The sequence below is a fragment of the Bidens hawaiensis genome, unplaced genomic scaffold, assembly GCF_021521415.1.
Source record: "Bidens hawaiensis isolate Kalapana, Puna unplaced genomic scaffold, B.hawaiensis_p1.1 tig00026014_1, whole genome shotgun sequence".
Taxonomy (NCBI): domain Eukaryota; kingdom Viridiplantae; phylum Streptophyta; class Magnoliopsida; order Asterales; family Asteraceae; genus Bidens; species Bidens hawaiensis.
The window spans coordinates 171,770-243,858 of NW_027494190.1; the positions used below are offsets into that span (position 1 = coordinate 171,770).

Sequence of the window (72,089 nt, forward strand, 5' to 3'; positions counted from 1 at the left end):
CAACAAAAGGATCTGAAAAGATAGTTTAATAAGTCCCAGTTTGTTGCTTCTAGCCGCTTAAGATCAAGGACTGATCAAACTGTAAGTGAATCCAGTGAAATGGACGTGATATCCAAAACTGACTAAATCAAGAAAACCAGAAAGCCTTTTTGGATAACCAAAAAGGAAAGAGCCAGAATGGATTCAAAGACTGAGAAATCTAAGAATCCACAAAAAACAGTTCCCAAAAGAAAGCAAAAAGATCCAAAATCGAAAAATCTGAGGATTTTGTTTTAAAAACAAAGAAGACTAGGTCCCGAAGATCAAAAAATAAGGAACATGTTTCTGCATGGGTTCCTAAGAACTACTCGTCATATGATAATTCACAAAAATGTTTCATGTTTTCTTCAAATAAAATAAAATTTGGTGATTTTATTGTTAACCTTCTCGAGACATCTTCATCTCGGGAACCAATGTCTAATTAGTTGCTGATGCATGTATGCCGGTCAAAAAAGGCTTGTCAATAGTATTTGGTACTTAGATAGTGGTTATACACGACATATGACAGGAGACGAATCCTTACTGTTTGACGTTTATCAGTTTGATGGTGGATCCGTATCCTTTGCTGGTGACATGGGTGGCAAAAATAGCAAAAAGAAGAAAGGTCTCAAATGGTGTTTTCAATTTAGAAGATGTCATCCTTATGGAACAACGCAACCATAATTTGCTTAGTGTGTCTCAAATATGTGACAAGCAATAATCTACTCTGTATACTGAACAAGAGTGTTTCATGTTAAAACATTTTTTATTTAATTGAGTTGTGTATATATCGATACATATAAAAGATACCCCAAAGAGTTTTTTTTATACTTGTTCCATATAGTCTGCTTTAACTCGAATGAATGTTATGAAGAAACATCAATTAAGTTATGTTCTAGAAAAAGAGGATTCTTGCATTTTTGCCCTCCTGCTGAGAAAGCATTCATTTCTCGGTAAAATAACTTCAAATTAAAATACTTCAATTGGTACACGCAAGAAATAGGCCAATTCCACAGCTTTTTGTTCCATTTCCCGTGGAGTAAAATTCTCATCAGTACGAGTCAATGGAATGGCTCCCTGGCCTCTTATATCCATATAAAGGAAACGCCGAGCATAAATACCCTCTTTAACTTCTATTCTGACGGATTGAATATCTTTTATAAGAAATCGGAGGAAGACCCGACGATTTTTTCCAGGAAATCCCCAACGAAAGATACACACTATTCCGTCTTTTATATCAAATCGATCATAACCACTACCTACATTCCACGAAATTGTGCACCACAAATAGGAGCTAATAAAAAGACCCGCGATCCCATAGAAAGACATCACAATTCCTTGTGGAAAAAAAACGATTTGCTGAGACGGAAAGAAAGATATCAAATTTCTACCAAGATAACTCGAGGTTGTTTCATGTTAAAACCAGATTTTAAAGTCCTTGAGGAATGGATTCTGATGAGTACCTCAAGGCATGATGATGCATATGTTTTAGACATGAGAAGCTCATATTCATGACAAGCTGCTTCATTTTTACTATCTAAAGCCTTGGAGGACAATTTATCACTTTGGCATCGACGTCTTTGTAATGCTCGGTCGTTAAATTTTTCTCTAAAAATGTTGTTGCAGTTTATGTGTTGATTTTGAAATTTATCTTCACCATCATAACAAGTTGTATTTTTCTAATTAATTTATTACCGGCCATCTATTTTTTATGTGTAATTTTACACTTAATTACTTATTTTGATTGCACGAAAATGAAAGTAGTAGATGAGAATATTATGTTGTAATAATATGAAATAAATATATTATTTTTAATAGGTTAATAATGGTAAAAAGTTAAAACTAACAAACAAAAAACTAATACAAAAGATTTATTGATGTATAATGATGAAAATTCCAAATAATAAACCAACTTTGAATAATTCTAATTCAAACGGTTACAACTAATTACAAGTTATTTATTTTCTCATCTTCCTCTACAATCTACATGTTGTAATAAGGATTTTCCACTTATCGTTTTTCAAATTTCAACTATTTTTAGATTACTAATGGGATTGGTGGCCCTTTGACAAAGTTAAAGCTTTTAAAACACCTAGGTTATTAGGTCTTTAGTTTAAATCACAGAGACAACATTGATTAAAAGAAATTTGTCATTTAAAAAACAATTTCCAATTTTCATTTGCTGATTACTGTGTTGAAAGCGGCATTTGCCAGTAATTATAAAATGTTGATCATCTTACAGACACCGTCACATTAACAAACTACCATCTATTACAAACAAGCTTAAATACTAATAAGTATTAAACAACTGATAAGTCATTGTTGTTCTTCTTTTGTTCCTGATCTTCATCTGTAGTTCTTCATCTTCAGTAGTTCAGTGTTTTGCACCCATCTTTTGGAAAAGTATTTTACTATTTATTGCTTTAAGTGAAGAATAACATATCTTTGATAATCACTTTTATGATTTTTGGTATGCTAATTATTTTCAAGTATCCAACAATCTCCTCTTGAAGTGACTTTTTCTTGCAAATTCATACACTAGCAATATCGTTTATTTTTTCTAGTAACTTATACAATTACTCCGTAGTGATTGAACATAAGGAAGGAAAGAGATGAAGGAGATTAAAACAAGGGCTAAGTTTAAACAATTTACAAAAAGCATATACGAACATATAAACCTTTATTATCTATGCATATTTCACTCTACTGTATCCAATGGAGCTCAACATGATGCCGTTGGCAACCCTATTTCGAGTTTTGGTTTTATTCTTTTGATTTTCTTATCGTAGTAGCATGCTTGCTTATAATCAGCAACATCATGCGTAACACAAGAACCAGTGTAGATCGTTTGTACCATGTTGAATGTTCCTAGAATAAATTGCTTGCAATTCAACTTCACATGGTAATATTAAGAGTTTACTATTATGAAGTTTAATTTTTCGTTCTATTAGATATGTTGCAGATGTCCGTGTTACTTTATGTTTATTGCGAACAATCATAGAGCTATCAAGTTAAAGATTGCGATCATGTGTTTCAATTCCATTTATACTCTAAATAAAATATTTCGCTAGAACATTTATCGTCTTAAGTTTATGATTAATAGTTTTTAGTCCCATTGATTCTGCCAACAAAAATTATGACAACTGTCATCTAATAACTTTATTTTCTTAAGTGCTAATATTAAGTTCATCTTGTTTTGATCATATTAAGTTTACGATTAAGAGTTTTCAAACCCGCCGATTCTCTTCCTACTTATTTTGTTGTTCTTAAAATAGTAGGCGTGTATATTCTTGAACCTACATTGCATCAACACATCATATTTTACCTTATAAATTAAAATTTAGTTTAAAAAAATGAAAATATTAACAAGTAAAAGAAATACATCTACTTAAAACTTTACCTAGACAAGCTCCAATGTGTTTTCTGCACGTGGAACCTTGTGCAATGAACTATGGACAAATGGTGCATAACTTAGTGGTGTTATCGTAACATTCGTCAATTTTTGAACCTGAAAACCTGATTTGTTTAAAATTCAAAGTTAAATTTATACTATTTTCAACTAAAATATTTTGCTATATTATATAGTTTTTTAAAGATCAATTTATTTCATTATTATAACTATAGGGAGTTTTCTGTAATTTACAAAAGTTAAACTCTATTTACATAAATATATTATTATTATAAAAATAAAAAAATAAAAAACAATGAAAGTGGATGGCTATATTGCCTCCCTTTCAATTTGTTTTTTTTAATAATTTACTAGGTTATTTACCCGTGTAGCACGCGGGTTGAATAAATAAATTTATTTAAATAATAACATAATGTCAAATACAAATGTTCAACGGAAATAAAAAGATATTATACGGTAAAGTAAGTTACACATTACACAATATGAAAATAAAATGTTTGAAATTTTAATAATCTTTAAATATTTCTTTGTACACAATATTTATAGTATTGTTTGTAACTTTACTTCATATATCAAAACTTAATAGTTTCACATTGTTTGTGCTTTTTACTCTTGATAATGCAACGCATAACTGACCACGAGTTAAATAATTTGTTTAAAAAACAAACCAACCATCTAGAGTGACTGACCTTAACTTTTATTAATCTTAAATGCAAAACAAAAAATTATTGAAAATTTCATTCTTTGAAATTAATCATTTTATCTAAAGGTGTAGAAAATTTCTTTTTAAGAATAAAAGTGTTAGTTCCAGTACTAATTCCGGATATGATTTTCGCTTCTATAACACAGTTATCATATTGTGTTTTATTTTCACATGTATTTTCGCCTCAACATCGTCTTTTAGGACTATCATATGACTTGACAATATTAGAGTTTGAGACCATTTAAAACATTAAGAAACTAATAATTTATTGTAATGTATCATTTAATGCATGAGAGATACCATATGAATAATGGTAATATTTTTCATCTCCCGAAAACATGGATAACAAACATTTGCTAATTTCTTGAACGACCTCATTTTTTATGCAAGTATATCTCGTTCACTAAAGAAATCTATATATTTGAAATCTTTAATAATAGAAGGATATACAAAGGCAATTTATCATCTGATTAACAGTATGTTAATGTTTAACATTTGCATTACTAAGGTAAGAAGTTGATTTATCCTTCTCAAAAACCAAAACATGTAGTCTAGTGTTTATATATTTATGTGGAATTTTAAGATGATATACTTAACATAAATGATGGGTTGATTCAATAGTCAATTAAAAAAATAAGTTGTAAATGTCTCATTTCTTTAAACCCACCCGTGGACCGAAACTCATTTTAATAATAAAATGTTTTAACCCGAACCATGCTTGATACTTTAACCAGTTATAAATTAACATAAACATATATATCAATAGTGAATTTATTTTTTAAGGGTTTGAAAGAAAAAAAAAACATGTAATTTAGTAAATATTATATATATATATTTAATAAGTTAAAGTTATTGAAATTTAAATTTTAAATTAATTTTTTCTCTGCATCCAATAATATATTTTTTTATAAAACCTCAATATTAATTAACTAATATAATATATTAAAAACCTTCATTTTTGGAATCATTATTCAAAATCAATGATAAAATTAGTTAGTTATAAAACCTAATATTAATAACTAATACAATATATTTATATAAAACAAAATAATATATTTATGTTGGTATTAAATTTTCAAATTAGGAAACAATTATTAAAAAGAGAAAATAAAAGATTAAAAAGAAAAAAATGAAATAAAAATTATTAATAAGAAAAAGAAATGTATTTAATATGAGAGAGAAGAGGGAACATTTTGTAAGGATCACTATGATGATGACATGTGCCATTTAGAAAACTTTGTTTATTATATAGTATAGATTACTATTATTTTTCTTTTGTTCAAATTTTTCTTTGACATAACCTTTAAACTTTCTTATCAAGTTAGGTTTTTAATCCTAACTTAATTATAAATAGACATTCCCCTTGTTCATTAATTTCTATCTCTCTACTTAAAATATTTTTCAAGTAAGTTTTAATTTTTGTTCTCTCAATTTTTTTTTTGTTTTATTGGGAACACCTTAACAAGTTCTTAAATTCTTGAAGTTTTTGTTGTGTTTAATTTATTTTGACTCAAGAACCATAAGAATTTTGATGATACATGATCAAACATGTTGTACTCATTATATCACAAGTCCTTCATAATTTTCTTATCAAAACCATTCGAAAACATCAACAACATTTTTATTTTCAATGTTTCAAATTTGAGAGCAAGAATGATTTTAAAAGATACAGTCATATCTCGATCATAACAAACTGTAATGATGCAAAGTCAAAGCCTATCATTAACTTTATTGAGTTATGGTTCTAATGACTATTTATTTGCATTTTTATTAATTCTTATGAATTCACAATCGTTATTTCAAAATTAGTACGTAGATCTGTACCCTCTGTGAAGATCGGCTATTTTCCTTACATGCTAATTTAGTTGACTGGAGATTTTTATAATTTTTGAGAATTTATTGATATTTTAAAACATTTATGCAATCGGTGAAATAAATCTGTCCAAAACTGATTTCGTTTTCCTTATTTCTTTTTCAAATTCTACTTTTCTTATTTTTATACATGTCTTTTTCTATGATCTTTATTTATCAAATAAATGCTAAAGAAACTCTGTTTACTTGTATTTAGAGATTTCTCATTAGGTGAGTATGCATACCTTAATCAAGATCTTAATCCTTCACCTCACCAATTTCAAGGTGAGTAATTTACACCCCTCTTTTTCATCTTTTATTTTTGGGGGTAATATGCGTATCATATACATCAAAATTTATTTATTTACATCTATACCTCATCAACCACAATTCGATAATATGTGTATATGAATTTATTGCTTATCGATGACATGCTATATCATTATGTGTTTATTTTTATTGTTTGGTGGTTGGGCCACCTCATCCTCATCGAGTATGCATACCTTACCCCCGTAAGCTGGCGTTGTGCTAAACCGAAAGGGTCCACATCTATTTTATTTGGTAATTATATATTATCAATGTTGTAATTGTTTATATTCACATACGGATTGTTTATTTACAATATAATAATACATTAAAACTTGTATATTGCTCACTCAACTTTATGTTGATTAAACGCTATTTTTACGCGTGTTACAGGTTCGCTAGTTGAAGAGTTGGATGGTTTAGAAGGCATTTATTTATACTCTAGGTTGTTGAAAAAATAAACAATTTCTTTGGATAATCTTTATTATTGATTTTGTGATGTATTTTGATTATATGAAATTAAATAATTAGTTATTTTCATTATTATTAATAGTGTTTTGTGAGCTATTATGCAATCAGTTACGTCCCGGCATATTCCGTCGTAGATTGGGGTGTGACAGTTAATAGGGTTCGGTATTCGGGTTTAGAATTAATTAATATATGTTATTTAGGATTTAGATGTATGAATATCTTACAAACAAAAATTGATTTTAATAAAAACTGGTTTATTTAGTTTCAATGAATACCTTACTTAATACGTTGAATGTTTACCTTTGTTTAGAATCGTGATTTGCAATAACATAGATTTTACTTAAATACGCGTATTTGTTTTATAAACATAAACACATACTTTACTAGATTTTTCAATACTTTAGCATATTAAACGTTAAGCAGCTAAAAATTTTAATTACTTCAAAGTTAAATCAGTTATCTTTAGTCAGACGCTCATGTTATACTATAGTTTCTATGTTGACTTGGTATGTAATATTTTGTCTTGTTTTTGTTATTCAAACATATAAAAATTAAAATGCCAACATATGCCAACATATATCTATTATCTAATAACAATAGCTGAGTTCTATTTGAACAGACATACAATTTCAGGGTTTAAATTGAAAAGTTCGGATCAGGTTTAACCTAGGTTCTGTAGTATATATATGGGACGCATACCATGTTTACTTTCATCGATCTCTAAAATATTTTAACGCCGCCGTCCAATAAGCGCCGATCGATGAGATATCTATTTCATGTAAGCAATTTTCATTTCCAATTCGTTTTATAATTATTTATCATGTAACTGATGCTTAATTTGATGGTTCTTTATTCTGATCATCTTGTTTGTGTTTTGAACCTTGTTGACAGTCTTTGACGATCGCATCGGATCATAAATATAGCATGTTGATTGTTCATAGCACAGGCTGCAAATCGACGTGCGTTTGTTGTTTCTGTCCTTGTTAAATGTGTTTAATTTTAAGTTTTAGTGATGGAAGATTTAATGTGTTTAAAATGTTTTTGATTACACTGACAAATTTCAAAGATTTAACGTGCTTTTAATTACATTGATCATTGTCTATCAAAAGTTCCGATTCTCATTTTTTCTCAACCATCACTGATCTTAAAAAGTCAATATTTTGGAAGATTTAACCTGACCATTGTGTATAAAGTTTCCAATTCTCACTTTTCTCGACTTGTTCAGCCATGGGGAAATTGAATTTCTTTATGTTAAAAAGTGAATTTATAGAAGGTTTATCATGTTTTTGATTTGTTTATGCGTGCAGTCAGCGATTGCATGCCATTAATTAAGGGAAGGGGTACTTTTATCTAATCATATTGATTACTACTTCTGGCGATTTGAATATGATTTCGTCAATGTTTCATCGAGTTTTCAGTCTCTGTGTGAGTATCTTGATTCTGTCAACTAGATATTATAATCTTATTCACTAGTGTTTGATGAGATTTACTTCAATAAAACTTACTGGTTATATATGATATGAAGGTATTGCGAGTGCGATATGCCCCACAACCCGGACGACTTCATGGTACAATGTGATGGATGCAAGTTATGATGGTATGCCTTCCTTCTAATATTATCATCATGAATAATAATCGTTTGTGTTTTATTAGAGTTTGCCGGAATCGACCTTTTAGTTGTTAGTATGTGGGGCATTGCAAATTAGAATAGGTGTTGGAAATTAAAATAAAGGGTAAATGAGTAATTTGATATAAGGGGAAATATGTGATTATACTTTTAACATTGGGGATATATATAATTCAATAACTTAATGAGGGGAAATATGTAATTCTCCCATCTTTCTATGTGTCTATACGAGAACTATATTTTACTTTGCATAATATTTTCATGTCTTATATCATGTTGTTTGTCTTCTCCGTTAGCCTAAAATCTTCTCTATTATCCTAAAATCCTCTCTGTAACACAAAATGAATGCAAACTTCTATTAGCCTAAAATCTTCTCTGTTATGTCATAATTAATAGATATAAGGTGTCTACACTAGCTAAACCAAGGTAACACCATGGTTGACCTTTCTATTGAAATAATCATGTTCGAGATATTAACAAGGGTGCCAGCTAAGGTTGTCGGCCATGCGCAATGTGTTTGTAAGGAATGGTATGCCCTACTGTCAACACAGGACTTTGTAAGGATACATAGTTCCGTTCCCGCTCGTTAGTTTCATCTAATCAGAGAATTCTCTTAATTGGTGACCTATCATGCTCTGTTCTACCAGTCACCTTTCAGTCTGGTATTAATGAGCCAAGCACCATCATTTCTTTTCCATTCAATGCCCAATTTAATGACGTCTCCATTCAATGCCAGCTAAGGTTGTCGGCCATGTGAAATGTGCTTGTAAGGAATGGTATGCCCTACTGTCAACACAGGACTTTGTAAGGATACATAGTTCCCGCTCGTTAGTTTCATCTAATCAGAGAATTCTCTTAATTGGTGACCTATCATGCTCTGTCCTACCAGTCAACTTTCAGTCTGGTGTTAATGAGCCAAGCACCATCATTTCTTTTCCATTCAATGCCCAATTTAATGACGTCTCTATTCTTTCAAATTTGGATGGATCGTTGTGTGTTTGGTTGAATCATACAACTGAGCTGCTTCTCTGGAATCCAATCACAAATGCATACAAGAATTTATCAACAGCTGATGGCCATGGCTTCTTTGAAGATATTGCTGATGCTATTGGTTTGTTCATTGACGCTTACGATGATTACAAGGTCTTGCATATGAAGCGTGCAGGTGGTGTACTTAGTGTATATGTCTATTCCAGAAGAGAAGACTCTTGGAGAAACATACCTTTCATAACAAGACCAGAGTACATAAGTCGAAATTTCTATTGGTCGCCTGGTACTTCATGTGGTAATACTCTATATTTCACTGTTTGTGATTGCTGGGTTGGAGGTAAAAATGTGGTAATTTGTTTTGATGTTAAGTCAGGGCAGTTTAAGGAGATAAGCTTTCCAAGAGGTCCTTCAAAAGGTATTTTTCGGGGAACTTTAGTGAGTGTAAAAAACCATCTTCACATGTTTCTTACCACTGGCCTAGCTGAGATGTCAACTGACTTGTGGATGCTACAAGGGGAGCATTGGATTAAAGTCTTCTCATGTCCTCCAATCCCCCCATATCACTGTCATTATGGTGCTCTATAACACATTATATGACAAATGGGTTAAGTTGGTTTGTGATGACTAATCGAGAGAAGCTTTTTGAAATCGTAATGAACATAAAGCCCTTCGAATGTTTTTATCCGGTTACTTGGTTCCATGGTTATAAGGGTGTAGTGTTTTTCGAGACCGTTGTTTCACCAAGTCTTTAGTTTGAGTTTCCCTTGATATTTAAATTTTATATTTTAATGCTTTAAGAAGTTTGTTTTTTTTTTCTTTTTCATTACTATTAGACTATAAATTGTCTATAACAATTATTATTTTTATTTAATTTACAAGGCGTTTATCAATTTACAATGACTAATGGACAACCAAAAAAGTCAGCTGAAAAACGTAAAGAGTATAATAGACAATATTATTCTTCTCGCAAAGAAAATAACAAAATATCGAAAGTTGGTATTGGCGATGTCTCCCAATGTGATTCATCAATACATTCAACACAAAGGACACCGTTAAGAATTTTACAACCCAGTGGTAGTCGAATGACACAATTGCCAAAAGAGAATGTGTCATGCAGTTTGACTGAAACACGAAAGGAATACCATGTACGATATTATGTTGCACGCAAAGAGAATCACATTCCATTTACACAAACTCTAACCAATGATAGTACGCCGTCAACCACACTCTCCTCTGTAATTGACGAAGTCATGCCTGAAATATCACGAGGTTTCTATTTATTTAGCAAAGCTTTATTTATTACGCTTGACATCTTATAAGTTACTTAATCCAACAAATTTATTAGGTATTCGAATTCAACCAAGCAAGATGAAATTGGAAACGTGTTTAGGCAAAACATATGTGCTTATAACACCAATTTTTCTTTCGCCTCAATGGGTGTGACACTGGATGATTCATTGAACAATATGAGAGATGGTGTATACACGTTCCGTGCACATAAAGGAATTTATCACAATATCAACCAATTAGTTTCACGGGATGTAACACCTAGGTACCTTCAATTGTATTTTTATGGTCCTGATACTGATTTAATCATAGACTCCAATGGCCAAACCTTGATAAAAGTATCACTACAATGTTGACACGTGTTCTTTCTGCAAACCTATATGTTAAAACATTTCGAAGTCTTTCAGAACTAGAACCTCTGGACAACTATAGAGTCAGTTTAAATGCTTCAGTTGAGCTTGACCAAAGGGTGTACAACCGACCAACCACATCGAAGGTTGCTGGTATTTGGGTTGAAGGTAATGACAATATCACTTCGTACAAAAGAAGTATTGTTGTGTACAGTAGGTCTGAGCATACCTAGACTATTCAGCCGTACTTTGGTTGTTACGATCCATTGTCATATCCCCCTTTTTTCCCTAATGGTGAGTTGGTTTGGCATCCTAACATACCACGTCAAGGAGTATCAATAAATGAAGTTCATAACAATCACAACAACATCGATGAAGAAACTGAAGGTGCAAACAATTTAAATATCTTTTTTTAAGTGAAGATTATAAATAATACCCCAACATGTATTATTTTAATTGATCATTTTTTTATCGTAATCATTGTTCAGCAGCTAACACACGAAGTGGTAGAACAACTGTGGCTATGCGAGAGTACTAGTGTTACAAACTTCAAATTCGTTCTATGGAGAACGTGCTTTTGTTTGGTGGTAGATTGTTACAACAATTTGTTGTCGATGTTTATATAAAGCTTGAGACGTCACGTTTACAATTTTGTGAACGAAACCAGACTAAGATAAGAGCAGATTTGTACCAAGGAATTGTGGATTGAGTCAATGCTGGCGAGGCTCGTCCAAGCAGAGTCGGAAAACGGATTGTGTTGCCTGCATCTTTCATTGGAGGGCCTCGCGACATGCGGTGCCGGTTTATAGATGCGATGACCATAGTTCAAGATGACGGAAGCCTGATTTATTCCTAACAATGACGTGTAACCCTCAGTGGCCTGAGATATGCGATCATTTAAAAGTTGGTCAAACTGCACAAGATCGTCCAGACCTTGTTTCAAGAGTTTTTCGTTCCAAATTAGAAGATCTTAAGGAAGAACTATTTAAGAAACATCTCCTTGGAAAGGTGAAGGCGTATGTTTATGTCATCAAGTTTCAAAAGTGTGGTTTGCCGCATGCACATTTTCTTATTATCATGAACTCGCAACACAAAATCAATAATCCAGACCATTATGATAAGGTCGTGTGTGCGGAAATTTCTGACAAACAAAGGCTTCCCAAATTGCACGAGCTTGTTGTCAAGCACATGATTCATGGTCCTTGTGGGCATTTACGAACAAACAACCCTTGTATGCAGAGTGATCCTCAAATATGCCGCTTTCGTTATCCTAGGCAATTTAATGAAAAGACAGCCCAAGGAAACGATGCGTATCCATTATATCGAAAGAGAAATAATGGAGTAAATGTGAATGTACGAGGAAAAATGCTTGATAATAGATGGGTTGTCCCGTATAACCCAAGGCTTTTGATGATGTTCAATTGCCACATGAATGTCGAGGTTTGCTCAAGTATAAAATCAGTGAAATATTTGTTTAAGTATGTTTACAAAGGACATGACAAACAGGTTATTCAAATTGATCCGGATGACCAAGAGGTTGTTATTAATGAGATAAAGAGATTTCAAGATGCACGTTATGTATCGCCCCCAGAGGCTATGTGGCGTATATTTTCTTTCACTCTTTCACAAATCTATCCTGCTGTTTTGGCCTTACAACTTCATCTCCCTAATAATCAGATGGTTAGATTTAGAGATGACGATGTAATGTGTGAAATTGTTGATAGGGAGAGAGATAAGAGAACCATGTTGACTACATATTTTGAGACAAATAGATTGGATGAAAAAGCAAGGCAATATTTGTATAAAGATTTTCCGAAACACTTCACATGGAATGGTAGCACACGTCGTTGGAATCGCCGTTTACATAAAGCACAAAGAGGTCGCATTGTATCCGCTAATCCAGCTGAAGGAGAAAGGTACTATTTACGCCTACTATTGTCAAATGTTAAAGGGCCTACTTCTTTTGATGATCTTTGCACAGTTAATGGTGTAAGGTACACGACATTTCGAAAAACAGCACTTGAGATAGGCTTAACAGAGAATGATGAAAGTTTATCGCAATGCCTCGCAGAAGCCTCTGTATATCAGTTTCCCAAGGCTCTTAGAAGGTTATTTGCGACTATAATGATTTTTTGCGCGCCTGGAGATGTTTGAAAGTTATGGAATGACCACTTTGATTCACTATCTGAAGATTATCGGTTACATTGTCAAAGTGTCGAACGGGTTCAAAATATGGTTCTTATTGAAATTAGGACCTTTCTACAATCTATGGGTAAAGATATTAATGAGCTCAATTTTCCAAACATAACAGAAGATGTTAACTCAGAACATGTAGGTTATCGCGAGCTACAAGAGGAGTACGGGATAGTTGTGGAAGCTGACCACTTACGTGCCAAAAATGATCTTAATCATGACCAAAAAGTTGTGTTTGATGAGATCATGAGGCACGTGGATAATGATTTACCAGGTGTGTTCTTTATATAGATGGTCCAGGTGGAACGAGAAAGACATTTGTGTACAAAGCTTTGCTTGCTGAGGTTCGTTCTCGTGGTCTTATCGCTCTCGCAACAGCTGGTTAGATTTAGAGATGACGATGTAATGTGTGAAATTGTTGATAGGGAGAGAGATAAGAGAACCATGTTGACTACATATTTTGAGACAAATAGATTGGATGAAAAAGCAAGGCAATATTTGTATAAAGATTTTCCGAAACACTTCACATGGAATGGTAGCACACGTCGTTGGAATCGCCGTTTACATAAAGCACAAAGAGGTCGCATTGTATCCGCTAATCCAGCTGAAGGAGAAAGGTACTATTTACGCCTACTATTGTCAAATGTTAAAGGGCCTACTTCTTTTGATGATCTTTGCACAGTTAATGGTGTAAGGTACACGACATTTCGAAAAACAGCACTTGAGATAGGCTTAACAGAGAATGATGAAAGTTTATCGCAATGCCTCGCAGAAGCCTCTGTATATCAGTTTCCCAAGGCTCTTAGAAGGTTATTTGCGACTATAATGATTTTTTGCGCGCCTGGAGATGTTTGAAAGTTATGGAATGACCACTTTGATTCACTATCTGAAGATTATCGGTTACATTGTCAAAGTGTCGAACGGGTTCAAAATATGGTTCTTATTGAAATTAGGACCTTTCTACAATCTATGGGTAAAGATATTAATGAGCTCAATTTTCCAAACATAACAGAAGATGTTAACTCAGAACATGTAGGTTATCGCGAGCTACAAGAGGAGTACGGGATAGTTGTGGAAGCTGACCACTTACGTGCCAAAAATGATCTTAATCATGACCAAAAAGTTGTGTTTGATGAGATCATGAGGCACGTGGATAATGATTTACCAGGTGTGTTCTTTATATAGATGGTCCAGGTGGAACGAGAAAGACATTTGTGTACAAAGCTTTGCTTGCTGAGGTTCGTTCTCGTGGTCTTATCGCTCTCGCAACAGCTTCATCAGGTGCTGCAGCTAATAATATGCCAGGAGGGAGAACGGCTCACTCTAGAATCAAGATTCCTATTAATCTTGATAACAATTCAATGTGCAACATCACACAACAAAGTGGGGCTGCTGAACTAATTAAGTTATCAAAAATAATCATTTGGGATGAAGCATCGATGGCAAAACGCCAAGCAATTGAGGCGGTCGATCGAACATTGCAAGAGATTATAGGCGTTAGACTCCCATTTGGTGGAAAGATAATGATTATGGGAGGTGATTTCAGACAGGTGTTGCCGGTTATTAAACGTGGCACTCGAGCACAAATTGTAGACTCCAGCCTACGAATGTCGCCTCTTTTGTATGTGACTAAAAAGATGCGGTTGACCGTAAATATGAGAGCACTAATGATCCGTGGTTTTCTAATTTTCTTTTAAGAGTTGGAGATGGAACCGAAGAATCGATCGAAGAAAGCTTTATTCGCATACCTGATGACATGACTATTCCATGCACCATCCGAGAAAACTCTATAAAAGAACTAATCAATGCCATCTTCCCTTTAATACAGAGTAATGTCTATTCTCCGGATTATATAATCTCAAGAGCAATATTATCAACAAGAAATGAGAGTGTTGACGAGATTAATGATCAAATGATTGACATTTTTCAAGTTGAAGAAAAAGTTTACTACAGCTTTGATGAAGTAGAAGACGATCACCACAACTTGTATCCGATCGAGTTCTTAAACTCACTAACTGTGAGTGGTTTACCGCCTCATAAACTTCGACTAAAAATTGGATGTCCCATAATATTGTTGCGGAATATCGACCCATCAGATGGTCTATGTAATGGCACAAGATTGATATGCAATGGTTTCCAGCACAATGTTATTGATGCAAAAATAGCCGTTGGTCAACACATAGGAAAAAGAGTGTTTTTGCCAAGAATCCCTCTTTGTCTTTCTGAAGACGACATGTTCCCATTCAAGCTAAAAAGAAAACAATTTCCCATTCGACTTAGTTTTTCCATGACCATCAACAAAGCTCAAGGTCAAACCATTCCGCAAGTCGGTGTTTATCTTCCGGATTCTATATTTTCACATGGCCAACTTTACGTGGCATTGTCAAGAGGGATATCACGGGAAAATACAAAGGTAGTACACCCTGTCAAAGATTTTAGACGAGACAGGGTATACACCTCAAATGTTGTCTATCGAGAAGTATTACGTGATGAATGAACTACATGTGTACTAAAATGTAGGTATGCTAATAGATTTTATGCTTAACTTTTTATATTTTTGAATATATTTTGAATACATTTTGAATGCTTAACTTTTTATATTTTTGAATATATTTTGAAACATTTTGAGTTTATTGTTATTCTTTATTCATTGCTAGCAAAAAAAAAAAAATAAACGGTAATACATAAATCTATTCTTTACAGCATACTAACCTACTCATTTTTCTCTAACATAAATTAGAAATCGCTACCATGGATGAAACAAAGAAGAATTCAGAAGAAATGTCAAGTATCAATTTATCATCTATACTAAATAATAACAATTTTTAAGTTTGATAAAACAAATATGAGAGGCTAAATATTATTTTTTTTCCAGTGCCCAAAACTACTGCAGTAAATGTGACAGTTAAAGATGAGAAGAGAGAAGAAATTCACGAGGTTGTTGTAGCAGTCAAACAAGAAGCTACTAATACCGATTGGGATGAAGAATGGTGGTTGAACCATGCAGATGAGGTAGTTGAGATGTGTAAGGCGTAAGTTATCTTATCAAAATGCAAGCAGCTGACATGAGGATGTTTATTTTTAAATTGTTATATTTATGACTTATGTTTTCTTATTCGTGTGTTGGTTTATTACATTGAAGTGATGTTTATGACTTATGTATTTTCTTATTCATGTTTATGTCTTTTTACTTAATTTAGTTATGCAACGCTTATAACATAGATCAACCACACCAATGTTACAAATAAGGATACTAACAAAAGTATTATATAATATCTTTCGAGAGGGTTGATAAACTAACAGAAAACGAGTATCATATTGTAAATTAGCGCCGCGGCGGCATCGCGCGGGGTTTCGTAATAGTATATATATATATATATATATATATATATATATATATAGGGAGATGATCATGAGAGAAATCCATTTTATGAAGAGAACTAGAGAACTAATAATGAAGTATTTTTAATTTAATTAAAAAAATATTTTTAAAATTTTTTCTCTTTCATCCTTATATGTTGTTATTCTTCACCACAAAAAAAAAATATAAATAAAAAAAATTAACGAGTAATGCATGTAATACACCGACTTTTTTAATAATGCATATGTGCAATAGTGTGTATTTTGATATTTGAAATAATGTTGAATAGCATATATATAGTTGTTTGTATTGTTTATTTGCAATAGTGTTATTTATATATAAAAATTAAAAAAAATCGATATAGTGCATATGTGCATCAGTGTTGTATTACATATATGCGATAATGTGTTTTGCATACAATTATTAGTGTCGTATTTGCATATATTCAATAGTGTGTATTGGATAATGCAATTGTGTTGTATTATATGCAATAAAACACTATTGTATATATGCAATAGGCATTAATGCACATATGCACTACAGTACTACACCGACAATGTTTTTTTTTAGTATCAATATCATCTTATTAGAATGAGGAAAGAAAAAAAATCGCAAAATAATTTTTTTAAATAGTTAAAAATAATTATTTACTAGTTTTCTAGTTTTCTCTTTAAAAGGAGTTCTCTCTAGATCCCACCCATATATATATATATATATATATAGGGGAAGGTTATACTAAAAAAGGGTAGTTTCCTAGGAAGACTAGGAATAAATCATAGCCATTTGATCATGTTATTCAATGGTTGAGATTTAAAATTACCAAAACCGACATAATTTCCTACAATTACTCTTTCACCACTATAACCGACATAGTTTCTTAGAATTGTGCTTTCACCATATGTTGTAATGCCACTTGTCAAAAATATATTGGTTCTTACCATTCTTAGGAAACTCTTTCTTTTTATTTGAACCATTTTCTATATATATATATATACTAGGTTAGTGACCCGTGTAACACACGGGTTGAAGAAAATTTGATCGAATAATAATAAACAAAAGTTAGATAAAATTAAATAAAGTAAAAAAAGAAAATTTTAAACTAATAAAATAAATTAACAATTATTGTACTACATAAGAACAACAATAGAAAAAAAACATAATCGTAATTATCTACATTCCAATAAATTAAAAGAAAACGATTATCCATACCACAATTCACCTTCACCTTCGGGGAAAACAAATGATTTCTTTAAAAAAATACAAGGAAGAAAAATCTATTGTCATCATTCCTAAAAATTATATTCAACAAAAGTAACTTTATTGAACCAGGTTCAGGTTCAGGTTCAGTAGTAGGAAGTTGGTATTGAAATTGTACTAAGCTAAGCTGAGATTCCTCATCGTTTGCTCTAACTCTTCGGTCTTTATCATCGGCGTATCTTGTCAAAGCATATAAATCTGCGCACAAATTTTAGAAACTTTAAAAAGTTAACCAACAACAATTTGATAACAGGTAAAACATTTTTGTAAACCAGAAGTAAGAAACATCACACATCCATGATAAATACAACTGCTGATGTGGTTGTGATCTCCACCAAATCACTGACATAAGAAGCCAAACAATAAAAATCAGAAAGCATCCAGTAATTTTCAATATTAATCATATAGTTTCTACTTAACACATATCAAAAGTCAAAACCAAAAATTAAAAAAGTTGTTTGAACGAACCTGGTTTGGAGCCTATTGGAAGACTGAACCCATGAATCGAAGAACAATTGTAGAAGAACGAACACCAAATCGCGGAGAATCGAGCTGGGTTCCAATCGATTAGAAGAAATATTGAATGCAAAAAATTCAAATTGCCAAGAACCAACCTTGATTTGAACAGTCAGAATTAACATCATTAAATCTCCAAGAACCAAAGTTGATATGATGACAGAGAATTTTGAGATTAGGGTTTCCAAAGAAACAGAGAACTAAAAAAAGAACATGATTAATATTATTATCTTCACCTAAAAAACAAATATTTAGAACTAAAAAGATTATTCCTAAGATAAATGGTAATCCATGGACTGCAAACCAAAACCAAAATACCGAATTATGCTTAATTAGATTACATATGAATCAGCTTGTTTAATATCGACATCAGATAATGAAGATTTATCGATTTCACATATTGATAGATCGTTTAACAATCGAAGTCAGTTTTGTGCATACCTAGAATTAGATTGACATTAGAGAAATAGGTTTGAGGAGTACCTTTAAAGTTGAAGATTGATCATCGATCTCAAAGCAATTTCAAGCAGAATAAGCCAATGGTGATTGAGTTTATGGTTGGGGTTAGAAGATTGGAACGATGAATATGTATTATTTTGCATAGAGAGAGATAGTCACGTATTTTGTGTTTTGAAATAAATAACTAAAAGAAAATTATGAAAAGCCAGTTGGATTAATAAAATTGTGAGAATGACACCTAGCAATTTGGAGATATATGGTGAATAATCCACTCTTTTATTACATAGGTAAATATATATATTCTTTTTTGGAACCAAAAAATAGTATGTAAGAGTTGACACACAATCAACTAACTACCTGTGTAACTTTGACATAATTGCCACAGTAAGAAATTAATATAATTATATACTACGTAAGTTTCATGTCCATACTTCTGTGCCTAGTTAATTGATAAACAAGAAATAATATCATTAGTTATTAAAGAAAGAGAAAACAGTTTCATATATTAAATTTCCAAGTTGTATGGAGAATTAACTTCCTTCAGTTTATATAGATAATAGCTTTATGACTAGGTGTTATTCATGGATTTGTACATGATATTGATGCAAATCCGCTTATTTTGTAGGTTTCATCCATGATGCAGAACATGAAAATCAAAGATGCAAACCAACTATAGAAGTTTTTCTGCTTAGGGAATGTTCTGTTAATGGTGGTTATGTTTTAGCTTGTATTCCGTTTCTAAGTCTATTGGCACAAAAGTTAGCATACATCGAATTTTATGTTATTTTAATCTTATGAACACACAATATTAGCGTTTGACCAGAGATTAGCAACTGTGGGATTAGTTTCTGCCAAAAATCCAGTATCCACGACAAGAACTTATTGTCAATCTAAGGAATCATGTGATCGATCTCCATGGAAGGAAAATGTATGGTGGACATATGAGCGAAGTTTTAGACTTTTCAAGTAATGTGTGTGAAGACTGGATCATTGCTAGCGCTGCAGAAAATAACATACTTTATATAAATGGGAGTTAAAATCGTAAATATTTCTCAAATGTGTCAAAATTTTAGAGGGAGAAAGTGAATGATGTTTAACTCACCAAAAAGATTTTCACTTTTACTTTAAAAAGAGTCATTTGACTTTCTAAAAATATTTTATATTTCATTATTATAACATTTCTATACTTGTTAATAAAAATAAAAAAAAATTCAAAATATATTCTCTCACTTAGAGAGAGCTCCTGCTTAGAGGGAGTCGGATAATTAAAATATTAGAAAATTTTGAGAAATTGATCCGACCTTTAGAAAATGATAAGAAATTGTTTTTAACGATCCTAGCACATGAAAAGAGTAGATCAAAAGACAACAAGATCATTGCTTGATGTGTAAATAGACTTGACAAATAAGTAAGTGTCACAATGATATAAACTTAAATGCTTACCTATGCTAGTGGTTACACTCTTATGAAGCGGTTACTAACTTCGATATAAGTCATATCGATAAAGACAAAAATGTTATTAGTCAGTCATACCCGAGCACATTAGTGATTGATCACCAGAAAAATTACTCTTGCTTTAGATTTAAAATTAAAAAAAAATCAAAATTATTAAAGCAGAAAAACTGCAAAATGCTCAAAAAGAATATAAAATTAACAACAAAAATGTTGATAATTTATCAAACTGTTAGGGCACAGAAATTTGACATTGTGGATACGTTATCCTGGCATATGTTCTGGATCAGTTATCGTTAGAATGTGTTCCGGATTCTTTCAAGATTAAGGATCCTCAGTACTTATTACTAATGGTTGTTCTCTTTGTATATTAATATATTGGCATGTATAAGGACAGGAGACATGGTCTAAGCTACTATTTCGCCATCCAAGTGGTCTAGCACGTGGTCAAAGATGTGTAGAAGCTTTAGTGGAGTAATGACATAAAAATAGGACTTCTTGTCATTTTTAATTTATTATTTAATGAGGCATGATCAGCTAGGGTTTATACCATACACAATACACAACATAGCAGACGACATTTCTCTATAATTCTTGCAGTATACACACACACTTAGCAATATACGTAATCGCTGATCATAGCTTCCACCCTTGTAACCTTGTTTTTTATTAATAAAGTGGTGATAGACGATTTGTCATCAACCAGGGTTTTTGTGTCTGCGATCTGACCAAGATCAAGGGCTTTTCCTCACAAAAAATTATTGTGTTCTTGCTTTCATTCATTTCATAATCGTTATTGTCATACAAGCACTATAACTCACTTTACAAATTTGGTTACATTATCCTTGATTGATTTTTGACCAAAACAATTTGACGCCAGAGTATTTCTCATCAGTTTTCAACCTTTTCTTCCTTTATCACAACCAATGGCCTCTCAAGAAACCTCTGCTTCAACCACCATGCCTTCATTGCTTTCTCTCTCATCAAGAACTTCACTACCAATGCCTCCTCCACTCGCGGGAGCACCGAGGACCACCACTACTGGAAACAAGACACAAACTCCAGTCTTCCAGAGCTCAAAGATCACTGCTGCCACTCCTGTGGTAAATTCTAACAATAATGTTTCTGCTATGTTTTCGCAGCCGAGCAGGACTAACCAGAAGATCCTACGTGAGATAGAAGATCTCAAGAAGACTAAGATGCCAGGGAGGATCAGACTCTCTTGATGCCTAGGATGCTGGATTTCACAGCTCCAGGATCTTTGGCTTAATTTGCTCAAGGATCATCTATCCTTTAACCCGAGTCCATGGGTTAACAAGCTCAAGGATCCTCATTCCTTCAGCAAGGATCATCTATCCTTCAACCAGGGTCCATGGGTCAGCAAGCTCAAGGACCCTCGTTCCTTCAGCAAGGTGATGATCGTCGTTTGAGTCAATCAAAAACCTAATTATTCTAAATAGTTAGAGCAAGTAGGGTATCGTATCACAAGGAGTATGTGGTCAATGTTTTCGTGTAACAGATTTCTAATTATGAAGTGACTGGTTTTTAGTGCTGATCACACAAGCAATTAAAGTGAGTTTAGAGAACTAAGCAATGAACAAGTAAACTAATTTCAAACAGTTAACAAAGCAAATCACACCCGGGAATTCTAGTAAGCAACCAACAGTATCTCATGCAACCTAACAGATTAAATATTAACGATAAACTGAAAACTGATCAATCAAACAAAACCTTAGACATCAACAATTACTTTACACACGACACTGGTTATCAAACAGTCCTTTCCAGTGTGACTCAGTTAAGGGCAATTGTATGTTTTATCGTATTCAATCTAACCAAACAGTTATATGACTAATTATCTAGCAAATAGTAACAGATCGTTCAGGCCAACGTAAACCTAAACCGACCGAACACACAGAAATACCAAACATCAATAGTCATATATCAATCATCAATAACAATACACAAGTATTCTTAATCACATGAGAAAAACTGTAAAAGGTTACAAACTATACATCCCGGGTGCGATTCTAGAAGATTAGCTGAGCCGCGACATCATCAAATCGTCAATATAGATGATATGGATCATAGATATGGTCTTGACACGAGCTACAATGGTGAAATCGCCTATAGGAACTGCTGGAAGTCGTCTCTCTTTGTCAAAAACAGAGTTAGGGATTCATCATGATGAAGAATATGATTTAAACTAAAAATCCCGTCTGCACCTCCCGTCGCGTACCGCGACGGGGTCTTCCATGGTCAATCGCGTATCGCGATTGACCAAAAGTCAACAGATAATTTTCCACCCATCGCGGTACGCGATGGGGACCTCAGCAAGCCCATCGCGTACCGCGATGGGACCCTGTTACAGCAAACCTCAATCAGATCATCGATTTGCGTTCTGGACAAAAATTAAGACTAAAATAAAAATTAAACACAAAAGTTAAATAACACGAAAAACACTAAGCGCACTAACTACCCGGCAACGGCGCCATTTTGATGACCGTCGTTTGAGTCAATCAAAAAACTAATTATTCTAAATAGTTAGAGCAAGTAGGGTATCGTATCACAAGGAGTATGTGGTCAATGTTTTCGTGTAACAGATTTCTAATTATGAAGTGACTGGTTTTTAGTGCTGATCACACAAGCAATTAAAGTGAGTTTAGAGAACTAAGCAATGAACAAGTAAACTAATTTCAAACAGTTAACAAAGCAAATCACACCCGGGAATTCAAGTAAGCAACCAACAGTATCTCATGCAACCTAACAGATAACGATTAACTGGAAACTGATCAATCAGACAAAACCTTAGACATCAACAATTACTTTACACACGACACTGGTTATCAAACAGTCCTTGCCAGTGTGACTCAGTTAAAGGCAATTGTATGTTTTATCGTATTCAATCTAACCAAAAATTTACATGACTAATTATCTAGCAACTGATAACAGATCGTTCAGACCAACATAAACCTAAACTGACCGAACACACAGAAATCCCAAACATCAATAGTCATATATCAATCATCAATAACAATACACAAGTATTCTTAATCACATGAGAAAAAATGTAAAAGGTTACAAACTATATATCCCGGGTGAGATTCTAGAAGATTATCCGAGTCGCGACATCATCAAATCGTCAATATAGATGATATGGATCATAGATATGGTCTTGACACGAGCTACAATGGTGAAATCGCTTATAGGAACTGCTAGAAGTCGCCTCTCTTTGTCAAAAACGGAGTTAGGTTTTCATCATGATGAAGAATATGATTTAAACTAAAAATCCCATCTGCACCTCCCGTCGCGGTACGCGACGGGGGTCTTTCATGGTCAATCGCGTATCGCGATTGACCAAAAGTCAACAAAAAATTTTCCACCCATCGCGGTACGCGATGCGGACCTCCGGAAGCCCATCGCGTACCGCGATGGGACCCTGTTACAGCAAACCTCAATCAGATCATCGATTTGCGTGCTGGACATCCCGGGTCTTCATTCCGTGTCACAACAGGTCCATATTGAATACTTTAACGCCCGTGACCTGAATTACAATAACACACGTATGAAGTATCGATAGTTCATTGAATAAACAATTAAAACTAAACAATAAATGAAATAAAACATAAACAAATTAACTGACTATCATAAGGATCATGTATCCTTCAACTAGGATCCATGGGACAGGAAACTCAAGGATCCTCTTTCCCTCAGCAAGGATCATCTATCCTTCAGCAAGGATCCTCTGGATGGTATCATCAGGGATCCTTCAACTTCTAACCTCAAGGATCCTTCATGAAGAATCAAGGATCCTCGGGACTTTATATCAAAGATCATCAGAGGTCCATGAATGAGACATCATCCCCATGCAGACCATTGCCTCTGGTGGACCAACTATCGTAGCAGATTCTTCTTATCTTGGCTAGGCTTCTGGGATGCAGACGTTCAATCTATCAAGAGGTAACCCTTACAATCACATATCTTAGATACTAACCTTGGTCCATGCAGGATGCAGATATCCATCAGGCCATGGCTAAGGAACCCCATATGCTGAAGGATATGATATCAAGCGTTCAGGGAGTGGTTCGACCCATTCCTGAAATTCCAGAAGGAAGCCACAAGCTATCAAGGTTTGCTCCACCAATATGTGATTCTGAAATCCCGAAGCACTTCGAAACCCCCAATATGAAGGTGTACGATGGCTCAGCTGATCCAGAAGAATATGTGGCTCAAACTGGGAGAGAATGGAAATCAACCCCATTCTTGAAAGGCTTAAGGAGGCCTGCATTTGCAAAGGCTTTGGATCCACTTTAACAGGATCCGCACTCAAATGGCTGCTAAGTCTTCCTCCCTACTCTGTTACTTCTTTTTCGCACTTAGTTAATTTATTCAATAGCCAATTTTCTTGTAGTACAAAATTCAAAAAATTAACTAGTGATTTATATAGAGTTATCCAACTTCGTGATGAATCCCTAAGGGATTTTGTTACAAATTTTGGAAGGGAAGCCCTAGAGATACCTAATCTTGATATTGCTACGGCTGTTGAGGCATTCAAGATGGGGTTACATAAGGGCTCCCCATTTTATGACTATCTTATTATGACCCCATGCAGGACGTTAGATGAAGTCAGAAATAGGGCACTCATGTTTATAAGGATAGAGGATGATAAGAAGATCTAAGAACGATTGGGAACTCCAATAAAACAGGAGTCACCTGTCAAGAAACAAGGATCCTCATTCAGAAACAAAAACTCGAAGCCTTATTCAAAGTTCAACAACAACCACTCCACGCGGTCGAAGAAGAAGAGGATGATGATGAGGATTATCCAAGTATTTCCAAGTATTGCTTCTCTGTTGATACTCATGGATTAATTTGTGCTATGAAGGGTCTTGGAGAAAAAGCAAGGTGGCCTCGGAAAAATGAGAAGTCAATTTCCTTCAAGGATAAATCCAAGTGGTGTGCCTTCCATGAAAATTTTGGCCATTTGACCAATGACTGTATTGGCCTAAGGAGAGAAATTGGGTATCTTCTAAGCAACGGCCACTTCAAGGAGCTCCTGGGAAGAAAAAAGTCAAGGAACCAGGATCCTGAAGATGTCCCACAGAAAGCATCTCCGCCCCCACCTGATGCACAAGTCATCAATTTCAACTTCGGTGGCTCAGATATATGTGGAACATCCTTCTCCTCTGCCAAGAGACATGCTAAAGAAACAAAGTTGGAGAACGGAGAGAGACCTGTCATATCCACTACCCTAACCAATGATAAGAGAATTTTCTTTGATGACGAAGATAAAATGAGCATCCAGGATCCTCATCACGATGGTTTGATTATAACTTTATTTATTGCTAATCATTATGTGCGCAGAATCCTAGTTGATGGAGGAAGTTCAGTTAACATCATTCAATATGATGTACTCAACAAGATGAATATCTCAGATTTAGAAATCATTCCCCGATCATCCGTACTCGTTGGGTTCAGTGGTGAAACTAAGAAAACAATGGGGACATCAAGCTTCCTATATACATTGAGGGAGTGAACTCTTATTAAAAATTTTGTGTTATAGATAACTTGTCTTGTTGCAGTGTAATTCTTGGTAGACCATGGTTACACAGAATGAAAACTGTAACATCTACTTATCACCAGTGTATCAAACTACTAACTCCTTGGGGGGTAGTGAGAATAGACGCCGACCAAGTGGAAGCTAAGAACTACTATTCCTTGTCCATGAAATCGGAAACTAAGCAAACAGTAGCATGGAAAATAGGAATGTGCTAGAGGCTCGAAAACAAGACCTAAAAGAAGTATCCTTGGACCCCAAAAATCAAGACTTAAAGGTTTTCCTAGGATCCGGTATCCTTACTAATATTGAAGAGGATATAATATCCTTCCTCAAACAACGAAAATCCACATTTGCCTTCAAGCACTCTGACATGACAGGTATTTCAAAAGAGATAATTACTCATAAACTAGGCCTTGATAATTCTATTAAACCCATTCACCTAAAGCAAAGAAAATTCGCTCCTGAGAGGAATGCGATCATTCAAGAAGAAGTTGAAAAACTTCTTAAGGCCAGTATGATCAGAGAGGTTAAGTATCCTCGATGGTTAGCTAATGTTGTGATCATTTCAAAATAGAATGGAAAGTGGAGGGTATGTGTCGATTTCACCGATTTAAACAAGGCATGCCCCCAAGGATCCTTTCCCATTACCACACATTGACTCCATGGTGGATGCAAAAGCATGAAATGAGATGCATACTTTTAAGGATGCTTCCTCTGGATTTCAACAAATTCAGATGGAACCATCTGATCAAGAAGACACAACATTCATGACTCCTACTGGAATATATTACTATATTGCCATGCCTTTTGGACTAAGAAATGCAAGTGCGACTTATCAACGCTTAGTCAACATGATGTTCAAAGATCGAATATGGAAGACCATGGAATTATATATATACGACATGGTAGTCAAATCCAAGAAGGCTGAAGATCACCTCAAAGATTTGGATGTAGCCTTCAACATCCTCGACCAGTATAACATGAAACTCAACCCATCTAAATGCCATTTTGGTGTTAAAGCGGGAATGTTCCTCGGTTATATGATCACTAAGAGGGGCATAGAGGCTATCCCGGAACAAATAAAGGCCATCATCAACTTGAAGTCACCCGCGAATGCAAAAGATGTGCAAAGATTTACCGGTAGGATCGCAGCCCTGAATAGGTTCATCTCCCGATTTTCGGAGAAGTGGAAGGATTTCTATGATATCCTTAGAAAGAATAAAAAGTTCGAGTGGACGGATAAACATGAGAACTGCACTCAAAGCCTTGAAGGATTACTTATCCTCAGCACCAACATTAATGAATCCAATAGATGAGGAACCCCTATCCTTGTACTTAGCCGTCTCCGGTAATGTTGTAAGTGTTGTCCTTGTAAAGGATCATGAAGGGGAACAACATCATGTTTATTATGTAAGTAAAAGTCTTCTAGATGCTGAAGCCAGGTACCCTCATTTAGTAAAATTAGTTCTTGCACTTATTATGGCTTCTACTAAGTTAATGTATTACTTTAAAACTCATACTATAATTGTGAAAACTAACTATCCTATCAAGAATGTTCTTAGAAAACCAGAGTTGTCAGGTAGGATGGCTAACTGGGCTGTAAAGCTGAGTGCATACGATATCCAATACGAGCCAAGAACTATTATAAAATATCGAGAACTAGCTGAATTTGTGGCTGATTTCAGTACTGATTTACAAAAGGAAGCCGACTTGGAGGTCCAACAGTTAGAAGAAACCAAGGATCCTTGGATCTTATTCACGGATGGGGCATCCAACCTTAGAGGAATAGGTCTAGGTGTTCTACTGAAATCGCCACAGGGGGACATAATACCCCAGTCTATAGCCTGTTAGTTTCAAGCCACAAATAATGAAGCGGAATACGAAGCTTTAATTGCAGGTTTGCAACTAGCTAAACACATGAGGATTTGGTATCTTCAGGTGTATATAGATTCGTTATTAATAGCTAACCACTTTAATGGCTCATATGCTGTTAATGGAGAAAAATTAATTAAATATATAGACATTGTGAAAGAATTGTCAAAGTACTTCGATTCTTTTAGTATTATACAGGTACTAAGGGAAGAGAATGTTGGGGTAGACGCCTTAGCAAATCTAGCATCGTCTTTGAAGGTCCCGGAAGCAACAAAAATCCCGATTATCGATATACTCTCACCAGCATTAGGAGAACAAGAAGTTATAGAGATAACAACTAACATAGAGATTGTGCTTTGGGATACATTATCCTCAAATAATCAAGGATCTTGGATCCTCCCGATCAAGAAATTCATTCAAGATGGAGAGATCTCCGCTACATAAAATCCTAAAACCTTCAAACTTAAGGTATCATAATACATCTTATTACATGATATTCTGTTATAGGAAATCTCTTGTAGGTCCATACTTGAGGTGTATCGAGGAACCTAAAATCCAAGAGATGCTCAAAGACTTTATCGAGGGTGATTGTGGTAATCACACTGGAGGCAGAGCCTTATTCTCTAGGATTCTAAGAACATGAAACTTCTGGCCAACCATGAAGAAAGATGCCTTGGAATATTCAAAGAAGTGTGATGCTTGTCAAAGACACGATAACATTTTGCACCAACCAGCGGAACCTATGTATCCTATATCCTAATCATGGCGTTTCATGAAGGGGAGCATGGATATTGTGGGCAGGCTACCTAAAGCGCCAGGATGAAAAGTGTTCATGCTTGCCATGACTGATTACTTTTCAAAATGGATGGAAGCAGAAGATTTTGTACAAGTCCGCGAAAAAGAGGTGGTATACTTCATTAAAAGAAACATTATTACTAGATGTGGTATTCCTTCAGAAATTATATGTGACAATGGTTCCTAGTTTATCAGGAAAAGAACCACTAACTTTTGTGACAGTTGGGGAATCAAGATGATCACTTCTACACCATTTCACACTCAAGCCAATGGTCAAGCAGAATCAAGCAGGAAGATTATCATCTACAACTTGAAGAAGAAGCTAGGATCCAAGAAAGGAAATTGGGCTGAGGAGCTTCCATATGTCCATTGGGCTGATAGAACAACACCAAAGAATGCAACAGCTCAAACATCTTTCTCATTGGTTTTTGGATCAGAAGCTGTAATCCCTACAGAAATGGTGGTTCCTACTGCCAGAACAAGCATCCGTGATCCTCATACCAGTGATGAAAGTCTTAACCAGGATCTAGATACTGTTGATGAGCTCAGAGACCTAGCCAAGATCAGAATGACAACATATCAACAAAGGGTAGCTGGGACATACAACAATAATATCAGGATTCAAAAATTTCAGGTAGGAGATTTAGTTTTAAGAAAATCTTTTCAAAATACAACTAATTCCGTAGATGGAAAGTTAGCACCTTAGTGGGAAGGCCCCTACTTGATCGAATCAGAAGCATGAAAGGGGAGGCATATCATTTACTTACGATGGAAGGCGACCGACTACCAATAGCATGGAATGTCATCATCTTAAGAAGTACTTTGTCTAGACAGGATCATGGATCCTTAAAGGATCAAAGATCCTAAAGTTGGTAAACTATTATCTTATCATTTATTCATTCATTTCAGATTTATATTATTGATTAAAGAATAATATTTTCTTAACATTTATCTTTCCAAGCTTTAAGTAACAATGCAGATTTCAATAAGAGATTCAATGACTAAGAGATTGGCCACCTCTCCCTCACGCTCAAGGTACATTGCTATTTCCTTGGCCTAGCCCACGATTAAGTTATGATCCCGGATGGTCACACCTTCCAAGGTTTAAAGGATTTCACCTTTCTCACGAATTAGAGTTTCAACACTCTCGCATGTTCCAAAGTATAGTCTGGGGCAGTGGGACCAGTACACGCTTAGTGGCTGGAAATTTCATTGCTTTCGGATATATGGAGGATCCTATGAATTATGTTAGGCGTACAATACCTAAGGTTTTGGCGTTTTTATGTCACTCAAATTTGGGCTAAATCCCGGTTCGGGCGAGTCGCCAGTTAACATTCGTATCTTTGGGACAGTCCCTAGTTTGGGCTTGTACCTAGTTTTTGGGCTTGTCCCCAGTTTTAGGGCTTGTCCCAAGGTTTTGGGCTTGTCCCTAGTTACACGGGCTTGTCCTTTGTTGCACGGGCTTGTCCCTAGTTTATTTTAGATTTGTCCCCAGTTTGTTGGGTTTAGTCCCAGTTAATATGATAAGTTATATGCATCAGGTATCCCATGTCAAACTACAAGTATCATGGAGATATCAACACTTGTGATAATTTAGGTCTAATCAGACCTTATGGTATGAATTCTAATTGTCAATTTATATTTATTTGGTTTTGATCTTTATAACTTTATAGATATAAGGATCCAGGATTCTTAATCTATTTATACAAGGATAATGTATCCTTGAAACTTTTCTCAAAACTTTTAATAAATCTAAGACTATAATAGATTTACTTTCAGAATAATAAATAACACGCAAGTATGGCTTACCAAAATCCTTAACCCGGACTTCACCATACGAAAAATGGACTATCCACCCGTGTTAAACAGGTGTTACTAACAGCTGTCATGATAGCTCTTAGCGGAGTCCAAGGCCTGTGAGATGCATCATAATAAGTTCAAACGGATTTTGGATTTACAATAGCAAATAAGGAGCATAAAGGATCCTTACGGTAATTTACTTAGGAATGTTCACTTTAGTCCCTTCATAATTCAAACTAATAAAACATGTGACAAAAGTATTTAAGCTATGGTTGTTATTTACACTTTATACCCAAAGTATATTAATTATAGGCAATTTAAATTACATTTTCTACACAATCGTACAATGAAGGCCTTGAACATGGATTTGTCACACCCTCACTTAGGGCCTAGGCGTGTGACCATAAGTTGGTACCTGTTTTGTAAATAAATCAGAGTTGCGAGTTTCATTTTAGCGGAAGTTTTTAAAAAAATATTATTATATTGAAAACTTATTAAAAACTCGGGTTTAAATACCCGTTTGATATTTCAAATACATTTCATTATAAAACATAACTCTTTATATTATTTTGAAATAAAATATCTGAGCCATCAGATAGCATCTAATGACAATAACTCAATCTTCTATTCCTTCTTGTTTGTCTGTTCTAACCTTTCTTGTTTCCCTATAACATGGGTGGGAAAATACGTCAGCACAAAGCTGGTGAATAACGCTAACTCTAAAATATCTTTTCAATACCTTTGTGAAACCAACAATAAAACCTTTGTGACTACTCATTAGGCACCCAACTAAATTGGGTTCAAATTACCCTAAGTACCTTCTAAATTAATTATATACACAAATCATTTCTCATCAAGCTTCCAGAGACATGTTGATTATTGCATGGCCTCGGGAAAATGCCGAGTCACCATGTATGAATGGATCCAGACACATGTATACTCTTAATAAGAGTGTCCGTTTCTTATTATTGTACACAAAGTTTTTAAGGATTCGTAAATCCTATGCAAACATTCTGACTCATTATAAAAGGTTTGGGGCGTATTCACCTGTTCTGTTTATAATCAGTTTCTGATACTGATTCCTGTTTTCTGTTCTCTTCTTCTTGTTTTGTTACCTCGGACCTATAGTATGAGAATAACTTTTTGTATAAATAACTAGATCAACGATCTAGCTTTAGACCTTTAGTCTATTTCGTATAGCTTTAACCCTGATAAAAACATTTCTTTTTATAAAACATTTGAACCTTTAGTCCTCTTGTTTATTCACCATTAATATGCTACGTTTCTTCTTCAGGAAGAAACGTCTATACTGAGTTTCTTCTTCAAGAAGAAACATTATTTACCTATACTCTTTGAATATTATAAATCTTAATTTTAAAGAAATACTATTTTAACTATAACCTTTGCTTAGGAAAAGTTATATTATTCTTAATCGTAATCAAGGTTCGGGCTATACCTCCGAATATGGTCTAAGCCATTTATAATAATATAGTAATAACTTAGGCAGAACCCCTTACCTCGCACGGTTATTTAGAGTTAGATATTCCTAAGTTTATACGGGTAGCACTTCTACTCAATATGCACGTTTATCTAGGCGTTCTTGATCAACCTTTCTTGGCACGCAAATCGAGGCGATGTTCACGTGTCGCCGGGTCGTGCACGTACTTCGAGACGGAATGTCGGGTTATATTTGGGTGGCACGCACTTCAAGGAAACGCCGGGTACTTGGCACGGATTACGTGGTTCGGCACGCCAAACGATACTCGGCACGCAAAACAGTGTAGAGAGAGAGATTTCTAGAGAGAGGGTGTGTTTTTGGTGTGTGGGGAATGAGCTCGTGGCCTCCCCTTTTATAGCTGATTTCATACTCCAACGCGTACGCGATGGAGTCTTCGATGTGGCCGTCGCGTACCGCGACGCCGCCACTTATGCATGAACACCACGTGGCCTGCCACGTGTCCTGCCCTGCTGCCACGTGTCACCTGGGTCTGACACGTGTCCCTGAGTCATCACGGTCCATCGCGGTACGCGATGGCCGTCTTCTTGGGCTCATCGCGTAGCGCGATGGGTCCCTGAATAATATTTTCATTTTCAGTCCTTCCTCTTTTGCAGCTTGTCACTTTTGGTCTAATTCTCGTTGTCCAAAAATACTATGGCGGCTCTTAAAGCGGCTCGCGGCGATGCGAGCGTGCGAAGTGCAAAGTGTGCCATCAAAGCGCCACATTGCGCCTAACGTCCTTCGCCGTAGCCGTCGCCTTCGCCATCGCCATCGCCATCATCCTCGTCCTCGCCCGAGCCCGTGCGCGTCAGGTGCTATGCGCCCTCCGCTAGGACCACTTGGTGCATGATATTCCTAAAAGAATATAACTATGGAAATTCTATCTCTTATAAAGAGCTTCCATTTTTTTACGACTTTCCATGTGGGATGAATTCCATTTCCCTTATTTATACCTTGGTGGAATGTTTCCACTTTCTTACATCTTCCAATGTGGGATGGAATTTTATTTTACTTATTTCCTTTATATGGGAATACTTAACTTAGGAAATATTTTTATTTTCTTATTTTTCTTATATTTCCTTATTTAATAATTTCCCGTGACTTGTCTTTGAGATTATTTTTGATCCCTTAACTTTCCTAAGTTGTCAAATTTGGATCAAAATTTTGGGGATGTTACATCCTCCCCACCTTGAAATGAATCTCGTCCTCAAGATTCGTTGTCTTAAGTGTAAATGGCTCTTACCTTCGATTGTTGATTAGATTCTATCTAATATGGTTGTTGTTGTTGTTACAATCTCTATGCAGAATTACTAAGGTTTTTGTTTTGTTGTTAACTTACATCCTTGAATGATGTAACCAGTCAATAGTTCAGAATATCATTAGTAAATATAAATTGATAATCACATTGATCAGTTGTGTTTAACTATTTACCTTACCGTGTGTATTCTAAACATGCACCGATGTTAACTACTTTGTTGTTTGGATTCAGTCTGTCGAATCTATTCCAATAAGTTGTTATTTAGATTCAATCTATCGAATCCATTCTATGATGTTCGGTATAAACAGTACTCTTGTACTTTGACTTATTTGTTATACCTAGTGATCGTATTTCTTGAATATCTTCGAGCTCTTTTTCTTTGACTTTTTGATCAACCTTTCTAGGTAGGTAATAATATTCCATCAGTTGTATTGCTTAAATATCTTGTGGTCAATCAGTTGTATTGTCTTTAGATATCTTCTAACGTTTGGTATATCATCCTCCTAGATGATAAACTTTCTCAACGTTTTCTTGTTCTAAATTTCGGATAAACTTTTCAATATTTGAACCTCTTGATTTTTCTTTAGAGGTAATGAATATAAGCATTTTTGTGTATTAACACGATCTATATGCTAATGTTTCATATATAACTTAGGGAATTAAATACCCTTCTTTGATTACAAAACTTCTCGTTTAAGAACGAGTTACAATTAATATACAAAATTTAGCTAGTCTATCTTGACATTTGCTTGATGTGATCTTGTCATTCATTAATCTTGACTAGCTTTTCTTTTCGGGCATTCAGTCTTAAAGTGACCTGTTTCTCCACATGTAAAACATACTCCTAGCTTCTTACGACATTCTTCTATTGTGTGACCTGCTCTCTTGCAGTATGCACAATTGTTTGTATTTTCTAGTCGACACTTTCCAGTATGTTTTCTTCCACAAGTCTTACATGCTGACTTGGTAGTACTTTCTTCTTTCTCTAACTTTCCAGAATCTTTTGCTTTCTTGGTTTCTTTGTCCTTCTTCTTTTCTTCTTCTTGATTCCTTATCATACTGTTGATTAAATATCCAACCAATTCCATAGCCGATTCAACTGTTTCTGGCATATTGGATCGTACCATGTCTCTTATTTCTCTTGGTAGTCCATATATGTAACGAGTTACTTTATTATATTCCGGAGTTACTAAACGTGGAACCAATCGGCAGTACTCTAGGAATTTAGTGTTATATTCCCTAAGATTTGTGCCAATAACCTTGTGAGTCCATAACTCGGTTTGAATTCGATTCATTTCATGAGTTGGGCAAAATTTCTTTAATATGAAACCTTTGAATGTTTCCCAACTTAAGTTATACATGGTTTCTCGACCCTTGTTTTGAATCAGGGTATTCCACCATTCAAGAGCTTCTCCCTTGAACATTTGTGAAGAATACTAGATAGCTTCTTCACCAGTGCATTTGCTTATGGTGACGATTGATTCTTGTTCCTCTAGCCATCTCATAGCGGCTATGCCATCTGAGTCTCCATGAAATTCTTTAGGATTGTAAACTTTAAAGTTCTTAAAGTTACATCCTTTTGGAATCTTTTATTTCTTTCGTTTCTTGTTCCTTGGATTATTATTAGCTGTAGAGCTATCATAAGCTTCTTCCTTTCTTGAAGGAACAGATTTACTTCGATTCCTCTTGTTAGATTTTGATTGATTTTGACTTGTAGATATGTCCTTGACCGCGTCAAGAACAGGTTTTATAGCTTCCTTAATCATCTTTTGAATTCCTCCTATATATTGAACGGGAATTTCATTATCTTTATTATTAATGTTTTCTTCGTTTCCCGATTTCTTGGGAGGACTGTTGTGAGAGTTTGCACTTTCTTCTCTTGACATACTACAATAAAATTTTAAAAGATAAGTCCAATATTCGAAGAACTTAAAACATATCTTTTATTCATCTTATTATAGTTACAAGAGTGCATATTACTTTTTTTTGTTACAATTATACTCTCTACTAAGGTTCTATTTCTTCCATCGAATGACTAATTTCTTAATCTTGCTATCTTTCTTGCTAGTGTCCTTTTCTTTTTCTTCCATCTCTATTTCCTTCATTGTTTCTTCATTTTGAATGTGAACAAAGTAAGGATCTTGAATTGCTAGAAAATTAAAATATTCATGTCCGTGAGGATATTCTTCTGGATAAGTCATTACTTCTTTTTCCTTTGGCATCATTGGTTTCTTGGATCTACTTGATACGTCTCCATACGTATTTTGATTTTGAATAATCCGATCTAGTGGAATGTTAGAATCAAATGAATCTGAATCTTCCTCCATTTTCGTTTGGCATGTACTTTCATCGCTAGATATAGGAATTGGGAGAAAATACGTTCCCATAAATCCCTTTCCTTTACCAGATCGAGGCTGACATGATCCTTGGCTAGATTGATAATCAGACATCTGCGCGAGGTTAGATTTAGGGATAGGGAGACGTAAGGAGACGTTCCTATCTTATTTTATACCTTATCCGTATTAATTTCGAATAATTCCTTGATACTTTTCAACTAAGTATCTAGTTTGTTTGAATCAATATTCGTATAATAAGTTTTCAAATCTTATCCTTAATCAAAACCTAGGTATAATCAAATACCTAATTCGCTAAGATTGATGGCTCTGATACCAACCTGTCACACCCTCACTTAGGGCCTAGGCGTGTGACCACAAGTTGGTACCTGTTTTGAAAATAAATCAGAGTTGCGGGTTTCATTTTAGTGGAAGTCTTTAAATAAATATTATTATATTGAAAACTTATTAAAAACTCGGGTTTAAATACCCGTTTGATATTTCAAATACATTTCTTTATAAAACATAACTCTTTATATTATTTTGAAATAAAATATCTGAGCCATCAGATAGCATCTAATGACTATAACTCCAATCTTCTATTCCTTCTTGTTTGTCTGTTCTAACCTTTCTTGTTTCCCTGTAACATGGGTGGGAAAATACGTCAGCACAAAGCTGGTGAATAACGCTGACTCTAAAATATCTTTTCAATACCTTTGTTAAACCAACAATAATACCTTTGTGACTACTCATTAGGCACCCAACTAAATTGGGTTCAAATTACCCTAAGTACCTTCTAAATTAATTATATACACAAATCATTTCTCATCAAGCTTCCAGAGACATGTTGATTATTGCATGGCCTCGGGAAAATACCGAGTCACCATGTATGAATGGATCCAGACACATGTATACTCTTAATCAGAGTGTCCGTTTCTTATTATTGTACATAAAGTTTTTAAGGATTCGTAAATCCTATGCAAACATTCTGACTCATTATAAAAGGTCTGGGGCGTATTAACATGTTCTGCTTATAATCAGTTTCTGATACTGATTCCTGTTTTCTGTTCTCTTCTTCTTGTTTTGTTACCTCGGACCTATAGTACGAGAATAACTTTTTGTATAAATAACTAGATCAACGATCTAGCTTTAGACCTTTAGTCTATTTCGTATAGCTTTAACCTTGATAAAAACATTTGTTTTTATAAAAATTTTGGACCTTTAGTCCTCTTGTTTATTCACCATTTATATGCTACGTTTCTTCTTCAGGAAGAAACGTCCATACTGAGTTTCTTCTTCAAGAAGAAACATTATTTAACTATACTCTTTGAATATTATATTTCTTAATATTAAAGAAATACTATTTTAACTATAACATTTGCTTAGGAAAAGATATATTATTCTTAATCGTAATCAAGGTTCGGGCTATACCTCCGACTATGGTCTAAGCCATTTATAATAATATAATAATAACTTAGGCAGAACCCCTTACCTCGCACGGGTATTTGGAGTTAGATATTCCTAAGTTTATACGGGCAGCACTTCTACTCTATATGTACATTTATCGAGGCGTTCTTGATCAACATTCCTTGGCACGCAAATCAAGGCGATGTTCACGTGTCGCCGAGTCGTGCACGTACTTCGAGACGGAATGTCGGGTTATCTTTGGGTGGCACGCACTTCAAGGAAACGCCGGGTACTTGACACGGATTACGGGGTTCGACACGCCAAACGATACTCGGCACTCATAACGGTGTAGAGAGAGATTTCTAGAGAGAGAGTGTGTTTTTGGTGTGTGGGGAATGAGCTCGTGGCCTCCCCTTTTATAGCTGATTTCATACTCCATCGCGGTACGCGATGGAATCTTCCATGTGGCCGTCGCGTACCGCGACGCCGCCACATATGCATGAACACCACGTGGCCTGCCACGTGTCCTGCCCTGCTGCCACGTGTCACCTGGGTGTGACACGTGTCCCTGAGTCATCACGGTCCATCGCCGTACGTGATGGCCGTCTTCTTGGACTCATCGCGTAGCGCGATGGGTCCCTGAATAATATTTTCATTTTCAGTCCTTCCTCTTTTGTAGCTTGTTACTTCTGGTCTAATTCTCGTTGTCCAAAAATACTAAGGCGGCTCTTAAAGCGGCTCGCGGCGATGCGAGCGTGCGAAGTGCAAAGTGCGCCATCAAAGCGCCACATTGCGCCCAACGTCCTTCGCCGTTGCCTTCGCCATTGCCATCGCCATCGTCCTCGTCCTCGCCCGAGCCCGTGCGCGTCGGGTGCTACGCGCCCTCCGCTAGGACCACTTGGTGCATGGTATTCCTAAAAGAATATAACTATGGAAATTCTCTCTCTTATAAAGAGCTTCCATTTTTTTACCACTTTCCATGTGGGATGAATTCCAGTTCCCTTATTTATACCTTGGTGGAATGTTTCCACTTTCTTACATCTTCCAATGTGGGATGGAATTTTATTTTACTTATTTCCTTTATATGGGAATACTTAACTTAGGAAATATTTTTATTTTCTTATTTTTCTTATATTTCCTTATTTAATTATTTCCCATGACTTGTCTTTGAGATTATTTTTGATCCCTCAACTTTCCTAAGTTGTCAAATTTGGATCGAAATTTTGGGGATGTTACAGGATTCCACAACATTCTAACACTAACCTTCTTTTGTATGAAATGACCTATTTGAAACCTAACCCGTACTAACTCGACCCGTTTCATCCAAAACATGAACAACCATCACTTAATTGGGATGGTCTTTGGGTCAAATTCCATAATGGTCAAACCCGATTAACCCGAAATGAACAACCCAAGAACCGAAATAATTACCTGAAGAACACCCCCTTTATAATCTTTCTTGGGATCCCACTGATAGAATAAGATTTTTTTTTATTATCATTCAAATCAAACAGATGGAAAAATGAGAAAATATTGGTTAAAAGGATCATGCCAACCTCGTGAACATAACAGCCGACGTTTTATACCTACATGGCTACATGGTTTGATCCACATCGCAATTGGTTGTCGATACGTATTCTGCCCACCGTACAAAAATTTTATGTATCCCCCACTGCCTACATAGTAAAAGGGTTATAACATCCTACCCATATTTTGTAAACATTTATCGTGATGAAAAAATTCTTGATAGATCAATAATAAATTGTTCTTATTTTTTCATCCCAGCTTTGTTTTTGATCTTGATGTTTGATTGAATGATTAATGATCTCCATCTCTCCTGGGTCAAATTGACCACCTACAACTTTTTTGTCTTTTTCTGATAAATTGTTTACAAAATAAAAACAATATTACTACGGTGTCGTAAGGGGGGGGATAAAATCCCCATTTTGGGGAGATAAACTGTTGATACACCGTCTTCCAGACGTCAAAGGGGTGAAATGTTGGGGGGCGATAAATTCTTGTCGCCATGCTTCACTTTGGTTATTATTATTATAATTGTTTTTGTGGGGTATATATATATATATATATATATATGTATTGAATCATTTCAGAACTTTTTTTACAGCAAGAAGTGCGAGAAGTGAAGGTGTAACTCCATTAATCCCTAATTTCACTCCCTTTCTTATGTGTAGGTGCGTTTTGTAGGTGCATATGTATGTGTGTAGGTACGTATGTTTGTATATGTGTATGTATGTTTGTATGAGTGTAGGTACATAGGTTTGAATGTGGCTCGGTACATTTATATGTTTGTAGGTTGGTTTGAATGTATAATTAAGACATAAATACAACCAGCCTACATATATGTATGTAACATCATATGAAAAAGAGTGAAATTAGGGATTAATGGAGTTATACATTCACTTCTCGCACTTCTCGCTGTAATATCACTTCTCGCAAGATCCATCACCTATATATGTGTGTGTGTGTGTGTGTGTGTGTTGGGCTATAACACCATTACACATCAAAAACAAAAACTCATCATTTGCTGACTGGGCGGCACATGACGAAAAACGCTACATTTTGTAGCCCGTACACTACACATAGCCTTAGTGTTGAATACTAATTAGGAGTCAAACCGGTTTTCACGGTTTTGGGGTCAAACCATCTACCAACCCATGGGTAACGGTTTTTTTGATTCTTACAAACCAAAACCAAACCATTGAACTTTTAAACAAAACCGAACCAAACCGTTTGTTGTGGTTTGGTTTTACGGTTTAGACATGTTGGGCTTTAAATAATTTGTAAAAGTTTAACGTATTTAATTACAATTATGTATAAGTTCATAAGATATATATTGATTTAAGTTTTGATATGTTATTAAAAAAATCTAAAGGCCGATTTGTTACTAACTTATTGTGTTTGGGATTTAGGTTCAACCCATTTTCTAATTACTATTTAGGTATTAATATTAACAATAATTTAAGAATAGAATTTTCCTAAGAAGTGTAGAAAATATGTTTTCACCATTACATCTAATAATACACACTGCACAATAAACACACCACAACTAAAATAAAACACACCTCACAACAAACACAATTTCTATATCCACTGTCAGATCAACATATCTAACTCACCAGATTACTCTTTACATTTTTTAGACGCACTCCACTTTTGTAACATCCTGTTTTCTCGTTTCGGTTAATAAAATAAAATATGAGTTATTAGGAGTCGGACTTGTGTTGGGTTAATTAGTATGGGTAATGGACTTGGGTTAATAAAGAAGGGAGAAAGACCATGGGATTAAGCCCATGACCCATGATATATAAACCTTAATTTACCCGTATTCCATCCATTTCCACCCATTCCACACACCTTCAAAAACACACACTTACGCTCTCTCTCATCTCTCTCTTTCTCTAATCGAAACCAAGGAGAAGAATCGAATCCCGACCCGAGGTAATGATAATACGATATTGTATGGATCCAAACGCGTTAGATCTAGTCGCGAAACGACGAGCTGACACCCTAAACCATTAAAGTCACGAGATCCAGATGGAATCGGGTATAACCGATCAAAATATGAGCTTAGGGGTCACCGTAGCTCAGATCTTGATCAAACGGGACGAAAAACGGTGGAAAACGAGCGAGATCTCGCTTTTTCGGCGAGATCCCGGTTTCCCGGCGATGACGGCGCCGAAAAACGGCGTACGAGGTTAAGGATGTCAGAGAATGTTTCCGACATTCACTAACCTAACCCTAATTCGTTAACGGAGGAATAACGAATTAACCGTAATTCGTTATGCCCCTTGGCTAAGGAAAAGTAACGAATAAGCTTTAATTCGTTAAGCCATTAGTTAAGTAATTCGTTAACGGAGAATAGAAAAATGAGCCCCCAGTTTGTTATAAGGGCGAGTTTGTTATAATGGTTCAATTCTTTATACAGACCAGTTCATTATAAGGTCCAGCTCATTATAAAGGTTCAATTCGTTATAACGTCCATTCGTCAAGAAGTAACGAATGAGCCCCATTCGTTAAGGAACTAGATAATGACTTAAACTTTGAAAGAATGACAGAAAGGTCCTTGGACTTGGAATAAAATGGATTAATTACAAAGAAGCCCTCGAACTTTATGAGTTAGAAAATAAAGTAATATATTACGATTCTAATGAAAAATGTGACAGTTAATGGAATTGGAAGATCGTGGACCTGAAGGGATTTCTGTGGACCCTGAAAGGATTACCGTGGACCCAGATAAGATTGGGGCAATAACGAATTGGAAGACTTCGCAAAACTCGAGTGACATACGAAGCTTTTTAGGGTTGGTTGGCTGTTACAGGAGATTCATCGAAGGCTTCTCCAAGATAGCTGCACCGTTGACCGATATAACCCAAAAGTTGGTAGTATTCAGTTGGGGTAAGTTTTAAGAGGAAGCTTTTGAGGATCTAAAGAGAAGACTCACGCAAGCTCCAATCCTTGCTTTACCCGATGGTGACGAGTATCTGGTTGTTTGTACCGATGCTTAGCATCATGGGTTAGGTTGCGTGTTGATGCACCGCAGAAAAGTGATATCTTATGCGTCTAGACAGTTGAAAGCCCATGAGCATAGTTATCCAACGCATGACTTTGAGCTAGCAGCAGTAGTGCATGCTCTCAAGATATGGCGACATTATCCGTATGGTACTAAGTGTACCATTTACACAGATCATAAAAGTTTGAAGTACTTCTTCAAATAGAAAGAGCTGAACATGAGGCAAAGAAGATGGTTAGAGTTGATAAAGGTTTACGACTGCGATATTAAGCGCTACCCTGGTAAAGCTAATGTGGTCGCCGATGCGCTAAGCCGTAAGAATGAGGAAGTCATTGCAATAGTGAAGTCATACCAGTTGATTATGAATTTAAGTCTTTTTGAAAAAGTCATCAAGGTGCAATCAGAGGTGATGATAGATGAAGGGCTAGTGAATAAGAAAAGGATATTCGGTCAGCAAGACGAGTTGATGAAAACACGCATGGTCTTAAAAATAGGATTGACCGTATGTGGATTCCACGCTATCGAAATCTCAGAAGTCGAATCTTAGATGAAGCTCACAACTCTAGATATTCAATCCACCCGGGTTCTACCAAGATGTATCAGGATTTGAAAAGAGACTACTGGTGGCCCGGAATGAAGAATGATGTGGTAGATTATGTCAGTAAGTGCTTAACTTGCTTAAAGGTAAAAGTAGACCACCAGAAGCCTTAGGGAAAGATACAACCTTTGGAGATACCTGAATGGAAATAGGAACACATCACCATGGATTTCATAACGAAGCTACCTCGTATAGCTAAGCATCATGATACCATCTGGGTGATAGTGGACCGTTTGACCAAGAGTGCTCACTTTCTGCCTATACGAAAAGCTATCTCGTCAGACACGTTAGCAATCTTGTTCATAAAAGAGGTTGTAGCTAATCACGGAGTGCCACTGTCGATTGTGTCCTATAGAGATACTCGTTTTACTTCGACATTTTGGAAGAAGTTCAATGAAGCTATGGGAACAAGATCGAACATCAGTACGGCATATCATCCTCAAAGAGATGGACAGTCTGAAAGGACGATCCAACCCTTGAGGATATGCTACGTGCTTATGTTTTAGACCTTGGAGGAAGTTGGAATGATCATCTGCATCTGGCAGAGTTCTCCTATAACAACAGCTACCATTCAAGTATTGGTATGCCACCATTCGAAATGTTGTATGGAAGACGATGTAGAACTCCTGTATGTTGGGGAGAGATTGGTCAGAAAGAGATTGGAAGTCTAGAAGTTGTACAAGAAACCTCTTCAAGGTTTGATCAGATCAAGAAAAGAATGATCGTTGCTCAAGACGTCAGAAATCATATGCTAATAAGCGGAGACGAACGATCGAGTTTAACGATGGTGACAATGTGATGTTGAAATTCTCGCCTTGGAGAGGAATTACTCACTTCAGGAAGAGGGGAAAGTTGAGTCCAATGTACATTGGACCGTTTAAGATTATGGATCGGGTGGGTGAAGTGGCTTACATGCTGGATTTACCTGAGGAGTTAGAAGGAATTCATACAAACTTCCATGTTTCTCATCTGAGAAAATGTCTAGTTGATGACAAGTCTCACGTGCCATTAATGGATATTGGGGTTGATGAACGACTAAACTACATTGAGCTACCCGTAGAGATAGTGGACCGCAAGGAAAAGCAGCTTCGTCATAAATTTATCCCATTGGTGAAAGTGATATGAAAGCAACGCAAGGGATCAGATGCCACTTGGGAAGTTGAAGAAGAGATGCGCAAGTTGTATCCAAATTTGTTTCGGTAATAGTTAGGTTTCGGGGACGAAACCTCTTTAAGGAGGGAAGACTTGCAATATCCCGTTTTATCGTTTCGGTTAATAAAACAAAATATGAGTTATTAGGAGTCGGGCTTGTGTTGGGTTAAATAGTATGGGTAATAGGCTTGGGTTAATAAGGAAGGGAGAAAGACCATGGGCTTAAGCCCATGACCCATGATATATAAACTTTAATTTACCCATAATCCATCCATTTCCACCCATTTCATACACCATCAAAAAGACACACTTAAGCTCTCTCTCATTTCTCTCTTTCTCTAACCAAAACCAAGGAGAAGAATCGATTCCCGACCTGAGGTAATGATAATATGATATTGTATGGATCCAAACCCGCTAGATCTTGTCGCGAAACTAAGAGACGACACCCTAAACTATTAAAGTCAAGAGATCCGAATGGAATCAGGTTTAAACCGATCTAAAGATGAGCTTAGGGGTCACCCTAGCTCAGATCTGGATCAAACGGGACAAAAAATGGTGAACACGGTGGAAAACGAGCGAGATCTCGCTTTTCCGGCGAGATCCCGGTTTTCCGGCGATGACGGCGCCAGAAAACGTCGTGCGAGGTTAAGGATGTCAGAGAATGTTTCTGACATTCTCTGACCTAACACTAATTCGTTAACGTAGGAATAACAAATTAACAGCAATTCATTATGCCCCTTCGTTAAGGAAAAGTAACGAATAAGCTTTAATTCATTAAGCCATTCGTTAAGTAATTCGTTAACGGAGAACTGACAAATGAGCCCCCAGTTCTTTAAAAGGGCCAGATCGTTATAAAGGTTCAATTCGTTATACAGACCAGTTCGTTATAAGTTTCAGCTCGTTATAAAGGTTCAATTCGTTATAAAGTCCATTCGTCTAGAAGTAACGAATGAGCCCCATTCGTAAAGGAACTGGATAACGAATAAAACATTGAAAGAATGACAGAAAGGTCCTTAGACATAGAATAAAATGGATTAATTACAAAGAAGCCCTCGAACTTTATGAGTTAGCAAATAAAATAATAAATTAGAATTCTAATGTAAAATGTGTTATGACAGTTAACGAAAATAAAATTTTCCAAGCTGAACTGCCGGCTCGACCCCAGCCAGGGGCTCTACCCCTTGGACCCTGCTTTGGGTTTCCACCCGCTACCAGAGGCACTACCCCCGGACCCATTCGTTGAGGGTTATAATTTAACTAGAAATACGATATGGGTAGTGATAGTTCATTGATACGTGTAATTGTTATACAGTTAGTCGGGCACAGATAAAGAAAGGAATAACCACTAACGGTGAACGTAACCGAGTTCAGGTGAGTTTCTAGCCTCATTCCTTGTTATATTTTTGGGGTTGTGTGAATACTCGATGTGATTAGTTAATACACTTACCTTAAGTGGTAAGTGTATGTCTTATATGATTTATGTATGAATGAATGCTTGTCGTTGCGTGAATGATCTTCGGATATTACATGTACTGCCAGGTAATGGTTTGATGATACGATTGTTGTATATGATGAATGATGTATGTACGTATGAAATTTATAATTATATATATAGAAAGGTGTTTCATGTGAGTAGGTAAGAAGGGAGACCAAAACCTAATAATATCCGAGGATGGAGGGTACCGGACCCTAATAATATCCGAGGATGGAGGGTACCGGACCCTAATAATATCCGAGGAAGAAGGGAGACCGGACCCTAAAAATACCCGAGGATGTAGGGCACCGGAGTCCGGACCCTAATAATATCCAAGGTATGTAGGGCGTAATTCTTTTTATAATAAAAGGTTAGTTATGAATGTATATGGAATAATGATGAACATGTTAAGTATGTAATGCGTACCTTCGGGCACGTATATGTGTATGAAAAGTATATTAACTGATTAACTAGAACTCACTCAGCATAGCTGACTTTTAGTATGCACGCAGGTGAGTAGGATGAGGCAGCTCGCTTGATGAGGACACATGGCATGGAAATGAAGATACTGGCATCTCAAGGAAATGTTATTTTATTTTTAAAGACTGTGTTTTATGTTTAAATGACTTGAATGTTTGTTAAGACAAGAATTGAAGGTTATGTATTATATTATGGTTGAAGTTTTATATTCCGCGTAAAATTTTATTTAACTCTGATATTTAGAACTATGTTTATGAGTAAATTCAATGTCCAAAGTGAGGCACCGGTAACGGGACCATACAACTTCTTATTATAACTCCACCATATATATATATATATATATATATATATATATATAGAGAGAGAGAGAGAGGAAGGTTAAGTAATTTGTATAAAAAATGGCAAATTAAGACACTAGATTTTAAAGTAATTTGCAACACCCAAAGCGTTATATACAACCAATAAAGCATGTAGTATAGGGAAAAGTTGTCCATTACAAAATATGTTTTTCGTATATTCAGATTGTTAGAAAATAGTTACAATTTTGGCCCTCAAACTTTACTAATTTTTTATAATTTAAATAATTGTTACAACTTTTACCCCTCATCTATTTGAAAAGTTTATATATTTTATTGTATTCTTCTATATCTCTAAATATATTACGTTTAAAAAAACCGAGCTGACCAATGAAATCGTACCTAGTTTTGTCGACGTTTCGACATAAAATTTATACAAGACTGAGGTACATATTATAATGTACAAGTCACTAAAGCATTAATGTCGCTCAAGAAAGCTAAGTAAAGGTAAAGTATGTGATTAATTTCACATGTAATGTAAGGACGTGTTAGGAAGTTAGCTTAAATGCTAGGGATAGGAGTATGTGACTGAATGAACTATTTGATTGTCTAACTGTTAGAAGTAGAACTAGCACAAGTGAATTCACAAAGGGAAGTGTATAGGTCACCGAGAGTAACGTGATAAGCTAATCACAGCTAGCCATTGTTATTACCTGTTAGCCTTACTATCCTTGTACTAAATTGTTCCTTAAGTGATAAGGTTTGTGTTTCCTTATAGAATACGAATGGCTGGAGCAAGAAATGTCGTCGGTCAGGGAAGTCGTACTGGATGTCATGGTAGGCCACGTATTGTCCGAGAAAATTCTGTAGAATCAGATACTAACACAAGGGAAGAAGGAAGTGCAGCTGGACGGAATCCGAGCAATAATGAAGGGTATCAACTTGACCCCGCTGTTCAAGCAGCCATTGCTCAAGTTGTAGCTGCTGCTATGTGAAGAACCTGCAACTTGAAAAGTCTGCTGGAAGCCATGAGACGACCGTGGAGAAGGCAGGGAATGATGGGAAGAAAGCTGATGGCGAAGAAGGTGACTCGAGTGAAGTTCTATCTGTGAAGGTTGATGCAAGAAAAAGAGGAAGAGGTGGGTGTAACTATAAGTCGTTCAAGGGTTATTACCCACTAAAACTGACTGGTCTAGGAGACAGAATCGCTACTTTTTAGTGGATAACTACAATGGACAAGGTTATCCATATTAGCGAGTGTCGTCCTATCCAAGCAGTTGGTTATGCCACCCAATCGTTCGGAGATTAAGCTATATACTGGTAGGAGCCGGTGGAGCACAGGAAGACTCAAGAAGAAATTAAGGCCATGAGGTGGGATGACCTGAAGGAGATTGTTATGAAACGTTTTTGTGCTGATGCTGAAGTCGAGAGAGCTGAGATGAAGTTTCTGAACTTGAGGGCGGGTAAGATGACACACCGCGAGTACGTTACTGAATTCAACCGCATGTCTAGGTTGGTGCCTGACATGATGCACACTGATGTGAAAATGATCAAGTGCTACATAAGAGGACTTCCACAGAACGTTCGTACCTTAGTTAGGGCAAGTAAACCTGTTACTTTTGACTCTACCGTCGAACTCACATAGATGGTTTACGATGACCGGGTTGTGGATGGTGTGCTTTTAGAAGAGAAGAGAGAGAAGAAATGGGTTGTTCCTGCTAAGCGACCCGGTACCCAATCATGGAACCCTAGAGATAAGAGACAGAAAGTTTGGGAGAAGAGGTCAAGCAAGACTTGTGGTAAGATGCACGCTGATGAGTGCAAGTGGGGTACTGGTTCTGACGTGTGTCCCAAGTGTGGAAAGTCCCACGGAGGGGAGTGGAAGCTAGGGTCAAATGCCTGTTACAAATGTGGAGAGATGGAACCTTTTACTCAAGATTTCCATGCAAAGCCCGCAGGTTATAGATGCGGTCAGACCGGTCACCTAGCTTGGGCTTGCAATGGTGGTGAAGCTGGAGGAAGTGAGAAGAAGGATTCTAAACAAGTAAGACCGAAGACTAGGGCCTACATGCTGACTCAGGAGTAGGCCAAACAGATTCCAGATGTTGTGACTGGTACGTTTCTAGTAAATGGTATTTCTTCTTCAGTACTATTTGATTCTGGTGCAAATAGAAGCTTTATAGCTATGGCATTTAGTAAGTTAGCAAAAATGAAATTTTGTCGTGTATCTGAAACCTTTAAAGTGGAAACCGCGAGTGAGACCTCGGTTAGAATAATGAGAATGGTTAGGGACTGTATGATATAATTAGAGGGACATGAGTTCCCTGTTACGTTGTATGTTATGACCTTAGGAGGATTCGATGTGGTTTTGGGAATGAATTACTATCTGAGTTTGAGGCTTAGATAGTGTGTAACAATAGATTAATAAGGTTAAGATCTTTGGATGGTGGTATGGTGACGGTTTATGGTGATAAAGAAAGTTCAGGGTTTAATGTCATTTCGATGATAAAACCTGAAGGATTGTTAAGTCGAGGGTGCGGTGCTTACCTAGCGTATGTTGTCAAAGCTATGGCCGAGGCAAAAGAAGTGAAAGATGTTCCTGTTGTGTGCGACTATCCAGAAGTGTTCCCTGAGGACCTTCCGGGGTTGCCACCAGAGCGTGAGATAGAATTCCATATAGATTTAATACTAGGAGCACAACCCATCGTGAAAGCACTGTACCGCCTGGCGCCGTCCGATATGAAAGAATTGATGCCCCAACTACAAGAACTCCTCGTTAAAGGCTTTATAAGATCGAGTGTTTCTCTGTGGGGTGCACCGGTGTTGTTCGTTAAGAAGAAGGATGGAAGTATGAGAATGTTCATAGACTATCGTGAGTTGAACAAGCTTACGGTGAAGAATAGATATCCGTTTCCACGGATTGATGATTTTTTTTATCAACTACAAGATTCGAGCTGGTTCTCACGAATAGACCTTAGATCAGGGTATCATCAGCTGAAAGTGAAGGAGGTAGACATCCCTAAGACAGTGTTTCGAACATGGTATGGACACTACAAGTTCCCCGTGATGTCGTTCGGTCTAACAAACGCTCCTGCAGCATTTATGGACGTGATGAATAGGGTATGTCGGCCGATGTTAGACAAGTCTGTCATTGTTTTTATTGACGATATATTGATTTATTCAAAGAGCGAATCTGATCATGCTGAACATATAAGAGAAGTATTGGAGATCTTGAAGGAAGAGAAGTTGCATGCTAAGTTTTCGACATGTGCATTCTGGTTGCAAGAAGTTCAGTTTCTTGGGCACGTGATAAATCCTGAAGGGATTACTGTGGACCCAGCTAAGATTGAGGCGATAACAAACTGGAAGACTCCGCAAAACCCGACTGATAAACGAAGTTTGTTAGGGTTGGTTGGCTATTACAAGAGATTCATCGAAGGCTTCTCTAAGATAGCCGCACCGTTGACCGGAATGACCCAAAAGACTGTAGTATTCAGTTGGGGTATGTTTCAGGAAGAAGCTTTTGAGGAATTGAATAAAAGACTCACACAAGCTCCAATCCTTGCTCTACCCGAAGGTGACGAGGATTTGGTTGTTTGTACTAATGCCTCGCATCGTAGGTTTGGTTGTGTGTTCATGCAACGAGGGAAAGTGATAGCTTATGCGTCCATACAGTTGAAAGTTCACGAGAGTACTTATCCGACACATGACTTAGAGCTAGCGGCAGTAGTGCATGCTCTAAAGATATGGAGACATTATCTGTATGGTACTAAGTGTACTATTTACACCGATCAGAAAAGTCTGAATTATTTCTTTAAGCATAAAGAGATGAATATGAGATAGAGAAGGTAATGTGATCACCCTCGTAAAGCTAATGTTGGAGTTGATAAAGGACTATGACTTGTGATATCAGTTACTACCCTCGTAAAGCTAATGTGGTCACCGACGCGCTATGCCATAAGAATGGAGAAGTTATTGCAACAATGAAGTCGTATAAGTTAATTGTTAACTCAGACCTCTTTGGAGAAATTGTGAAGGAGCAGTCTGAGGTGCTTGCAGATGTAGGGCTAATGAGGAAGGAAATAATTGTCGGACAGCAAGATGAGCTGATGGAAAACACTAATGGTGTTAAGATTAGGTTTGACCGTATGTGGATTCCACGCCATGGAAATATCAGAGGTCGAATCTTAGATGAAGCTCACAAGTCGAGATACTCGATTCATCCAGGATCCACCAAGATGTATCAAGATCTAAAGAGAGATTACTGGTGGTCGGGTATGAAGAATGATGTAGTGAATTATGTTAGTAAATGCTTAACTTGTTTGCAAGTCAAGGATGAACATCAGAAACCTTATGGGAAGATACAGCCTTTGGAAATACCCGAATGGAAATGGGAACACATCACGATGGATTTCATAACTAAGCTACTCCGTACAGCTAACCATCATGATACCATTTGGGTTATTGTGGATCGTTTAACGAAAAGTGCTCACTTTCTACCTATACGAGAGGCTATCTCGTCAGAAAAGTTAGCAAATGTGTTCATAAAGGAAGTTATGGCTAAGCATGGAGTGCCGTTATCAGTTGTGTCTAACAGAGATACTCGTTTTACCTCAAGATTATAGAAGAAGTTCCATGAGGCTATGGGAACAAGACTTTACATCAGTTCAGCGTATCATCCTCAAATAGATGAGCAGCCTGAAAGGACTATCCAAACCCTTGAGGCTATGCTATGTGCTTGTGTTTTAGACTTTGGTGAAAGTTGGGATGATCATCTGCACCTGGCAGAATTCTCTTATAACAACAGCTACCACTCAAGTATTGGTATGCCACCATTTGAGATGTTATACGGCAGACGTTGTAGAACTCGTGTATGTTAGGGAGAGATTGGTCAGAAGGATATTGGAAGCTTGGAAGTTGTGCAAGAAACCTCTTCGAGGTTCGATCAAATCAAGGCAAGAATGAAAGCTGCACAAAATCGTCAGAAGTCCTATGCCGATAAGCAGCAATGACCGATTGAGTTTAACATTGGTGACAATGTGATTCTCAAGGTATCGCCTTGGAAAGGAATTATTCGTTTTAGGAAGAGAGGAAAGCTGAGTCCAAGGTACATTGAACCGTTTAAGATTACCCGAGGAGTTAAAAGGAATACATTCTAACTTTCATGTTTCTCATTTAAGAAAATGCCTAGTTGATGACACGTCACATGCCATTTGTAGACATTGAGGTGGATGAACAGTTTAACTATATCGAGCAGCCTGTAGGGATCGTTGACCACAAGGAAAAGCAGCTTCGTCATACAGTTATCTCTTTGGATAAAGTGATATGGAAGCACCGTAAACGATCAGATGCCACTTGAGAAGTTGAAGAAGAGATGCGCAAGTTATACCCAGGATTGTTTAGGTAACAGTTAGGTTTCGGGGACGAAACCTCTTTAAGGAGGGAAAAGTTGTAACACCCCGTTTCCTGTCTCAGTTAATAAAATAATAATATTAGTTAGTATGAGTTGGGCTTGTGTTGGGTTAAATAAAAGTGGGTAATGCATTTGGATTAGTAAGGAAGAAAGAAAGACCATGGGCTTAAGCCCATGACCCATAATATATAAACCACAATTATTCCCTAATCCATTCATTCCACCCATTCCTTATACCATTCAAAACACACACTTAAGCTCTCTCTCTTTTTCTCTTTTTCTTTAGCCGAAATAACAAGAAGAAACCGAGCATCGATCCGAGGTAATGACGTTATGATCTTATGTGGATCCAAACCCGCTAGATCTAGTCGCGAAACAACGAGCCGACACCCTCAACCATTAAAGTCACAAGTTCCAGATGGAATAGTGTACAAACCGATCAAAATTCGAGCTTAGGGGTCACCCTAGCTCGGATCCTGATCGATTAGGGCGAAAAATGGTGGAAAACGGAGCAAAAACACGATTTTCCGGCCACCGCACGTTTTTCCGGCATGACGGCGCCGGAAAGGCGGCGTACGAGGATAAGGGAATGTCATAGAATGTTCTGACATTCTCTGACCTAACTCTAGGAGCGTGTAACGAATTCGCTATGCCAATTCGTTAAGAATGATTAACGAATGAGCATTCATTCATTAAGTAATTTGTTACGGTAAACTAATGAATGTGCCTTCAATCGTTATGATCATTCGTTAAGGCCATTCATTAAGTGAGAGACGAATGAACCACATTCGTTATAGAGTTCATTCGTTAGCCAGACCAAACGAATGAGTCCATTCGTTATGAAGGTCAATTAGTTATGAAGATCAATTCGCTATAAAGGTCAATTCGCTGTGAGGGTCCATAAGAGTCCATTCGTTATGAGTCCCCATTCGTTAAAGAATTGGATAACGAGTTAGACTTTGAAATAATGACAGAAAGGTCCTTGGACTTATAATAAAATAGATTAATTACAAATGAGCCCTTAGACTTTATTAATTAGACAAGGATACCTTAAAAGATTAATGAGTAACTATTAACTAACTGGTTTAGGATCACTGAAGTAAAACCGGCTTCGACGCTTAAGATTAAGTAAGAAAAGAATGTGTAGAACGGTATTTAATATTGTGTTTATTAAACAGTTAATCATGCACAACAAAAGAAAGAAATAACCATTAACTGTGAACGTAATAGAACTCAGATGAGTTTCTAGCCCCACTTCCTTGTCATGTTTTCGGGGTTGTGTGCATACGCAGTGTTAATGTTAATAGAATTACCTAAAATGTTAAGTGTATGCTATAATGATTTATGTGATAGTATGTATAAATGTTATGAAGGAAAGATTGTCGGTGCGTGAACGATCTTCGGATATTGCACGTATCGATAGGGAAAGTAATATGTAGTATGCCTAGTATGAAATATGATGTATGAAAATACGTAATGAAATGAGTATTTACGAAAGTATGATTATATAAATAAAGGTACGTATGGTTATTGCACAGATGGAATGTATGGTTTAAGTAGGGAGCATATCCTAATAATATATGCGAATATAGGGAACATACCATAATAATATCTGTGAATATAGGGAACATACCATAATAATATCTGCAAATGTAGCGAACATACCCAAATCATATCTACGAATGTAGGGAACGGACCCTATATGTGAAGGTTATAAGGAGGAATGCTCTTTAAAACGTATGTGTATGAATGTATGTAAGTATGGAAGAAAGAATGAATGCACGTATGTATGTAAGAATGTAAGAAAAGATGAAGTTATGTCTCTTCGGATACGTAAATATGTGAGCATGTGAATGTAACGTATGTTTCCTGATTAACTAGAACTCACTCAGCGTATCTGACTTTTAGTATGCATGCAGGTTAACAGACTGAGACATCTAGTTTGAGAGGGACACATGGAAGGATTGAAGAGGCTGGCATCTGAAGATTTGTCATAATGTTTTGAATGCTATAATTTATGTTATGTCTTTAGATGACAAGTTATGGATGTTTGTAATTGGTTGACTTTTATACTATTCCGCGAAAGTTTTAATTAACTCTAATATCTAAACTGTCTTTATGAGTAAATCAACATCCAAATAGGACACCGGGACCGGAGTCTTATTGTTTTTTTTAATTATTTTCACTTCATGAAAACTTCTCGTTGCCTAAATATACATGTTTTTTCCAACAAAACTTGATATTTAAAATATATATATATGATCTTGCATGGTTAAAAAAGTATAAAAAAAGTTAAAATCAATAAATTATAATTTAAAACATACTAAATAGTTTTAAATTATAATCCTATCTTTAAATTAGTTTAATTATTAATATTTATAGAATTTTTATTAAATAAAAGATAATTAGAATCATACATTTTTAATTAAAAGTGCTTTTGGTTAGGTTGTGAATGAAACTGAAAATTTAAGTTTGGTTGGGTTGTATAAGTGGAAGAGATAAATTCGTTTTTTTAATGAAAAGTTGAGTTGACTTGGGTTGTGAATGAGAATAGTAACAAGTAACAAACCGTTCATTTTTAATTCTCAGCCCATAAGGACCCACATTTACCCAATTGATTTAAACATCTTACCCAATATAACCCGTATAGTTTCAAAAACAACCATACTGACCCATATAAAATTGTTATGAGTTAGGATCGCACCCTCTAAATATAACTAACTTTCATTATCGTCACTAGATAATATCGTAAATTAGGAAATTCAAATTTATTTATATAGTTAGAAACGACCAAATTTATATTTTTTTATAGATGCAAGAAAACTCTTTTTGGTTTTTATATTTACTAAATATATTTTTTTTATTATCAAATGTAATAAATTGTACATGCTAAACTAAACTCGATTTTTCTTTTTCCAAACTACATTGTTTAGATCAAATGACTATATCTTCCAATTATGGTATTAATGCTAGAGATTATTGCAAAACTCCCTCCAAATGTGACCCAATGCAAGACCGTTTGTAAGGAATGGTTAGCCTTCATATCAACGCCGGTGTTTCTAAAGGCTCATTATGATTATAGGTGAGCATCATGTGATCAGGAAATCCTCGAGGCAGGTCCACGATCGTGCAAGGTTCATTCGTTGGATTATAAAGTCGCGAACTATTTCTTGGCCACGAACATTAGCATCCCGTTTAATGCCCGTCCGAAAAATTTGTTATTTTTAGCAAGTTTAGATGGCATGTTATGTGTTTGCCTAATAATCACATGGGATTTGTTTGTTTGGAATCCATTGACAACTGTCTTCAAAAAATTGTCAAACTCCAAGTCACAAGGTTTCTACAAATATAACAGTGATGCAATCGGCTTTTGTGTTGACTCTTCATACGATTACAATATTGTATACATTAAACGTAGACGGGATTCTTTGGCCATTTATGTCTATTCAATACGATTAAGCTCATGGAGGACTGTGCGCTTCCTGAAAAATCGCCATTACCATAATGAAACCTTCAATTGATCGTCGGGAACTCTATGTGGTGATGGTTTATACTTCACGGTTGCGCAATACTGGCATTTTGGTCAAAAACGATTCTTCGGTTTGACGTAAACACGAAGAAATTTTCAAAATTACAATTTCCGGATGTCTATGGTTTTGGAAATTTGGGTGTTTTAGCTGATATAAAAGTTAAGCTTCATATGCTTGTTAGTCCCGGATTTATAGAGTATGGGACTGTAAGTTTGTAGAAGTTAAATAACGGTGTGTGGATAAAGTTGTTATCTTATAGTCATAATGTGTCTATTAGATTTCCATTACCTCTATGACGTATTACAATTTAAGTGGCTCGTGTCATGTGATCACGGAGTGGGGACAAGTGCTTAAAGTTGATTTGAGGTTTGATGAGCTCAGTTATAAATTTCCTTTATTTTGTAGTCAATTCAACCATGGTACAATGCATACCGAGACTATGGTTTCTCCCGGATTTTAGTTTCGTGTGCTTCTATCATGCATTTGTTACAATGTTTGATTTGATGTTTTTTCCGGTCTAATTTACTTTTTCATTCTAGGAAACTCTATTATGTTGTTTATGTACTTTAATTTGAATGGCATGCATGTTTTACTTAAAAGTATTTTCTTTGTAATATAGATTATTCTTTTTATTTGGGTAAAGGGTTACCCCGACTTATGGTAAAACAAAAAATGAAACTAATTAGAAGATATTCTCTCCATAAGTATTTAGTCACACCCTGGGGATACTTATTTAATAGGTGTAAGTTATCTTTAATCAAATTGTAGTAAACTAGCAATGTTATTCGGGTGTTGCGGCACAGCGGTGCTATTTGTGTTTGGTTACAAACTTTTTTTTTATATTGTGATGCTATTCTATTCAAATCAAGGCGCATCATGTAGGTAGTAATATTATGTGTTACATGTAATAGTTATATTCGGACGTAGCAGTAATAAATAAAAACAGAATATCATATTTCACTAAAAGATTGGTTTCGTCTAAAGTTATAGTTTGTAAAAAAAACATCAAAATGCTATAAAATATAAAAATGTACAACTATAAACAAAAAAACATAACCATAAACATTAACACTTCTATACTACCACGTATGTGATATTAATAGTAATTTGTTATTATAAAACTGAAATTAAGGTAAATAGAAAATAAATAATTTAACGTAGAGGCTCGTGAGAAATTGCGAATGGTATTGATAAGTTTAGAAAATTAACAGTTAAATTTGTCTAACAATTTTAAAGATGTAAGAGACATAAATAAATTTTATATACATAAAGGTATTTTTGCAAAAGGATGCAAAATAGGCATGCAATGAATTCTGAATTCTAAATGAAGTAGATATAATTGGTCAAATGGTTATAACAAGTCATGCGGCCGTAATCCAAATGTTACAAGAGTATATGATGGAATATAGTAAATACATTTATGAACGTCCAAATATAAAAGGTTTCGAATTTTGTTCTGGATATATATATATATATATATATGGACAACTAAAAAAACTCATTTATTAAAATTCAATTAAGGTTTTTATATTATATCTTACATTTCTTATATATGTTTACGTATGTTTTATTGTTAAATATAATGTTTTCAGACCCGGCTTGGACATTGACCCGGATGCCTTACCGGGTCACAGGTCAGACCGGACATTAACCCGGGTGACGTCATAAATAATATATATATATATATATATATATATATATATATATATATATATATATATATATACACCACCTATATATGTGTGTAAAATTTATATATGTATCTATTAAAAATAATAATACATTTAAGTTAAAATATAAAATATAAATTTAAAATAACAACAAAGTAGATAGAATAGATAATAAAAACTTCACATTCTTCAATTACATTTTTTATTAAATAATATTCAATTCTCAACCACTTATCCTATATATTTTATCATAATTTCTTCCAACCCTAAAAACACCACCCTGCTGCGCGGCCTCTTCGGTCTTCACAAAGACACAATCTTGAAAAGCAAAATCAAATATCCCTTCTTCTATTCTTCTTCTTCTTCACAAAACTTTCACAGTTCTTCACCACTGATTCTTATCTCTGGCAGCCTCCCGATTATGTTGGGCGTCCGGATTTGACCAATCACCGGAAATTGATCGGAATTTGCCACAAATTAGCTTACTTTTAGTCGAAATTAAGGCTGATTAGCGATGTTTTTGCCAAAGTTATGGATTTACCGGTTAACCCGGCGTTCACCGGTTCCGGTCGGGCCGAAACCCGTCAAACCCGGCCGGGTTTTTAGAAAACAGGTTGTATGCACGAACCGGACCGGGATGCCTTTCGGGTCCCGGTCCGACCGGCCGGTCCGGTCAGGGTTTCAAAACATTGGTTAAATATGTATGAAATCTTCATATTTGTGTTATACTCTTTTGAAATTCCTTTCTATATTTAATATCAAAGTATTACTACACCTTTGGTTTGAAGGTTTAATTGATCATGAATGTACATTTCATTGTTGACTCTTTTTAATCACTCACGTAATACGGAGTTTGGTATACCGTGGCTTTTGTTTGGGTCGATTTCATTTTGCCAAAAATCCGCCAAAACAAATTGTTGATTTTTTTTCTTGACCAAGCCATAAGATCATTTTTCATATACGCTCATGCAATAAACTCTATTTTGGATACTAAATATATTTTTCTTTTTTAGAGACATCATATAGCTGGATTCGTACCGGCACCTTTAATGCACTTTTACAGTGACATGAATATAGTGGGCAACGTGTTCGTGCTATATCGTTTTCAAATAGAGAGTTTTGAATACATAGAGTGGCCAAAACATGAAAACCATATCTTGCTTGGCGGTGATTTTAAGATTGTGTTTAACGAACACACTAAACTTATTAAATTTACAAGTAATATCCCACGAGGGTTTTGTTTGTACCCATTAGTGTCTTCTATAAAAACTCTTACGCACGACAGGAGATACAAAGAAATAATTATCGGTACGTATAATCACAATTACATTCGTCCTTCTAGCATACGCTAATTTTACTATATACATATTATAAAGAACTTTTATATTGGTTGTAGCTGTCGTTGGAAAAACTATCATGGGTTCTCGATCGCATGGTACTTATCGTTTTAGTATGTTTCTACAAGATGTAACGTCAGTCATTATTTTATAATAATTATAATTTTTGTTGGTTTATATTTACACTATTTTTTTGATTTCTAATATATTATTATATGTCACAGCGGTCACATAATAAAACTATATTTAGATGACACGACGCAAATCAATATTACAAAAACTTGTCGAACAATGTTAAATAAATCTATTGTGTACGTGTCACGGGTTAAGCTAATTCGTTTACGAGATAGTAAGTTATACATTTATTTGTAAACTGATACGTTTTATGTTTTATTACTTATAGGAAATATTATAAGGTCAACGAATTTAACTATGATTGATTATGAACCAAAACATGCCTCAGAAGCGTGATATTAAGATGTTGGGTTCTTCTTATAGTCGGTGTTCGTGTTGAACAAACATTTGTCCCCTTGCGCTTACTTCCCATTTTCTTTTAATTAAGATCTTATTATCTTTGTGTTATTTTTGTTGTTTATCTTTCTTTGTTGACTTCACAATTTAGTTTACTATACCCTAGATATTGTGTTTTGGTATTGTATGCATGTTTGTTTAATTTAAATCTTTTTATTTTTTTTATTAATAAAAACCGATAGTTGGTTAAATCAATAAACAAGTATTATATTTACTTCCATTTGTTTTTCAAGTACCTAAAGAAACCAACTTTCTAAATATCAATCATCAAGACCCGGACTCACTAGATTAGATACGTTGATGAATTTGTTTATCTTTTCCTTTATCAAGAACACTCAAGCTGTTAGTTGATGAATAATTCGACATATCCATATAGTTGTAACTGATATATTGTAAATTAAACAATCATCTATATAAACTAAAAGGACATTGCATTCCATAAAATTAAATGCATGTATTTTCTATTGTTACTTGATATGTGCATTTAAATGTGAAACTCATTAACTCATACAAAGCAAATTAAGCCTAATATTCAAGACTCTTGGTATGGATTCTAATAAGTTTTTATAATAAATAATATTATATTTGATTGATCATAATTTATTAATTTTCCAAAGTATTATCATATAGATTTTTTATTTTAATATTAGACTTGTATAACATGATATTTACTCACAAAAAATTTCAATGGAATACCATCACGATATGTATAAAAAGTTTAATTATTCAAGGAAAGGTTTTATTTCTATATATCTACTATTATAATGAACAAAAATGTTGACTGTGCCACGTAGCACTTAATTAGACCTCTTGTTCAGAAAACATCCATGTGGCACCTAATTAGAGCCCTGATTTAAAAGGAAAAAAAATCGCCTCTCTTTTGCCTCATATAATTTCACACCGACCCGTTAGTGACTTTCCAAATTCACATTCTCTAAATCCCTAATCAACGCGAATCATTAACTGCATGCTATCAATTATGGTCATCGACAATCCCAAATCTCCCGTCGATCGGTTCAATTGTCGCGGGTTGCTCTTCTTCACTGGTTGCCAATCAAACGATAATCCAAAAGAAAACCATCGTCACATTGTTCTTCCAGTGATAGGGTTCTTTGATTCCAACTCGTTTTCATCTGATTAGAGGTATGATTGTCTAATTTAAGTTATAAATCTTACAAGTCATTAATTCTACATGTTTAAGATTTATCGATTCAAAGATTTAACGATTCATGGTTCTTGCCGAAGTCACTGTTAGGTAACAATTCAATGATTTTACCATAAGGTTTGTGTTAAATAATGTTGAACGAGATGCCAATTGGGATTTATCAATCTATTTTAATCGAATATGGTGGTAAAGGTTAAACTAATTATTGGGTTAATTTGGGTTATATCTATTCTCTATTCATCTAAAAGGTTAAACGAGTAGATCTATATAAAAATATTGCTTTACAACACAAAGGGTTGAAACGAGTTGAACATATATGATAGTTTCATGAATGTTATTTTTTATTTGTATTTGTGTTTGATATTGCAGTAAATCAAAATTGAATAGCTTAGAAAAAAATTAAGCTGCATATTGTTTTTTAATTTCAAATTTCTGAATGGTAGTCCAAGTTTGCATTTACTTTTTCATTTTTACTTTCATGAATATATAAATTCTTGATGCATTCCCTATTAATTGTTTTGTGTTAATTTGTTTCTTTGGTGTTCAGATTGGGTTATAAAACTTGAAAAATGAGGGTTTTGTCAGAAAAGTACGGGAGAGTAAAAAGAGTTTGAAGTTGAGTAAGCAAACTTATCGTTCAATATATTCAACAAAATGTATAATTGAGTGTTTATATCGCAAACCGATTCAAATTTCAAGTAATTATGTAGTAGTAGTGATTGAGAGAAAAAAATTATATTTAACTATTTGCAGGATGTACTTGAGGAGTTGAATTAATTTTAGAATTATACATTTTTATAGTTCCTCGAACATATTTCTTAATTATTATATAAAAATTGTTTTTTAACCTTTTGTAAAACCCATCTAGATGATTGGTTAGATGCTGCAATGTTTGTGTCAAAGTATGGACAAAAGCACAAGTTTATAATTAACGTTTGAATTAATCATTTATTATATTTTTATACAATATATTATTTATTAAAAAGTGGTGTCCAACAGTCCATGGACATATTTGTTGAGTGTTTTTAAGTTAAGGTTTTAAACTTTTAGGGGGTGTTTGGGAGTCCATATATATATGTTGTAATCTAGACTTCATTTCGCATTCCTTTTTAACTTTTCATTGTCTGATTGTATGAGGCTTTGTTGTTGATTGTTTGTTGCAAATAGATGATTTTATTGCATTTTTATTAAATTAATTTGGGAATTGTGTTTTAGAGATGGATTTTCATTTTTTATGGTTCTGAAATACCTTATTTTAATGTTAGTTTTAGGATGTTTTCACAAGTTAACTGCATGTTCTTTTGTTTGTTTTAGGAAGTTAAAGTGTAATAAATCATGATTAATTTGATGCCACACAAGGTTGATCAAATAGATTACATGGCATAAGAAGATGACATGTCAAGTTTGGCAGACGATGTGGACGAAGAAGAAAACAATTGTGTAGATCAAATTTCTTGATGATTATGATATGGTCAGTTTGATATCATTATTTGTTTGTTGCTAAATTAAATGAAATAGTATAATATGCTCCATTTTCAAAGTTCTAATGTTTAAATTTTTACTTTTCACCTATTAGAAAAAGTAATGGTAAATTTTAACATTTCACCTATTAGCACAGTCAAATCATTAAACTAAGTTTAATTTTCTTTTAATTTGTTTGGTGCAATGGTAATTAGAACCCTTATCCTTTCTAATTAGAATAAATTTGAATTTTACTTAAATCAAACACTCTTTTACTTTTTAAGTCATAACAATTTTATCACCTGTGATAAGGAAGACATGTATGGAAAAACAAAAGTTAAACAGAAAGTAAAAAGTGATACTTATTTTGTTGTGTGTTTATTTTGTATATTTTTTTCTTTCAGTTATAAGTGGTATAGATTTATTAATTTTATTAATTACCCATCCCGTGTAATACACAGGTTCTTAACCTAGTAATATATATATTAATATAAATCACTAACTGTGTTGTAACTAAAATAATTGTATATAACTAAATTTTAGCAAAGTCTATAAACGTGCTCTATATTTATATATATGAATTTTTTTGCATATATATATATATATATATATATATATATATATATATATATATATATATATATATATATATATATATATATATTCATGTATCTAATATGTGTATTCACATTTGTATTTTGGTTTGTTATTAATTTAGGCGGGTTATCTCGATTTTTTTAGTTTTATCTTTGTTCAATCTCAAGAGGCTTCTTAATATTTCCGCAAAGGTATGATATATATTGTTAACGTGTTTCTTTAGAAATGTTGGTTTACGTTGTTATACAACTTAATAATTTCAAAATCGAGTGTGAACGTTATTATATAATTTGCAAGGTATTTCATAAATTTACAATGACCAACGGAGAACTAAAAGATCGGGATGATGTGTCTACCTCAATTGCATCTACGTCCGTCTAAAAATGAAAGGAGTATAATAAGCAATATTATGCTTCACGTAAAGAGAATAACAAAGCATCTAAAGTTTGTAATGGCGATGTCAGTCAGAGAAGCGTTGTTATCTTCAATGGGTGATATATCACTAGAGAGGATTCCATTAGGAACTTTACAAAGTAATAGCACTCAAATGAGACATGATAATGTGTCAAGTACTTCGGCTGAAAACAAAGACAACGCAATATACGATATTATGATAGACGTAGATTGAATAGAAACTGTCTATAAAATGCTGCTGGTCCTTCTACACAAACTCCAACCGGTGAGAACATAGAACAAGATCCATATAATTTTGTTTATGATGGTATTCCGAGAGAGCATCTCATCTTAAAAGAATGGAGTCCATGTCCTCATTGTGGAGCGAAACAATTTAAATTTGAATTCCCTACCTTTTGTTGTATGGGTGGGATAACAAAATTAGCAAATTCAGAAATTCCCATTGAATTATACCAACTTTTCACGTCTCAAGATGAAATTGGAGAAATCTTTAGGAAAAGCATACGTGCTAATAAAACGAATTTTTCTTTCGCCTCAATGGGTGTCACATTGGATCGTACATTGGCAAATATGAAAGACGGTGTATATACGTTTCGTGCACATAAAGGAATATATCACAAAGTCGACCAATTGGTTCCGAGGGATGGAACACCTAGGTACCTACAATTGTGTTTTTATGATCCTGATATTGAGTTAAATCTTAGACTCCAATGGCCAAATCTTGATCGAGATATTACGAAGATCTTGACACGTGTTCTTTCTACAAACCCATATGTCAAGACATTTCGACGTCTTGCTGAACTTGGACCTCTTGACAACTACAGCATCACTTTGAATGCTTCAGTGGAACTTGACCAAAGGGTGTTCAACCGACCAACCACATCCGAGGTTTAAAATAATATTATATTATTTCATGCATTTAAAATAAAATTATATTAACCTTTTTACTTATTTATAATACAACATTATATAGGTTGCTGGTATTTGGGTTGAAGGGAATGACAATATCACTGCATACAAAAGAAGCATTGTTCTATATGGCATATCTGAATATAGTCAAAATATTCAGTCGTACTTTGGTTGTTATGATCCATTATCATATCCTCTATTTTTCCCTAATGGTGAGTCGTATTGGCATCCTAACTTACCACGTCAAGGTGTATTAATCAGTGAAGTTCACAATGATAACGACAACATCGACGAAGAGACAGAAAATACCAATAATCTAACCCTGTTTTCTAAATGAATAACATAAATAATACCCTAGTGTGTAATTAATTATTACCTTTTTAATCTATTTAGATGCTAACACACAAGGTAGTAGAACAACAGTAGCTATGCGAGAGTATTACTGTTACAAGTTCCAAAGTCGGTCAGCTGAAAACGTACTTATGTTTGGTGGTAGATTGTTACAACAATTTGGTGTAGATGTATGTTTATATAAAGCTTGAGACGTCACGCTTACAATTTTGTGAACAAAATCCGGATAATATACGAGCTGATTTGTACCAAGGTATTGTGGATTGCCTTCAGGCTGGTGAGGTTCGTCCGAACAAAGTCAGAAAACGGATCGTGTTGCCTGCAAGTTTCATCAGAGGGCCTCGCGGCATGCGACGTCGGTTTCTAGATGCTATGACTTTATTTTAAGATGACGGAAAGCCTGATTTATTCCTTACGATGACGTGTAATCCTCAATGGCCTGAGATATGTGATAACTTAAAACCTAGTCAAACCGCACAAGATTATCCAGATCTTGTTTCAAGAGTTTTTCGTGCTAAACTTGAGGATCTTAAGGAACAACTATTGAAGAAGCATCTCTTCAGAGAAGTTAGGGCATACGTTTATGTTATCAAGTTTCAAAAACGTGGTTTGCCACATGCACATTTCCTCCTTATCATGTACCCGCAAGGCAAAATCAATAATCCAGACCATTATGATAAGGTGTGTGCTGAAATTCCCAATGTGTGAAGTCATCCTAAAATGCATGAGCTAGTTGTCAAGCACATGATACATGGTCCTTGCAGAAATGTCCTTGCGGAAATTTACGACCAGACAGCCCTTGTATGCAAGGGAACCCAAAATCCTGTCGTTTTTGCTGCCCTAGACAATTTAATGACCAAACAGCGGAAGGAGAGGATGCATATCCATTATATCGAAGAAGAAGCAATGGAATAACGGTGGACGTACGAGGAGAATTTCTTGATAACAGATGGGTTGTCCCGAATAACCCAATGCTTTAGATGATGTTCAACTTACCACATGAATGTCAAGACTTGCTCAAGTATAAAATCTGTGAAGTATATATTCAAATATGTTAACAAAGGAAATGACAAACAGGTTATTCAAATCGATCCAAATGAACAAGAGGTTGTTATTAATGAGATCAAGAGATTTCAAGATGCACGCTACGTATCGCCCCCGAAGGCTATGTGGAGTATTTTTTTTCCTTCCCCTTTTCTTAAATCGTTCCTGTTGTATTGACTTGCAAGTTCATCTACGTAATAAACAGATGGTCAGGTTTAGAGATGATGATATAATGTCTGAAGTTGTTGATAGGGAAAGAGATAAGAAAACCATGATGACTGCATTTTTTGAGACAAATAGATTGATGAAATGGCAAGAGAATATTTGTATAAAGATTTTCCAAAGCACTTCACATGGAATGGAGGCTCACGTCGTTGGAATCGTCGTGTATTAAGGCCACAAAGAGGTCGTCTTGTTTCGGCTAATCCAGCTTAATGAGAAAGGTACTACTTACGCTTACTTTTGTCAAATATCAAAGGGCCTACTTCTTTTGAAGATATTTGCACAATTAATGGTGTAAAGTACCCAACATTTCGAAGAGCGGCCCTTGAGATAGGCTTAATAGAAAACGATGATTGCTTATCACAATGCCTCACAGAAGCCTCACTATTTAAATTTCCTAAAGCTCTTTGAGGGTTATTCATAAAAACATTGCTTTTTTGTAAACCTGGAGATGTTCGCAAGTTATGGAATGACCACTTTGATTCATTATCTGAAGATTATCTGTTACATTGTGAAAATATTCATCAAGTTCAAGATATGGTTCTTGTTGACATTAGGGGCTTTATACAATCTGTGGGTACAAATATAAATCAATTTGATCTTCCAAAGATTACAAAATATGTTAACTTGCAATATGCAATGTATTTTGAGGTACAAGACGAGTACAAGATAACTGTGGAACCTGAACACTCATATGCCAGAGATACCCTTAATTATGACCAAAAAATCGTGTATGATGAGATCATGACATATGTGGATAATGATCATCCGGGTCTATTCTTTATAGATTGTCCAGGTGGAACGGATAAACATTTGTGTACAAAGCCTTGCTTGCTCAAGTTCGTTCACGTGGTCTTATTTCTCTTGCAACAGCTTCATCAGGTGTTGCAGCTAATAATATGCTAGGAGGGCAAACAGCTCACTCCAGGTTCAAATCCCCATTAATCTTAATAATAATTCAATGTGCAAGATCAGCCATCAAAGTGGGGCCGCTGAACTAATTAGGTTAGCCAAAGTAATAATATGGGATGAAGCATCAATGGCCAAACGACGGGCGATAGAGGCGGTCGATCGCGCATAGCAAGGCATCATTGGCGTTAGACTCCCATTTGGTGGAAAGATAATGGTTATGGGAGGAGGTTTCAGACAGGTATTGCCGGTTGTTAAACGTGGCACTCGAGCACAGATTGTAGACCCAAGCTTTCGAATGTCTCCTCTATGGTCTTTTTTTTTGAATAACACAAAGCGAGCTACATCTGGATTTTTTTTATCTGGATTTTGTTATAGAAATTTTTTTTTCTTCAGTTCCACCACCGACTCTATGTCCGTTACTAAAAAAGATGCGACTGACCATAAATATGAGAGCATTAAATGATTTGTTGTCTTCTAATTTTCTTTTAAGAGTCGGTGGTGGAACTGAAGAAGCTATCGAGTGCAACTTTATCCGCATCCCCGATGACATGACAATTTCATTCACTACCAAAGAAAATTCTATAAAGGAATTATTCAATGCAATCTTACCATTAATCGAAAACAATGTTTGTACTTCAAATTATATAGCATCTAGAGCAATATCATCCACAAGAAATGAGAGTGTTGATGAGATTAACGATCAAATGTTGGACAATTTTCAAGGAGATGAACATGTTTATTATAGTTACGAAGTCGAGGACGATAAGCACCACTTCTATCCAACCGAGTTCTTAAATGCGCTAAATGTCAGTGATTTGCCACCTCATAAACTTCAATTGAAAATTGTATGTCTGATAATATTATTACGGAATATGGATCCTTCACGTGGTCTTAATGGCACAAGATTGATATGCAAAGGTTTCCACCGTAATGCTATTGACACAGAAATAATTGTCGGGCAACATAGTGGGGAGAGAGTATTTTTTATAAGAATCCCTCTAATTCTTTTTGAAGGCGACAAGTTCCCATTCGAACTGATAAGAAAGCAGTTTTTCTTTCGTCTTTGCTTTTCGATGACAATAAATAAAGCTCAAGGTCAAACAATTCCGCACATTGGTGTTTATTTACCGGATTCTGTATTTTCACATGGGAAACTTTATGTGGCGTTGTCTGGAGGGATATCACGTGAAAATACAAATGTGTTAGTACATCCCGCCAAAGATTTTGGAGACGGGGTATACACCTCAAATGTTGTATATCCGGAAGTGCTACGCGAAGGATGATCTATCAAAATGTAAAGTATTCCTTTTTATTCGTTTTGTGCCTTTGGTTTTTATATTCTTAACATATTTTGAATACATGTGGATGTTATTTATCTTATCCATCAATAAACAACGAGTGTTTGCACGACAATTGGTTCAAATAAACCGCATACATCATAATCCTATTAAGTATTATATACTTTGACTCAATTATCATTTGTACAAAGTAAAACATTAAGAAATCCATAACTTAAATGCATGTATTTTCTATATTTTACTTAATCTATGCATTAACGTAAATACAACAACATTAACATAATAAATTATTAAGAAATAGATATACTGCATTGATGCTACCAACTTAACTGTAATAACAATAAAATAAAAAATAATTATATAATAAAGTTTTGTAAAAATATTATATGAATAACAAAGCTAACTCATGTACTATTATATAATAATGTATCAGGATTTCATTTATGAAGCAACATAAACGAGCATGTTGGTGCAATATGTCGCCCCCACAACATCGCGCGAGTACTTTATTAGTAATACAAATACATCATTGGTCGCCTAAAAAGGTTAAGACACGTTTTTTGTCACAATAAGATATCGTACTTTTCCTGCTGATGTTATATTTTCATTTCGTAACCGCTAATTTCTTTATGAGAAATTCGCATACTCGCATACATGATACAAATAACTAATTATCTTATTAATAAAAACTTCATTTATGTGTTTTAACGGTTTATATCTTATTACAAGTATTTAATAATTGCCGATCGACAAACAATATTCATGTAATAACTAGATTATTATTACTTTTTTTGAATGACATATTTTTAATAGTTCAAAATAATTTAAATATTAGCGAAATAAGTTGGGTCATAAAGAAGGGTTTTTATATTTTATTTTTTTACCATTACTTTTACGTTATTTTCTTATCTTAGTAGATCTAGATGTATCAAAAGTTACTTTTGTAATTATGCGAAATTTATTCAAGATTACACAAACTGTTACAGAAACCATATAAATAGAGATAAACAGGGCAGAAGATGAGCTACTGCATGCCGAACCAAACTTTTTGTGGTACCAAAGCTACATTTTCTTCTTCTATGTTATTTTGCATCATTTACAAGTTACAATATTAAGAGTTAAACTAAAGTGCTAATATCCAACATCACAAATTATATAAAAACTAACAAACACAACCATTATAATGTGAATATTTTTAGAGCACGGAATATTTCAAATGGACTTGAACATTGGCATTAATATGAATACATAAATTAATTCTAAACCCCAACATTCTAAGCATGAACCAACATGACTAGCTCTCACATAAAATCATAACTCCATATATGAGTTGATCAATACGGTCGTTCACCAACATAATTCCCTGGCGGATCATAGCTGCATATAACAACCCACCCGGTCCCAATCTCGTCGTAGCAATTTACCCTAGCACAACCAAGATGTACCGAATTTCTCCAAACTACTTGTGTATAATGAAGACACGCGCCACCAACGCATGAATTTGACACCTTGTCATAGTGTTGTTCCTCATCAACCCACAAATTAACCGCGGTGTTAGCATCAAATTGATCACCGTAACCCACGGCTAGGTTTTCACCATAAGGTCCTCCGGAGTGTTCGAGAACACAGTTGCGAAGCCTTTGGGTGGCGTATGCACGAGCATACGTGCTAGGGTCTGGTTCCATGTGAAGGGTTGCACCCTGACTCGGGCTCGGGCTTGGTTATGAGGAATGAGGGAGAGTTGTCCGTGGGCTTTGGAGACATGTATGAAGCATGAGAAAGTTAAGAGAACAATGGCTAGGGTTTGGACCCGAGTGAGGTCCATTAGGAATGGTGGAATGGTGCAAATGAAGAATATGTGTTGGAGTGTTCTATGAATGTTGTATTTATAGATATGATGGGAAATATAATCGCATGTGATTATGCTAATTACGATTATACGTTGTCTATCAATACGATACTTTCTATAATGAGATAAGACGCAATATATCAATGTATATGCCACACATATAAGCTTAGAGAAACTGATAATCATTTTGTTTATTAGCATCAAAAACCATATAATTTTATTTTGATTATTGGGTTCAAATCACATATTCCTAACTTTACTCCACTATAAATTAATTTCTCATCAAACCTTTCTAATTTTAATATCACTACTATTGTGGTTTACTTTTTATTTTAACAAAAAGTAACGGATGTAATCACCGCGACGCGAATATTAATTAATGTTGGTGAATATTATTGAATGTTTATGGTTTTGAATTTATAACCATTTTGACATTTTTATATTTTGGAATATGATAACAATCTTAAGGTTGATCATTGATAAATCATTAATAATTATTTGTATTTCAATATAATGTGAGAAAAAATTTAAATTTGAGAGAAACCGTATGTATATTCTATTCTAAAAATCATTCTTAGTAGATTTTCTAGTTCTCGTAATTAAAGGAGTTTTCTCTAAATCATATATATATATATATATAGGTATTGGATCATTTCAGAAGTTTTTTTACAGCGAGAAGTGCGAGAAGTGAAAGTGTAACTCCATTAATCCCTAATTCCACTCCATTTCTTATGTGTATGTGTGTTGTGTAGGTGCGTATATACGTGTGTAGGTACGTATGTTTGTATATGTGTATGTAGTTTTATATGTGTGTAGGTACGTAGGTTTCAATGTGGCTCGGTACATTTGTATGTGTATAGGTAGGTTTGAATGTGTATTAAGACATAGATACAACCAACCTACATACATGTAGGTAACATCATAAGAAAGGGAATGAAATATTAGGGATTAATGGAGATACACATTCACTTCTCGCACTTCTCGCTATAATATCACTTCTCGCAAAATCCATCCCCTATATATATATATATATATATATATATAGATAAAGGATAAAATACGAAAATTAATTATCGTACATTACGTACGTGACACCCATAACCCTAGATTTCAAAAAACACGCGGTGGCAAATTTGTAAATTATTTCAAAATCGTTTCCATCCTAATTAATCGTTGCATCGTTTCAACCATCGTCATCGGCGTCATTTGTAGACACACACTTCAATTGAATTTGAATTGAAATACGCCATTTGCATAAACCCAGTTGCAGATGTTCCATATTTTTGTTCATATGATCGAATCGATGATCAAATTGAAGGTCAGTTGATAATTATTTAATAATTACGAGATTATATGAAGTGATTTCAGTGTTTAATTTCATGTTACAGGTGTTTTATTTTTTATTTTTTTGTTAGTTTTTAGAATTTCTGAACACCCAGAACTTCTTAGAACTTCTAAACTTTATCAGAACTTCTAAACTTTTTTTAACGCCCAGAACTTCTAAATTTTATCAGAACTTCTTATCCTTTTTGAACATCCAGAACTTCTAAACTTTATCAGAACTTCTAAACTCTTTTGAACACCCAGAACTTCTTAGAACTTCTAAACTTTATCAGAACTTCTAAACTTTTTTAAACACCCTAAACTTCTTAGAACGTATTAGAATGTTTAAAGATGTTCATTTTTTTAACACCCATAACTTCTTTGAATGTATTAGAACGTTTAAAGATGTTCTTTTTTGGTCTGAACGTTTAAAGGTCTTCAGTTTTGTTTCAGACCATTTAAACATAATATTTTGAACCCTAATCTGAGCTTGATTGAGTGCGTTATTTCTGCAATTCCATAATCGATTGATGATTCTAAAGCCTCTTACACATCAATTCGATTGATTAAATCATCAATTTTTGATCAATTTGAAGATTTTTAATGTTCAGTGACGTTCTATTTCAATTTCGATTTTTGACTTTTGAGATTTCATACTACAAGTTGTGATTAGAGTTTAGAAATTGGATAAGATAGATTAAGGAGTTCTGAATTTGGATCGGAATCGATTTTAAATCGATGAATTTGATCGCGAACTACTGTTTGGGTTATTTACAAAACTGTCATCGTGTGAAATTAACATTGAGGTTCAAAAAGCTCGCGTATCTAATGTACGATAACTGATTATTGTACGTTAACCTCCATATATATATATATATATATAATATAGGTGGGATTGTAGGTCCTCTTTTGATGGATCTAACAACTTTACTCGGATCAATCCGTGTTGTTAGCTTGCGAAAATCACTAACAAAAATCGGATCTCGAATCTTAGTTTGTAAAAAATATAAAAGAAAGATAGGTAGAAAAGTTAGGTAGGTGGTTTTAGGTAAAGAGAGAATCTCTCTTTATTTCCTTGAATTTTTTGAATTATGAAAGGTTGTGAAAAGTGTATGGATGAATGGGAAGTGACCCTTCATATATGGTCCTCATTTTACATTTTGTCCTTACAAAATAAACGTATTGAGGTACGTATTACACCGACTCTAAGAAAATATAAAGACATATACAATCCTAAAATTAATATAGAATATTGGCCTTACAATCTCCCTCTAGGATTGAGTATTTCCAGGAACCTTCATCAAGTTTGTTGCTTTGTCTTTATTTCTTGAAATCTAGTACTTGTCTTGATCCAAGAGTTTGAACGAGATTGGATCTTGGATAATTCTTTATTTTCCGATCTTGAAGACTTGAACTTCAATCTTATTTCCTGGGAAGGATCGGCAGCAGCAAATTTTAGAAACATCAGATGTGGGAGGCTCGACATCTAATTTTCCTTTGTTGACTTTTATGTGCCGACTTATTTCTTTGCTTTGTCCTTAGACTTATCTACAGACACGTTCAGTTTATTTTTTGGTTCAACCGCCAACTGTCACGTTCTCGTGTTCTTTTAAGCGCTTCAGTATTTCCATCTTCAGTCTCTGCAGCCCAGGACACTTGATTTTGATCTACCTGGCCATGTACAGCTGCAAAAAAATTAGAGCAAATACGATTCGTTCGCATACCCTCTTGAGGGTTAAAGAAGAATTTTCTTATTCAAAACATGTCCCCCCAACTTGTAAATGATTTGTATAAGTCCCAGTTTCCAACGAACTTTGCATTAGTGACCTTAACAACAAAACACATGACTTTTGTATAAAAGAAGGTTTAACAAAATATGTAAAATAAACGTACTGAGGTACGTATTATACCGACTATAAGCAAATATAAAGGATATACACAATCCTAAAACTAATATATAATATTCGCCCAATCTCCCTCTAGGATTGAGTATGTCCATGAACCTTCATCAAGTTCCTTGTTTTGTCTTTATTTCTTACAATCTAGTACTTGTCTTGATCCAAGAGCATGAACGAGAATGGATCTTGGACAATTCCTTATTTTTCGATCTTGAAGACTTGAACTTCAATCTTATTTCCTGGGAAGGATCAGCAGCAACAAATTTTAGAAACATCACATGGGGAAGGCTCGACATCTAATTTTCCTTTGTTGACTTTTATGTGCCGACTTGTTTCTTTGCTTTGTCCTTAGACTGATCTACAGACACGATCAGTTCATTTTTGGGTTCAACCGCCAATTGTCACGTTCTCGTTTTCTTTTAAACGCTTCAGTATTTCCCTCTTCAGTCTCTGCAACCCAGGACACTTGATTTTGATCTACCTGTCTATGTACAGCTACACAAAACATAGAGCAAAAAAGATTCGTTCACATACCCTCTTGAGGGTCAAAGAAGAATTTTCTTATTCAAAACATGTCCCCTCAACTTGTAAATGATTTGTATAAGTCACAGGTTTCCAACGAACTTTGCATGAGTGACCTTGACAACAAAACACATGATTTTGGAAAAAACAATGTTTAATAAAATATGTACGAGTACATAAAAACATAAAATCTATTTGGCATTTTCATATATTATAGTATTACGAATATATATATACATAATATTTTGAAGTTGAACATAAAATAAAACAAGAAGAATGGAAAAGATAGGAGTAAAGATGAAATTAATATTATATAATAATAATATTTACATAATTTTC

The 72,089-nt window shown here is 35.0% G+C and overlaps 4 protein-coding genes and 2 pseudogenes across 4 annotated transcripts; 5 read left to right on the forward strand and 1 right to left on the reverse strand.

Moving 5' to 3' along the window:
* The first annotated feature begins 8,819 nt into the window (after nucleotides 1-8,819).
* On the forward strand, nucleotides 8,820-10,127 carry LOC143572810 (putative F-box protein At3g24700; annotated as a pseudogene).
* Nucleotides 10,128-11,870: 1,743 nt separating this feature from the next.
* LOC143572812 (uncharacterized) lies at nucleotides 11,871-13,496 on the forward strand. Its single transcript, XM_077057862.1, has 2 exons — nucleotides 11,871-13,120; nucleotides 13,226-13,496. The coding sequence occupies exons 1-2, from the start codon at nucleotides 11,871-11,873 to the stop codon at nucleotides 13,494-13,496; spliced, it is 1,521 nt and encodes a 506-aa protein (XP_076913977.1).
* Nucleotides 13,497-15,702, forward strand: LOC143572813 (uncharacterized). The gene is made up of 4 exons (XM_077057863.1): nucleotides 13,497-14,014; nucleotides 14,120-14,332; nucleotides 14,374-14,826; nucleotides 14,904-15,702. The coding sequence occupies exons 1-4, from the start codon at nucleotides 13,497-13,499 to the stop codon at nucleotides 15,700-15,702; spliced, it is 1,983 nt and encodes a 660-aa protein (XP_076913978.1).
* Nucleotides 15,703-61,959: 46,257 nt separating this feature from the next.
* Nucleotides 61,960-62,668, forward strand: LOC143572814 (uncharacterized). Its single transcript, XM_077057864.1, has 2 exons — nucleotides 61,960-62,310; nucleotides 62,396-62,668. Exons 1-2 carry the CDS (start codon nucleotides 61,960-61,962, stop codon nucleotides 62,666-62,668), a joined length of 624 nt encoding a protein of 207 aa, XP_076913979.1.
* Nucleotides 62,669-65,306: 2,638 nt separating this feature from the next.
* Nucleotides 65,307-66,143, forward strand: LOC143572816 (uncharacterized). Its single transcript, XM_077057865.1, has one exon. The coding sequence runs from the start codon at nucleotides 65,307-65,309 to the stop codon at nucleotides 66,141-66,143; it is 837 nt and encodes a 278-aa protein (XP_076913980.1).
* Nucleotides 66,144-67,492: 1,349 nt separating this feature from the next.
* On the reverse strand, nucleotides 67,493-67,983 carry LOC143572811 (basic form of pathogenesis-related protein 1-like; annotated as a pseudogene).
* Nucleotides 67,984-72,089: the final 4,106 nt, after the last annotated feature.

Coding starts and splice junctions, on each gene's coding strand:
- LOC143572816 (XM_077057865.1), top strand. CDS start 65,307: ATGAGAGCATTAAATGATTTGTTGTCTTCTAATTTTCTTTTAAGAGTC.
- LOC143572812 (XM_077057862.1), top strand. CDS start 11,871: ATGACGTGTAACCCTCAGTGGCCTGAGATATGCGATCATTTAAAAGTT. Junction 13,121..13,225: donor TTTCCCAAGGCTCTTAGAAG/GTTATTTGCGAC, acceptor ACATTGTCAAAG/TGTCGAACGGGTTCAAAATA.
- LOC143572814 (XM_077057864.1), top strand. CDS start 61,960: ATGGGTGTCACATTGGATCGTACATTGGCAAATATGAAAGACGGTGTA. Junction 62,311..62,395: donor ACCGACCAACCACATCCGAG/GTTTAAAATAAT, acceptor AACATTATATAG/GTTGCTGGTATTTGGGTTGA.
- LOC143572813 (XM_077057863.1), top strand. CDS start 13,497: ATGGTCCAGGTGGAACGAGAAAGACATTTGTGTACAAAGCTTTGCTTG. Junction 14,333..14,373: donor AATCATGACCAAAAAGTTGT/GTTTGATGAGAT, acceptor ATGATTTACCAG/GTGTGTTCTTTATATAGATG. Junction 14,827..14,903: donor CTACGAATGTCGCCTCTTTT/GTATGTGACTAA, acceptor TTTTCTTTTAAG/AGTTGGAGATGGAACCGAAG.